The sequence below is a fragment of the Protopterus annectens genome, chromosome 3.part0 (genome assembly GCF_019279795.1).
Source record: "Protopterus annectens isolate FY-2018-M chromosome 3.part0, PAN1.0, whole genome shotgun sequence".
Taxonomy (NCBI): Eukaryota; Metazoa; Chordata; order Ceratodontiformes; family Protopteridae; genus Protopterus; species Protopterus annectens.
In genome coordinates, this window is record NC_056731.1 from 1,142,675,188 (window position 1) to 1,142,747,276 (window position 72,089).

Below are 72,089 nucleotides of genomic sequence, written 5' to 3' on the forward strand. Positions count from 1 at the left end.
TGTTTGTACTTTATCCATATCCACTGCTTTTGTAAACAAATCATAAACCACTACAAAGAAGCAATACTTTTTTAGGATATTTACCCAATTATCTTGATGTCTGTATGTGTTCCAGCTTTGAAACTAAAGGGGCACAATGCTGCAGAGATCCCAAAAAATAGTTTTATATAACTCATTCTCCCCCTGAAACATATAGGTTATTGTAAGCTTCTAGGATCATCTTGGCATACAACACAAACGATGGAAGTCTAGATATGATAGTGAACATTAAAAAAGTGCTATGTCACCACCCAAGCTAAGTGTACAAAACAACTCTGAGCAAAAGACCATATACTGTCACATGCAGATATGCGTGCGCTCCTTACTGAAGCTTGCACCATGTAGCAAATGCATCTCCTGAGCCAAGAAAGGTGGTCAGCCTAACAAAAAACATCTTCAACGAGAGAGGAATGTTAAAGCAGTATCACACTCTCTCGAAAAGCACTGTCCGTTCATTCTGTTGGCTATACTCAGAATTGCCTTTTTTGGCAGGTACCTGTTTACCTTGTAAAATTACAGTGTTAGACTGGTGCCTTTGTCTGGCTCTTTTTTATAAATACTGTCAGAAGGAGCAAGAAAAAGATGGCACTTAATTCCACTCCCCACCAGTATCTAGATAGCTAAATATTTATAGCAGTCCATTCATAGTTTAAGATTCTTATGTCTTTTGAAAGTTATATCCTTTACTATTACATAATGAGAGAGAGTGAGTTCAGTCCTCACTAAGTTAATTAATTTGTTACTGCAGTGTAATATCTTGTATTGTATTTTTAAGTACTACTTAGCCAAAAACAGCTGTTCAGGTTAGCATTACATTGAAGATGTGAAAAAGATTACAAAATTGTTTAATCCTGTATCCAGTTCACTCCTGTCTCTTATGCTGCATTACATAAACTTACTAGCCTTTTTTCTGACATAGTGGTGCACTGCGTCCGTGGTTCAATTCTCAGTGAGGGATGCTTTAAGTGAGGAGTCTTCACATCTTCCTTGTGCTTGTGTGGCTTTCACTGGGTGCTAGGGCTTCCTCCTACAAATCAGTCACCCAAATTGCCCACCAGTTGGGTGGGTGCATGTTCGAGTGGGAGTCTTTGTGTGCATCTTGTGATAGGATGGCACCCTGTTCAGAACTGAGTACATAAATAAAACAGCACAAGAATCACTCTTTCCTGAAATTCATTTTTGTGTATTATCAATTCTACATATATTTATTAGGTGTTTCAGCAAAACACTAGCAAATGTATGCAAATGTTGCAAATGTCTACAATGTTACAGTAACATATCTCTCAACCTCTTAGAGCAAGAAATCTGGACAAAGCCTAAAATAATGTTGGAACAAAGGCCCGAAATTTGGGACAGATTTTAAATATTGCTCATAAAAGTGTTAGAATAACAGGAGTTGTGTTGGCATGCATTTTCTGAAGATATAAAACTCAAATGTCTGTCATTATTTAGTGACTTCAGTCCTCCGTGATTTGCCAGAAAGCCACAAATTTTATAAGGAACAGACCAAAAATATGAGGTAAAAATCTGGACAGTGGAAAGGTACAGCATTGGTGTGCTATATACAAAGCCAGATAATTTTAATAAAAGCTGCTTATAAGTCATATTAAAAGGAACTCTGCTTAAAATATCTCACTTTTGAAAAATGTCAAATCAAACTTTAAAAGAGGTTGCAAGGCATAATGCTAGAGGTTGTGTAAAACAGAATAAAAACAAGCCTTATTTCTCACATTAATATGCAATTTGCTCAGATGTAACCTTGGGGTAGGAGTGTAGGGCTGTAAAGCAGGAGGGGCAGGCTTCAGATTCCACAGGCACTGTTTATTCACTGAACAACCTTGGGTAACTCACAGAAACACTTGTGTTCCTGCCTACTCAGCTTTAAATCAGGGAGGAGGCGGCTTCCTAGTAGAAACAAAGTAATTTATGCCAGCTGGCTGTTCTTGTACTTGTTCTGGGAAAGCTAGTAAAACATGTACTGGTACTGAATGTAGTAATATGCAGATAATTAACTCCCTTCTACCCACTTATGCCATTGAATAATACCTCAGCTCTGAAACTGCACATTTTCTGATCTTCAGGTTAGGTCTGCTGCACTGGTCTGTTTAACCTCTTGATTCAACCCTGCAGCATCTATTCTTCCAGTCAGAATCATTTAGCCCACCTGCAGCATCAGAGGTACTTAGCAGAAGCTGGAGTCAAACTGAAGTGTAGAAGGCCCACATGAAACCCCCAAAAATAAGTATTTAGTGTCCAGTTTAATACAGTCATATTAGTGTTCCACTTAACTTTCACTGAAATTTAAAGTATTCTTCAAATGTTTCAAACTTAATTTTATCTGTTACTGTTATGCATTATTCTATATTTGGCAATAGGAAATGTTGATAGCATAACTTCATGTTTTAAGTGATCCCTTAACTCCTGTGTAGGTCAGAGATATGTTTAGATATCTCACGTGTACAAATTGTAGTTATGGGAACTGAAATTAGGTCTATACGATATAGTTCATTCACAAGTGATTAATGTAATCATGGCACTATATGTTTTTGACAGCAAAATAATATTAACTGTGGCAGCTTGTTTCTTGGTGCATCAGACAAAGATATCTTATACAAATCTGTTTTGCTGTAAAAAAAATTCAGGCAGTGATCTGGAGAAACTATCTCATTCATTTTAACACTCATGGGAATGTTTGATGACTTAATTATCAAGTTAGTGGTTTAAACTAGGAAAAGCCTACTAGAAACAACTGTTTCTTCTCAGTGGTGAGCTATGAAAATTGGACCAGTTAATGAATCACTGTCACACAGTATGTAAAGTAAAATTAAGTAAATTAAACCTAGATCTGGAGAATATTGCTAAATGACCAGCTCACAGCTTTGACCATCTGTTGTACTGCAGGAGTTTCACCTAACTGTTGGTAAGAAATACACGGAATGTTGTCATTCAAGTTAATCTACCTGACTGCAGTAAAGGAAGGCATCTGTATAGGATGCCAGTTACCAGTGTAGCAAAATGAACTCCAGTTACTGGTGGCCAGAAAGAAGGACATAGCTAAGTACTTCTCTCCCAAAGGGTGAGTAAGATCAGAGCTTAACATCCCCAGAGGAAACTGCTGGGCAGTCAAACAATCAGCTCAGGGAGATGATGTACCAGATATTTTACAAATAAAACCAGGATCACATGCATGATGTTCTGAAGCCATTATACAGCTGCTGCTTAGGGAGAAGGAGCTGAATCATGCACTTGTCTGCTCTTAAGCTGTTTTAATACTTTTCAGTTAGAACTGCTAGGCTGAAATGCTTTGCCAGTGTACGTACTGGTTTATGTACACATATACTGGGTTAGACGGTCAGTTAAGCAGTAGCTACCATGAGTGAAAGACACATTGAAAAGTAGCTCTTGTCTTTGCATATTTACTAACATTTTACTGTGAATGTACTTTGGGGCACATACACAACAATAACAGTATAAGGCTGGATTATGGACACAACAGTCTCCAACATGGACTAGAATTTAACTAATGTTCCACAGAGGGTAAGCACTCCAGACAGAGACACATCAGTTTTCAGTGACCGCTTTCTCATGTTTATGTAATATTCAGCTAAATACAACATTTTCATGATACAGTCATACAAAATGATTCTTTGAAGTATAAAAACTACTCTTTGCTTCTATCTGACCTTGCAACCATGGAATGCACTTCTGTATATTTACAGCTGAATTGTAACAAAGCCTTACTTCATTTTCTAAACATTCTACTCTCACTTCGAAACATATATGACTGCAAAACTCAGAGAGTCACAGCCCCCCACCTCCATAGAGAACTACTTAAATTCACCAATCTTTGAACAAAAGGCATGGGATTCCTAGAATGTCCTTAAGGATTATTCTTCCTGGTTCCTGGAATAAATACGTCACTATGAGAAAAAGGGTTGCTACCTGTCAGGAACATTTCCTGTCAGGAAATCAGGGTCTCTGTCAGGAAATAAAGAAATCAGGGCTTGTGTAAGGAAATTCAGTTGTAATACATTTCTGAAGTTTATTTCCCAAAATGTTTACAGCTCCACTTGGATTTCATATTTGTATTTTTAAATTTCTAAACTGGCATCCTGATTAATGAGAAATGTGTTCATTAACAGGTAGTTAGAATAATAAAAAAATCCTCTTTGTGATGCATTTTAGAAATACACAAAATAGTCTGAGCATTCTTTCTTATAAAAGTGAAAAAAATGGATCTGTCTCTCAGTTAAACTTTATGTTTTATTTGGTAGAATTGCATATGCATTTTTGTTTTCACGATAAATAATATTGTAGCTGTCACAAAAGGAGATACTGCCAGCTCAGCTACCTGGAATTTTGTAAATAATGCCATTTGTGAATATCAACATGATTTATATAGAAGTGTGACAAAGGAAGATACTGCCATCACAGCTCTCTGGAATTTTATAAATAATTATATGCCATTTGTGAATATCAACATGATTCAGATAGGATGTTTGGGTTACAAATGCATTAAAAGTGTATGCTATAAATATGGGTTTGTACAGACGTGTGTTGAAAGGGGTTTGAAAAGTAATGAGCTTAAAGATGCATCCACAGTGTGCCCTGGAAGAAAACAGAAATGTACATACACTATTGTAACTGTTTGAATGTATATATTTTAATAGTGGAAACTGGAATACAGGAGGTTACATTTCAGAAAAATAGCTGAAATTAAATTATTTTATGGCAGCAAGGAGACACAATGTCTGTGCTGAGAAGTTTTCTGTATTGTCTTGAAAGTGTTTTATTGTTTTATGACTTCCAGGATCTGAAAAGATCTGAGGAAAAGCCCCTGCCTATGTATTTTCACAGGAAGATGCTAAATACTGCCAATACTGCCAGATTCCAGCAGTGGGGGTTTTCATGTAGGATAGAGTCAGATGGCAACAAATTATGTCATTTTGCAAGCTATACCAGCAGTAATATTTGAAATATTAATTTAAGAAGTCTCTTAGAGTGAGACAGCATTCTATATTCTGTCTTGGACCTGACAAGAAGACCCATTCACCACACATTTGTCTTGCTTTGTGTAAGTAAGTCTAGGGAACAGTATAAATTTCTTAAATATAGTCAGGAATATAGCAACACTTAGTTTAGATATTTTTATTTATTTATTTGAGACTGTCCTGCAATGTTGTTTTAAATATTTTCTGTGATTTTGAACTCTGATGACACTGTAAATACTATTTTGTTGTTCTTTTATTATGTATTATTAAATATATTTAAACCTTTCATTGTGGCTGATCTGTCTAGAGATGTTTAAATTCTGAGAGTACTTGCATATTTATTTGGTGACACTGTGGGCCACTCCTAATAGCCTTGTTCTTGGTCAAACTACTATTTGTATTGATAGTAACTTAACACAGTAAGATTGGACACCCTTTGTTAAGGGCCTTAAAGTAGCTGAAAAGGGGTTCTGGTGGCAGTGAAAACTACCTTATAGTCTGGGCAGAAGGGGGAATAGCTAGTAAACCTGTGTCAGCCTTTCCCAGGAGTGTGTGTGTGTGTGTGTGTGTGTGTGTGTGTGTGTGTGTGTGTGTGTGTGTGTGTGTGTGTGTGTGTGTGTGTGTGTGTGTGTGTAAAACAAATCTCCAAGAGAGTGTGTGTCATCTACTTGGGCAAGGACACAAAAAAATGTTTGGACAGAGAGAGTGTTGGAGGACTTGGCTTGGAACCCTAGCCAATGATTCAACTCTATAGCTGTGCCAGTGGGGAGTCTTATTGCGGATCTGAAGAAATAGGGAGAAACTAGACCCAGACTGACTGTGGTCTCTGTGTGCTCTTAAGGGAAATTGCATTTGATGCAGAGAGCTGCATCTGGACATACTGTGTGTGTAACTTGTCATCTTCCCAATGTACATTCCCCAGTAGTGCCAGTGGTGAGGACTGAGGCTCCTTGATTACTGGTCCGACCAGTAATCAAGGAGCCCTGTCCCACACACACTGGCACTACTGCCTCCATACCTCTCAATCTATTAATGCACAAACTCTGGACAAAGCTTGACAACATGGGGGTACAAATAGGGACATATTTTGAATCTTGCTCTTATAAACTTAGAGAGTTGCTAGAGTAACAGGCTTTGTTTTAATATACATTTTCGGAAGGATTAGAAGTCTGAAATTCAAATGTATGTCATTAATTAGTGACTACAATTCTGAGACCACCCCAGTGATTTGCCAGTGAGAAAGAGGAACAGGCCAAAAATATGAGCCAATTATCTGGACATTCTGCGAAAAGCTGTACAGTTGAGAGGTATGAGTCTGGTCCACTGGTGGGGTGTTACATTTATTGGTTGGCAGTGGTGGGATATCCACATATTGGGATTCAGTGTTGTGGATATTGAACTCCTGTAGCCTGTAAACAGTGGTCACTAAGGAAGGTGTTTATACTCTCAATCAGCCACACAGTGAACAGTCAGAGTTTCATATCACAATTGTTTTCTTTTTTCTTTTATTTTTTTGTTAGCTTAGTTAGTCAGGGAGAGCAGGCAAGGATGCCAGCAGAGGAGTATGGCAAGCTGACAAGGAGCCAGTTGTCTGAGATGTGCCAAGACAAAGGATTGGTGCATGCTAACCTGACTAAAGTATAAATTATTGCAGCCTTAGTCAAAGCTGCATCACAGACCAACAACCAGGAGGACAACATGACTTGCCTTAGGGATGTACATCTCTCAGAAAATGGACAGTTCAACTTTGCCTCACAGGACTTAAAATTTGTCTGGAGTTAAAAAAACTTGAACTGAAGGCGAAACATTTGGAAATAGAATCAGCAGAGAGACTGTGGCATTTGGAGGCTGAAGAAAAGGAAAAACAGAAACAAATGGAATTAGAATCAGCAGAGAGACTGAAACATCTGGAAGTTGAGGAAAATAAGAGGCAAAAGCAACATGAAAAGGAGATGCTGACTCTTTGCCAGGGACATGGAGGTAATGGGGAAGGGACTAACTGAACCACAGAAGCAACAAAGGTCAGTAAATGTCTTCCACAATTTACAGAGGGTGCTAATTTTTATAGTTTTATTCATATGTTTGAAAGGGTATGTAAGCAATATAATGTTGACCAAGGGCTCTGGGTATGGTTCCTAGCCCCCTTACTCCATGGTAAAGCTGTAACTATTTCTAAATTGTCTGATATTGATTGCTTAAATTATAATACTGTTAAAATTGTTTGAGTGTTTTAAGTTATCACCTAAAGCTTATAGAAAAAAAAAGTTTCATGAGCATAGAAGCAAGGCAAATTAAAGTGTGTGTGAATATATTGCTGAGTTAAGCACTTAATTTCATACATGGATGAATGGGTGTCAGGTCACCATCTTTGAAGGGCTGGCAGACCTTTTGGTGAGGGAACAAGCCCTTAGCACTTTGTCCGAGGACATGAGAATCTGGTTAGCAGATAGGGAATGTAATACCACAGAAGATTTGGGGGAAAAGGAAGACCTACACCTAGCAAGCAGGGCATCACTGCACAGGAAAGGGATACCCAGTGCTGCATATGGGTCTAAGATAACCCATGGTGGGCAGCTTAAACCATCCCAACATAATCCACCAGTAGTAGGGGAACCACTAGTTCAGATACATGGCCAGGACCAAGGGTTAAATGTTTTAAATGCAACCAGTGGGGCTATGTAGCATACATATGTCCATGGAGGGAAGGCAGGGAAGAAAAGGTGGAAGAGACAGTAATTGGGAATGACAGAATGCCAGCAGTAAGCTGTCTGGAGACAACAAGGGTACGAAACTACCACAAGAGGTTATAGTATATCTTAGTTGATGGAAAACAGACCACTGCTAAGAGAGACGCAGCCTCTGACCTAACCATTGTGAAGCCTGCAATGGTTAAAGAGGAGCATTACTTGCTTAGGCAGTCTATTCCAGTCAGAATTTAGGAGGGACTGCATTCCAAATACCTTTGGCTATGGTTCACCTTGACTGGGAGGGTGGAAAAGTAAGCAAGCAAGTAAGTGTGTTTGAAGATATCCCTGCAGATGTCCTGACAGGGAATGATTTTGATAATGCAGTACCTTGTGTGCATGCAGTCACATGCAGTCAGGCTTGGAGACAAGCACGTGGGTTTTGTAGCCTGGGGGGGGACCTAAGACTGCAGACTTAAAGCTAGGACTGGTGAAGTGGTTACTTCAGGGAGGGAGCTATCCTGTAGCAGTGAGACTGAAGGTGAGCCACAGCTGCTTGTGGGTACTGATGTTCCCTTGAACAGAGTGACTGCAAGGGCAGAATTGAGTAGTAGTACCCAGGCTGACAGTGGCCACCGCTGTCAGAGGATACTAGACTTCTTCTGGAAGGGGAGCTGGGAAGGTTTACAAAGAGAGAGTTGAGACAGGCTAAGCTCTCAGACCCTACATTACAGGGCTTGAGGGAGATAGCCAGAGAGGTACCTGATTCACAAGGGAAAGGGGAATCTGTATACTGGGACAAAGGGTTACTATACAGAGAGTGGACCCCTGAGAGAGGACTAGGAGGTGAGAGAATACAGCAGTTGGTAGTGCCCAGAGCCTACCATCTGGCACTTCCAGCCATAGCCCATGACTTTCCCTTTGCAGGTCATATGGGCATAAAGCATACCAAGAGACGCATTATGCAGAACTTTTATTGGCCTGGGATTTCCAGGGATGTAACAGGCTACTGCAGGACCTGTGAGAGTGCCAAAAGGTAAGCAAGGTAGGAGACAAGGTGAAAGCTCCTTTAGTGCCTTTGCCTGTGATTGAGGAGTTGTTTCAGAAGGTAGCAATGGATATTGTGGGGCCTCTGAGTACCCAATGTTCCACACGGAAGAAGTATATCCTAGTGGTAGTTTATGTTTAGTAGTTTAGTGGCAGATTATGCTACCAGATATCCTGAGGTGGTGGCTCTGTCCTCCATCAAGACAGAAAAGGCGGCAAATGCTTTGTTGGAGATTTTCAGCAGGGCAGGTTTCCCAAAAGAAATACTGACTGACAGAGGTGCCAATTTCATGTCAGACCTGCTGGTTTGTCTGTGGAAGCACTGTGGGATGAAGCATCTAAAGACCACCCCCTACCATCCCCAGACTAATGGTCTGGTGGAGAGGTTAAACTCTACACTAAAGACCATGCTATGGACATTTGCAGGCCAGTGTAAGAGGGAGTGGGACAAATATTTGCCCCTCTGTTGTTTGCTTACAGAGTGGTGCACCAGGAATCCACAGTTTGTTTCACCCTTTGAGTAGCTGTATGGACATAGGGTGAGGGGACCTCTAGATTTCATTTGTGATGAGTGGGAGGGTGAATGTTTATTCCACAAGGAATCTGTTATGGCATATGTCCTAAATCATAGGACAAGGCTCGGGAACTCATGGGCTTGTCCCAGGAAAATTTGGCAGAAGCCCACAAGCAGAAAAAGTTCTGGTATGACAGGAATGCTCAAGCCAGAGAGTACACTGTGGAGCACCAGGTTATGGTTCTCATTCCTGTCAGACACAACAAGCTGCGGGCAGCTTAGGAGGGACCCTTCAAGGTGGTAAAGAAGGTCAGTGATGTTAACTACATGGTAGAACTGCTAGGCAGGAGGAAGGGGCACAAATTGTACCATGTTAACATGATGAAAACTTACCATAATAGGGAGGCCCTGGTGATAAGTATTTACAGTACAAGGCAGGAGGAGTCTGAGGGGGATCTATGGCTAGAGGGAGCCAGCCAGCAAAATCCCAAGTTACTGTGGTGGAGCCTAGGTTACAAACATATGCTAAGACAGTGCAGCAATGTACTGCAGTCAGCAATACCAAGGCAGCTGATATCACAAGACAGGGAATGGGGTAATGTATTCCCAGATAGGCTCATCCCTCTCAAGCAATGTTTCTCAAGGGTCAAGAAATGTCATGAAATGAGATACTGCCAGCCCAGCTATCTATAATTATTTACATACTTACATGCCATTTGTGAATATCAACATGTTTTAAATAGAAGTGTGACAAAGAGAGATACTGCCAGCACAGCTATCTGGAATTTTGTAAATAATTATATGTAATTTGTGAATATCAGCATTTTTCAGATAAGATGTTTGGGTTACAAATGCAGTAAAACTATATGTCATATATATATATATATATATATATATATATATATATATATATAAAACTAGGTTTGTACAGACGTGTGTTGAAAAGGGTTTGAAAAGTACTGACCTTAAGGATGTATCCACAGTGTGCCTTGCTGGAAGAGAGCAGAAATGTACATACACTATTGTAACTGTTTAAATGCATATATTTTAACAGTGGAAACTAGAAAACAGGAGGCTAAATGTCAGAAAAATTCTTCTTCTTCTTCTTTCGGCTTTTCCCGATTAGGAGTCGCCACAGCGGATCACCTGTTTCCATGTCTTCCTGTCATCTGCATCTTGCTGTGTCACACCAGCCACCTGCATGTCCTCTCTAACCACATCCATAAACCTTATCTTAGGCCTTCCTCTTTTCCTCTTACCTGGCAGCTTTATCCTTAGCATCCTTTTCCCAGTATACCCAGCATCCCTCCTCAGCACATGTCCAAACCAATGCAATCTCGACTCTCTGGCTTTGTCTCCAAACTGTCCAACCTGGGCTGACCCTCTAATATATGTATTCCTAATCCTGTCTACCCTCATCACACCCAGTGCAAATCTTAACATCTTCAGCTCTGCCACATCCAACTCTGACTCCTGCCTTTTTGTCAATGCCACTGTCTCCAACCCATATAGCAAAGCTGGTCTCACTACCCTTTTGTAGACCTTCCCTTTCACTCTTACCGGTACTCATCTGTCACAAATTACTCAAAACACTCTTCTTCACCCACTCCACCCTGCCTGTACTTTCCTCTTCACCTCTCTTCCACACTCGCCATTACTCTGAACTGTTGATCCCAAGTATTTAAACTCATCCACCTTCACCAACCCTACTCCCTGCATTCTCACCATTCCTCTATCCTCCCTTTCATTCACACACATATATTCCATCTTAGTCCAGCTGATCTTCATTCCTCTCCTCTCTAGAGCATATATCCACCTCTCCAGGGTCTCCTCAACTTGTTTCCTACTCTCACTACATATCACAATGTCATCTGCAAACATCATAGTCCTCCGGAACTCCTGTCTGATCTTGTCTGTCAACCTGTCCATCACCAGTGCAAGTAAGAAAGGGCTCAGAGCTGATCCTTGATGTAATCCCACCTCCACCTTAAATGCATCCGTCCCTCCCACCACAGACCTCACCGCTGTCACACTATCCTCGTACATATCCTGTACCACTCTTACATACTTCTCTGCCACTCCCGACTTCCTCATACAATACCACAACTCCTCTCTAGGCACCCTGTCATATGCTTTCCCTAAGTCCACAAAGACACAATGCAACTCCTTCTGACCTTCTCTGTACTTCTCCATCAACACTCTCAGAGCAAACATCGCATCTGTAGTGCTCTTTCCTGGCATTAAACCATACTGATGATCACCAGTTATCACCTCCCTTCTTAACCTAGCTTCCACTAACCTTTCCCATAATTTCATGCTGTGACTGATCAGTTTTATCCCTCTGTAGTTACTACAGCTCTGCACATAACCCTTATTCTTAAAAATCGGTACCAAAACACTTTTTCTCCATTCCTCAGGGATCATCTCACTTTCCAAGATTTCATTAAACAATCTGGTTAAAACTTCCACTGCCATTTCTCCTAAAGACCTCCAAACTTCCACAGGTATGTCATCTGGACCAACAGCCTTTCGATTCTTCATCCTCTTCCTAGCTATCCTTACTTCCGCCTTGCTAATCCATTGCACTTCATGATTCACTATCCCCACATCATCCAGCCTTCTCTCTCTCTCTCATTCTCTTCATTCATCAGCCCCTCAAAGTACTCCCTCCATCTGTTCAACACATTCTCCTCGCTAGTGAGTACGTTTCCCTCATTATCCTTTATCACCCTTAACTGCTGCACATCTTTCCTAGCTTGGTCCCTCTGTCTAGCCAATCGGTACAGGTCCTTTTCTCCCTCCTTAGTGTCCAACCTTTCATATAACTCTCTATACGCCTTATCCTTAACCTTTGCCACCTCTCTCTTTACCATGCACCTCATCTCCTTATACAAATTTCAGAAAAATAGCTGCAATTAAATTACTTCTTGGCAACAAAGAGACACAATGTATGTTTTCTGTATTTTCTTGGAAGGATTTTATTGTTTTATGACTTCCAGGATCTGCAAAGATCCGAGGAAAAGTCCGTGTCTATGCATTTTCACAGGTAGATGCTAAATACTGCCAGATTCCAGCAGTGGAGGGTTTCACCTGGGATAGAGTCAGATGACAAGAAATTATGTCATTCTGCAAGCTATACCAGCAGTAATATTTGAGATATTAATTTAAGAATTCTCTTAGAGAGAGAGAAAGAGAGAGACAGCATTTTGTATTCTATCTTGGATCTGACAAGAAGACCCATTCACTGCACATTTGCCTTGCTCTGAGTAAGTAAGTATAGGGACCAGTATAATTCTCTTAGATATAGTCAGGAATATAGCAACACTTAGTTTAGATATTTGTCTTTATTTATTTGAGACTGTCCTGCAATGTTGTTTTAAATATTTCCTGTGATTTTGAACTCTGATATCACTGTAAATACATACTGAGTATTTTCTTGTTCCTTTATTATTTATTATTAAATACATTTAAACCTTTCATTGTGGCTGATCTGTCTAGATATATTTAAGTTCTGAGAGTACTTGCATATTTATTTGGTGACACTGTGGGCCACTCCTAATAGCCTTGCTCTTGGTCAAACTACCATTTGTATTGATAATAACATTACACAGTAAGAGTGGGCACCATTTGTTAAGGGCCTTAAAGTAGCTGATAAGGGGTTCTAGTGGCAGTGATAACTACCTTATAGTCTGGGCAGCAGGGGGCATAGCTAGTATAACTGTGCCAGCCTTTCCCAGGTGTGTGTGTTAAACAAATCTTCAAGAGTGTGTGTGTGTGTGTGTGTGTGTGTGTGTGTGTGTGTGTGTGTGTGTGTGTGTGTGTGTGTGTGTGTGTGTGTGTGTGTGTGTGTGTGTGTGTGTGTGTGTCAGCTACTTGGGCAGGGACACAAAGCACTGTTTGGACAGAGATAGTGTTGGAGGACTTGGCTTGGAACCCTGGCTAAGGACTCAACTCTATAGCTGTGCCAGTGGGGAGTCTTATTAGGGATCTGGAGAAAGAGGGAGAAAGCAGCCCTGCACTGACTGTGGTCTCTGTGTACTGTTAAGGGAAATTTCACTTGATATAGCCAGCTGCTTCTGGAAATACTGTGTGTGTAACTTGTCATCCTCCCAATGTACGTCCCCCACTGGTACCAGTGGTAAGGATTGAGGCTCCTTGATTACTGGTCCATTGGTGGGCCGTCACAGTAGATATGAGTAAACCCTGGATTTGGCAAAATTTTGAAGTATACATTGCAGGGAACAGTGCACGAATATTACACATTTTTTTTCATGTCTTCATTTCTTGTGTAGGGTTTTTAGACCCCTGTGCTTATCTAATGTACTAGTTGCCAAAACAATATTACAGATATATTTTAACATTTGCAACATTTATATATATGATTACTTGTTATATTTAATATATGATTTACTGTTTTCTTTTCAAAACTGTGAATGACTATTAACTATGAAGAAAGCAATGCACATTTACTTATTGAAATGGATGAGGCAGTGTGTGGAGCAAGGGTAGTGCATTTGTTAGGTTTCTGCATCTTCCAAAGATGGCAACATTAATTAGAAATCAGTGTAAAAAGGTAAGCAAATAAACCCTGCAGGTTATTTGAAACAAAGGCAAGCCACCCTTCTAACTAGCCCTAAACTCCTCTGGCACAAATTAATCAATCTTATAGGAAGAACTAAGTGTAGTGGCTGAAACTGATTTACTCTGAACAATTAAGTGTGTCCCTCTTATTCTGATATAACCCAAGTTCTGGTTCTATGATTTCCAACCAAACCACTTTAATAATGTGTGCAAATCTGCTGGACCAGAACACCTACTTCAAAAAAACATTGGTTTGATTAATCAGTTAAATTTTAAACAAGTTTCTGTCAAGAAACTTAACTAATTGCACAGTCTGCTTGAGTTTGATGTGCTGTTCCCAAAAATTTTATATAATCCTTAGTACAAGTATCCGTCAACATATCATCAATATAATACTCTGTAATATTCTACATTTTCTAACCTTTGAAGGTCTTCAGTTAGCATTATTGTCCCAAAGATAGATCCCAAGAACATTCCAGAGCCAAACAGGCCAAAATATTTATTTTCATACCTCTCAAAAATCCTTGATAGGGCTGTGTCCTCTAAACTGAAACAATGATTGTAAAAAATGGGCTACTGTGAGATAAGCAACATATTCTTTGGAAAGAGCCCAGTATTACCACAGTCCTTCTCTCCATCACAGACAGAATCTACTAAACCATGGATGCAAGATTATTAACAGGTGCTTTTTTGTTGACTTGAGTAAGGCTTCTAACTCTGTTACTTACTGTCATTTCTTTACTAAACTTAGACTGTATTATTTAGACCCCAAAACTTTCCAATAGTTCAAGAACTACCCATCTTCTGGAACTTACTGAGTTAAGGACTCATTCTTAACCCTGCTTCCCATTACATACAGAGCACCTCTAAGGTCAGCTTTATGGCCTTTTCTATTTACTCCTTTTATAAATACTGTTAGTTCCTGTCTACCTTTAAGAAACATGATGCAATATGCTGTTAACCTTGCTATTTGGCTGTCTGGCCAATCACCTAAATATACTGTCATTAAATTAGCTCATGGCCCAGTGTTATTATTCAGCTAGTTCTCTAAACAAAGTATCAGTACTCCAGAAACTAAAACTCATCTCTTTGGAACATCATCAAGGTACTTATCTGACCCATTGCATACATGTTATTCTCTGGATTCCACAGAAAAACGTATTGTATAGGTTCATTTTCTCGAGTATCTGGATCTGTGGTTGGGCCTGTCACTTAGTTTCACTAACTATGTTACAAAGACAATCTGTAAAACAGAAGGCATGTTAAAAACTTACTTCAAGATATAGGTTCCTAGGTGTTTACGAGGCTAGTGACCACAAGGGCCTTTTTAAGCCTAGCTATGCATCCCAAATCTCTGACAAGTTCTGATACTCTTGATAAGTGTAAGCATGGGCCTGGAGATGAAACCTGTGCCCATTAGAGATATAGATGCCAAACCAGGAATGAATTTCCGGTTTTCCATTCTATTGTCCAAGTTGCACTTGAATAGGGTTAGGGAGGAACTCTGCTTCACATGGATGGGGTAGTCTCTGGGACATATACCTATCTGTCCAGGAGGTCCTATTTATATCACAGGCAGGCATGGTTTAAGTCTTTAGAATGGGTAATTTTGATGCTGTTTGTTTTGTGGATATGCAGGAGGTCCATCAGAGTGGGGTCTGACAATGCCCTGCATACCAGGTATAGATCTCCCCTCAAAAGCCTGTAGGAAACAGAACACAGGGATAGGGCCTTGAGGCAGTCTGCATAGGATATATTATTTATGCCCTGTATTCTTTTAGTGAGGAACTTCTGTGGACATTCCAGTTGTTGGATATGCCTGGTTAGGTACATACCAAAGGGGGGTATTGTACTCAATCATGGGTCTGATGAATGCCGAATATAGTGAAACAATGACGTCCTTGAACTTAGATGCCATACCTTTGTTTATAATTTGCACAACATCAAATGATTTCCTCACCACTGCAGACACATGATTATCAAAGGCTAGATTACTATCTACATGTGTCCCTAAGTCCCTGACTACTGGGTCTGCTCTAAAGTGTGTGTTATCAATATGATAGTTACCAGGGATGGAAGACTTCCCAAAGGATACTATTATGCATTTCTTGGCATTTAGTTTTAGTCTGTGACTCTGACACCAGTTGTTTGTCTGTCAGCCCTTCCTGGAGAACATTTGTGTCAGTGTGACATATAGGGTATTATTACCAAATAGGGAAAAGTTATCTTTGCCAAGGGTATGTGCACCATTCCCAACAATAGATTTATTATAACAGCTATGTTCTCCATAAGTAATGTTAGTTCCAGATCCTCTACAGGTGGTCAAGGTGACATTCCTTAAGCATCCTTAACCCAAAGAAAAAAACATTGAGGAACATAACCTCACTTGTTGTTTTCCATAGAAAATCATTGCCTGTGCAATTGTGTGCCAGCAATGATTCACTTCTTTTGAGAAATTTCTCCCTTCTTCAAGTTGGTGTGACAATGGAATTGGCATATACAAGTTTGAAGGGTGGGGGGCTTACTCCCCCTGCAAAAACACTTAATTTTGTTGCCCTTATGTGCTTCAGGCATTATTTGTCATTGTTTTCAATGGACAGCATTGTAGAGCTTTAAAGTTCTTAGTAGAACATTAAATTCCATGCAAGTGGCACTAAACAAAGTATGTAAGTTTATGTGCAGCTCCTCGAGCATGGTAAAACATCATCTGTCCCTGGAAATAGTTTGTTGCCTATCCAACTTTATCCAGTTTATATATCTAACTGCAACTCTCCTCTTTAACGTTGACTTATGAATCACTACCTCTTCCTTAAATGCACTTTTGCTCATAAAATCTTTTCCAGAGCATTGCAAGTGCCAATGGCATAGAGGGACAAAACCCTGACTGCAGTCCAGGTGAAATGAACTCATTTAGCACCTCGGAAGCTTGATGGATCTGACAAGGAATGCTGGGCATGCCCTTCCTTGGGGGTGGGGAAGGAGCAGAGCCAGCCTGGTACATAAAGAAGGAGCTTGTTCACAAATAAGTGGCCGGGGGTTGAGTGCTAAGCTCACCAAGCCACCAATGTGGTGGCAGTCTTCACAGTGGGTGTGCAGGAGCAGGTACCCATGTGAGGGAAACATTATGAGCACCTGCAGTGATGCAGATCACCCATCTCTCCCATTAGATAATAACATACATCGTCATTGCCGAGATGGTGGCAAAGGCCAACACACCCTCATGGCAACTTAACTGATTCCCCATTCCCAGACAGCTCTCACCCTAAGACTGGCTCAATTCCTCACTTAAAGGAAATGAATGAGAGTATCTGATCAGAGGGCGGCTTGATGGCTGGAAAGCAGCGGGGTAAAAACTACCCAGAAAAAAATACTTTCTGTAGAGCCCTCCACTCCTCCTGACAGTCTTCTTACATCCTAAACCCAGCCTCTGCATTCCTCAGTTGTACAGCACGTGCATTCTCAGACCTAAAAGTTTAAAAAAGATTTCCAACTGCCAAATGTAAACAACATAATTTAAATGCTTTCTTGGTTCAAATATTTTTTCTTTACTGAAGCTAGTTGCCAGTGGTTGCATAGAGGCTGCTGTACCAACTAGAAGTAAGCCTAGAACCAACCCAGAAATAAACATTCCAAATTAAACAGGATATACTACAAAATGAAAATATTTATGGCAAAAATCAGGAAGGGTAATCTCTCTTATCAAACTAAATAAGCAACTAAGAGGGGAAATTAGGTCAAACACAGCAACTTTTGAGGTTAAGATAGCCTCCTAGAAGAAAGATTAGCATGAGACCTTCTTCAGCTATGTCAAAAACCTTAAGGGCAGTGCACAGCAATGTGAATGAAAAATGAACTGGTGGTTAAAGGTGTCACATTTACAGAGCCAGGCAATATAGTGAACCTGTTAGTGAACAAATTAATTTCCAACTTTACCCCCTCTCACCCCCAACCATCTTTCAGGAAATACCCTCAAACATAACCCCTCCAATTATAACTAGGGCTGCCAAGAACACAGCCTCGAAGGGCCCAGATAGCACCCCATGATGCCTCCTGAACAGACTTACCAGGACTTCTGGAGTCCCTACTTAACTGTAGTCTTAAACCAGGCTTTGTGTCATGAGAATGGAGAACTGCGACAGTCATCCCTCTTCATAAGGGAGGATCTTCAACAGATCCTGGAAACTATAGTCCCATTAGTCTGACTAGTCTTATTTGCAAAAACATGGAAAAATTATCATGGAAATTATCAGAAAGAACACAGGAGACCTCCAGTTACTGAATCCATCTCAGTTTAGCTTTGCCAAAGAAAGGTCATGCTTGCTGAAGTTGAACCTTGTGGACTTCTTTGAAATATTCTGTAAGATAAATGATGAGGGGAAAGTGGTGCACACTACCTACCTAGATCTTGCTAAAGCATTTGATACAATACCCCCACTCGGGTATTGTCAACATACTTACAGAACTAAGCAAATGCTTGGTGCTAGACCCAGGGCTTAAAACTCAATATCAAGAAGTGCATTATACTACCTTTTGGGAAGTCAACCACAATGGGTAACTACGTCATCTATAAAACACCCCTAAAAGTTGATTCACTAGTCAAGGATCTGGGAATTCATGTAGATAGCAACCTAGCCTTCAAACAAAATTTGTCCAAGGTAATAAGAAAATCCTTCTATGTTGCTCAACTTATAAGAAATGTCATAGTATCTAGGTCCAGAGAGGTGATTGTACCACTATTGTCAGCCCTTATCAAACCCATCATATAGTATAATGTCCCCATCCATATGTACCTGACCAGACACATGCAGCAGATGGAACATCCACAAAGGTTCCTTACAAAAAGAATACAGGAAATAAACACAATGTCCTACTCTGATCACCTCAAAGCCCTGTCTTTTTATTCAGTATCATACAGATGTCTGAGAGATGATCTTTGCCTGGCGTATTATGAGGCTTCTCTGAACCCCGTTTTGGTGAACCTTTTGCAAATCTGCAAAACAAACAGCTTCAGAACTACTAGATCAAAAGGCCTAAATGTTGCTTGTAAACTAAATAAGACATATTGGAGAGACAGATGTGTTTCACAGAGAATTCCCATTCTCTGGAACAGGATCCCCATCCATGCAAAGTAGGGTTCCTCACTAACCCTATACATACACAACCTGGAACAGTGGATGGCTAGTCAGAAATTCACCCCTGGTCTGGCACCTAGTGTTTGATGGTCAGAGGCAGTCAGTAAATCACTCCCTATATACATCACTTTTGTGGGTCACATTAGGGTTGCATAGCTATGCTTATAAGGGCCATGGTGGTTGATAGCCTAGTATATACCTATGGCCCTATAATTGGTAATCTGTTTCACAGAACAGGCTGCAATTGAAAAAGAATCATATGGCCTAACTTACTCACATGTATAATAATAATAATAATAATAATAATGTATAGTCAAAGTGAAAGTAAACTTTATTGTCATTTAGCCTACACAAGTGCAGTCTAAACGAAACTGTGTGCATCAGGCTTGAATTGAGAAGATGTGCATATATACAATAACAGATAAAATAGACATATATTCATCATTTCACATTAGGCAGGTTATTCTCCCTACCTACCACTGTTTACCTTATCTATAATTTTCAGCAGCTGAATGATTTATTACTGCACAAGTTCCTATTGCACTGTGTGATTCTCACATGAATAAGAGGATCTAGTTAGAATAATACTGCACATTCATTGCCATCTATATATTGTTAATGTTTAGAATCTGAACTGTCTCTCATTTATTTGCACCAAAAGAACTGGCTGTCCCATATCTTGTCAGTGTCTGGCTTCCCTAAGATTATTGCCAGAGTTCAAGACTCTCATTGCCTGAGGGAAAATGCTGTTTCTGAACCTGGACATTTTACGGTGCACACTGCAGTATCTTCTGCCAGACAACAACACTGGACAGTTCATAAGCAGGGTGTGTAGGATGCTTGATTATTTTTGTAGCTCTGTTGTGACATTACTGTGTATAGTGTTGGAAGTTTGGCACCTGTTATCTTCTCTGCCACTTTCACTATCCTTTATAGGGCATTTTGGTCTGCAACTGAGCAGCTCCCATACCACACTGAAATGTTACACATTAGGATACTTTCTGTGGTACCCCTGTAGAGGGTGGAGAGGATAGGGGTGGTAGGCTCACTTTCCTCAGTCTCCTCAGGAAATGCAGATGTTGATGAGCCTTCTTTACAATATGACTGGTGTTGATTGACCAAGATAGATCCTCCACAATGTGAACCCCCAGGAATTTTGTGCTCTTTACTCTTTTCACCATCTCACCATTACTCATGAGAGTAGAATGAGCTGGTAGTGTTTTCCTGAAGTCCATTATGATCGCCTTTGTTCTGTTGACATTAAGGTCGAGGTTGTACTTGGTACACCAGTCAGTCAGTGAACTCACTGTTTTTCATTTCCTTTCCTGATGAGGTCTATGACTGTAGTGTCATCCGGAAACTTGATGATGTGGTTGGTGTTGAATCTAGCTTTACAGTTGTGAGTTAGCACAGTAAACAGTAGTGGCCTTAACACGTGGCCTAGAGGTATCCCTGTGTTGACTGTGATTCTTTTCAAAGAGTTATTGCCCACACATACCATTTGAGGTCTTTCAGTCAGGAAGTCCAGTATCCAGTTGCACATATGGGTATTGATACCTAGATGGACAAGTTTTTCAATTAGCTGCTGTGGGAGGACCATTTTGAATGCTGAACTGAAGTCAATAAACAGCATTCTAAGATAGCTGTCCTTGTTCTCATGCTGTGCCAATGAGAGGTGCAGTGCAACCAAATGGCATCAGCCGTGTAGCAATTGGCACGATCTGTGAACTAGAGAGGATCTAGTGCCACTGGAAGGCTTGCTGTCCAGTGTTTTTGACAAACCTTTGAAAGCTTTTCATGACGGTGGACATGAGGACTATGGGCCTATAGTTGTTGAGGCTTGAGGGAGATGATTTCTTTGTCAGTGGAATAATACCTCCCTCAAGATAGATAGATAAGCAGACAATAGAAATAAGTAAAATACATTACAGAAAAAGTTAAAATTAGCCAAAAAAGATGAACAAATGTCTATAGGGAGAGTATCCCCATGGAAGTTAGGTAGTTAGGAGGGAAGAAAGTGATAAAGACCTGGAATATTTTGTTTAATAGTATGTTAAAAAGAAGTGAAGGACCAGCATCTTATCTTGGAAGAAAGCTATGATGGCTGTATTACCCAAAGTAGATAAAGTTCCATAAGACCCAGCTTCATATAGACCCATTTCAATTGTAAATCATGATTATTAAGTATTTATGTCTAACCTAGCTAAGTAAATGTCAAAGGTATTGCTGAAATTGATACATATGGATCAATGTGGTTTTGTGGAGGGGAGGCAAACATTTGTCAACATTAACAGAGCAACTGATAATCCAGAGAGAAGCAGAATGTAAGAAAATACTGCTGTTGTTGGTTCATCTTGATGAAAACAAATTATTTGGCAAAGGAAGCTGGGATTTTATGAGCAGGGCAATAAAAACATTTGCATTCCCTGATACAGAAGCATAGATGTCTCAACCACTGTGCCTTGTGCTGATTCCATAAACCATTGCCCTACATCCAGAAAAGTAAAAAAAAAACACTTCACTGTAATAATCCATGCCCCCCTTGCTGTTCCATTGAAGAGCAATAAAAAAAAGAAAGAAAGAAAAAAGCACTTCACTGTAATAAGCTGATCACTACAATGTAGAAATTGGTTTATTACAGTTTAGACCCTTGTCCATTAGCTCTTCCACTGAGGAGCGAAAAAAAAAAAAAAAAAAAAAAAAGCAACTTACTGAAATAAACCAGTCACTGCATGCATTGCTCTACTTATTATAGTAAGATCCATGCACTGAACGGCAAAAAAAAAAAAAGAAAAAGAAACTTTAGTGTAATAATCCGATCGCTACATTGTAGTGATCAGTTTATTACAGTTGCAGTTAGATCCACACCCTCCCAGCTCTTTCATTGAAGAACAACAAAAAAAAAACACTTTAGTATAATTAACAAAAAATCACTTTACTATAGTAAGCTGATTTCTACATTGTAGTGATCTGCTTATTACAGTCAGATCCATGCCCCACCCAAGCTCTGCTGTTCCTTCTACTGGCACTCCTCCCTCCCCCCTGCCCCAGCCATTCAGGTTCCATTTCTCTGCCCGGGACCAACCCTCCTTCAGCCCATTTTATTAAAAAATAAATGAATAATTTCTTCTTTTAAACTGTACCAAATTGCTAGCTACAAATGTATCAAACAGTTGCTCACAGTTACACCCTGCATGCGCACAGCGTTCAGGTTTTAGTTTAAAAAAAAATAGAGATTTCCTTTTTTTTAATTTTTAAAATGTAGAAAACTGCATGCTACGATCAGTAGATACACTTTAGATCACACACGGAGCACTATAGTACTCAGGTTTGACTGCAAAGGCAATACAACTTTTAAAAGCTGGTATTGCTTTAAACAGAGATCCAGATCAGGTGATCATGCCCCCACAAAACTTTAACCCTGATGCAGTTGCACCTCTCTCCCCACCCCAGCTATGTTTCTGCCCTGATGCAATAATAAGGTCAATTAAGAGGCTATATGAAGGAACATTGGCAAGAATTAAAATGGGAAGGGTCCTCCCATAAGTTGTGTTTAAAAAGAAGAACCAGGGAGGGGTGTACTCTTCCCCCTTTTGTTATTTGCTTTATATTTACAGCCACTGGCAAAGAAAATAAATGACTCAGAAATTCAAATATAAAATTAGTATGATAGTATAATTAGTATGCTTTATTTGCAGATAATTTTATTTTGTACTTCATAAATTTAGAAAAGCACATTTCATTGTTATGGAACATTTTGAGATAGTTTCCCGTCTTTTCAGGATATAAAATTAATGAAGATAAAACAAAGGCTATAGCTGGAAATTATATACCCACACACAAATTGGTTCAGCAATACCCATATTTATGGGGACACGATAAGATGAAATATTTAGGAGTATGGATTAAAAAGGCATCTGTTATGGCAGCTAAGGATATTTGGGAAGAGACTAAACAACACATAAGACAAAAACTGAGAAATTGGAAACACTTGTTTATGGATAAGGATAGTGTGATACAAGTAGTGAAAATGTTTTAGTCCCTTTAGTTTTATATACAGGTCAGGCATATTTTTATCAACGAGAGGAGACATTGTGGACAATAATTAATAAAGAGTTGAAGGAATTTATCTGAGAGGGGGTGAGAGTAAGAGTTAAGTGGGATTCTCCCAGGAGAACAAGGTGGTTTAGGATTACCTGTTTTGAAGGGATGTTTTAGAGCTAAACAGCTAAGGATCATGTACATGACACAATCAGAAGGTTATAATTCAAAGTGGAAAGTGATGATGATGATGAAGCAGGAGAAACTTCAGGAAATAAGAAGAGAGTAGGATTTTGGATGCAGATCATTTAGGAGAATAACAGCCATACAGAATATTATATTCATAAAGTTGCAAAAAGTATTCTAAGAACTAAACCAATACATGAATGGGGAAATTAACTTTTGTCAATAGGAATGCCTCCAAGTTGGAGTACAAAAAATTGGCAAGAGGAGGCTTGAATTTAATGGAAAAGACTAGCAAAGGATCCAAGATAATGGGATCAAATCACAAGAGAGGGAAAGGTAATATAGTGGAATCAGGCCAAGAAGAACGTTGGACTGCAGGTTAGAGACCGCCTTCCCTACCCGGAACTGATATCAGAGTATAGGCAAAGAGATAGGGGTGTCATAAGTGAAAGACCTGTTCTGGTAAGAGCTTTTAGTTGAATCTCGAACAGAAGCTGTTGTGAAAATGGGGATAATTAGTAGGGCAAATAAAATATTGTATGATAACTATAAGAATCAATCAGAGGAGGGTAGAAAAGATTGGGAAGAGAGATTGGAAAAGCAAATTACAAGGGAACAATGGTAAGACATACAGAGGGCTCCAAAGTTTGCAACAAAATCAATAAATTTTAGGATTTTTGCTTGAAAGTGTTCACATAGATATTATTATATCCAAGAGACTTCAAAGATTTTTTTCATGTAGACACTGTGTGCAGAGGATGTAATGGGAAAGCAAGAGGTAACTAGGAACATGTTTCTTAGGATTCTAATGAGCTGGCAAATTTTAGACAATTCTCTACAGAAAGCTCTGTCTGAAATATTGGGAGAGAAAATGAATCTAAGGAAATTCATTCTTTTGAGCTGGGACACAAGATCTGAATTATCTAGACATAATAATACCTTATTACATTTAATTATATTGCCTACAAAAGAAAAAAACAATCACTAGAAAATGAAAATCAAAATATTAACCTACTGTATTTGAAGTACTGAATATTGTAAAAGAGATACAATAACTGGAAGAGGTATCTTTAGAACAATGAAGGAGCAAATTGCATAGAAATAAATAGAATTTGTAGAAACAATACATGCAAATTAATGTTCAGGAGGTGGAGTGAAGTGAAGACTTCCAAGATGGCTGCACATTGAGTAATAGCTTGACTTTAGCTCTCCCAATGTGAAAACAGAAACTCAACAGAGACAGCCAGCAGTCTTTTGTGTTTATAGGTGAATTTCAATAACTGGCTAGTAAGTGTACTGCCTGGATGCCAGGAAAAAAAGAAATACAGAGCACCTGGAAAAAAATTGGCTACAAAATGTGAGAAAGAAACACTGACTGGGGAAGGTTCTGCAGCTGTTCAGCAAAAAGCAATGCAACCTCCAGACATGATTTCCAGTAACCTACAGGAAGATAAAAGACAACTGCACACAGACCTGGTTAAAATGAACAAAACACTGATGGAGTATATCAACACAAACAACAAAAGGCTTGAAAAATGGAAGAAGCTTTAAACAAATATTCAGATGAGGTGATAAAGCTGCAAAAATCAGAGTCTGAAATGAAGAAAAAGCTGGCTGAATAGGATACTGCTCAGGAAGAGATGTTTAAAAAATATAGAATTAGAGGACAGAGTACATAGAGAAAACCTAAGATTTTCAGCTATACCAGAGAAGCTGGAAGGAACAGGCTGCATTCATTTTATGTAAGCACAAATAAGCAACTGTACTGGTATTCCACACCAGGAGTTGTTAGTTAAAAGGGCACATCCTGTGTATGTTCCAAACCTGGCTTTGATTAAGCAACCTAGACCTTTAATAGGAAAGATGTAATCCTACAAGCAGCAGGAGTTGATTCTGACAAAACTGTAGCGAAAGGACAAAATACTAAAAGTGTTAGGCCACAGAGTGTTTCTGGAGAATGATTATTCATTGTACAACAGGCAGAAGAGGAGTAAATTCATTCCACTATTCAGAGAATGTCAGGACACAAGTGTGAGATTCAAACTGCTGTAACCAGCTGTCTTCAATGTATTCTTCCCTGGAGGAACAAAATCATTTTTTGATGAAGTACATGCTAAGGAGGAAATACAAAAGTTTGTCCAACAAAGAGTGAGCTGTGAAACAGATGGAGATTCTACTGCTTGTTCTTCTTGTAATAAGACCACAGAGAGACTGTACCTGTAAAACCTTTTCTGCTGCTTCATCAGAAAATATTGGTGAGAAGGAAGGGAGCACAAGAGTTGACTAGAAGAATCGAGAGTACATTGAAAATGAAGCAGAGACAGGATTTGGAAGATGGAGATAAACACTGATAAAACCAGTAACAATGTGGGATTGCAATGCAATAATTATATTTGTGAATTATGACAGAACAAGAAAATCTGGAAATATTGGAATTTTTCAGAACTTGTTGGACTTGTGCGGGACTCTAAAATATATGCCCTGCTTCATGTCATTAACATTTGGAAAATGCTTTGAGGAGGAGAAGAGAGGAGAGAAAGTTAACTGTAAGTAAAGAAAAACATTTTTTCTTAATAGTACTATTTTGTGGTGCATGGTTTTCTTTGCATGTTCTAAAGTTTTCTCAGTTATTTTAAGTGTAATAGGCATTGTGAATACGTGCTGCTATTCCTTTTTTCTTCTCCCTTCTCTCTTTCTTCTTGTTCAGTTTAAGACTTGCAGGCACTGTCAGAAAAATATGTATTAATGTGTGTATGCTTAATGCTAATTAGAAGCTAAATGAGTTAACACATTTTTCATTCTATTTTATATGCACTGTTTTATATATAAATTGAGTTTCATATGAGACTGAAAAGATGCTTTTTGAAACTGCAGTGTGCTTTCTGAAACTTGCAAGATGCCCTCTGACCTAGTAATTGCTAGCACAGCAATATTCATGTTTATGCCTTTTGGAAATGTACTTGAGAAGCAGGTGCTTATCTGCTAGGTCAGGAAAGAATGAATGAACAATGCTATATCCTGTAAATGTAATGATTCTAAACAATCAGTTCTGTTCAAAGTATGAGAACATGTGCAGCTGCAGTAGCTTAGAGATAATGTAGACAAAGGATTATTAGAGAAATGAACTTCTAGCTTTGTGCTTGAATTAACCATAGTACCTTGAATGGTAACATTGCATGTATCTAACCGGTGGTAACCAAGGCCACGTTGTTTTCCTTAGGAAGTTTCTCACAAAAAATTGATAAATCAGCAGAAATTCATGAGACTAATTGTTAATAAGTGATGATGAAAAGACTTGTGATTTGTTACGTCAGCTTGGTAGGCAATGTCTTATTAGAAAGTGTATAAAAATGAAAGTATTTCCTGTTTCTAGTTATACAAACTCTGCATTAGCATGTTTTTGTCTCCTTACTGCAAGATTAAAGTGCCTTAACCTGAACCTACCATGTTTTGATCATTTTTAAAGTATATTTTTCCTTTGACAGTTTGGTCCTTCGGACTGGAAAGTACCTCTCACTCTAGGCCTAGGTCAGAATTGGGCCCGGTGGCATGTACCCGTATGGAGAAGCGGCCACATCGGCTCTTCTGTTTTGAAAGACCTTCGACTGAATTGTCGTTCGAAAGAGACCAGCCACTGTTTCTGATCTGGGATTGGAGGACGAGTCAACGATCCGGTGGATCAACTCACGGAGTGTCAGATAAGGAGGACTTTACATTTTTCTGTTTTGATCAGGGACTAGTTACAGAACTGTTTTGTCAGGAAGATTTGCATGCGCATATCAGGGACAAAAGATTACTGTCTTGTCATAGATCAGGGAAACAGAATAGGTAGACAGTTATTCTAGATTAACTGTGAAAAGGTGTAAAATCATGGTACCACGTGATAAGAAGGGTTACGTAACAATTTTTAGCTTAGCTAAGGCAACATGGGAAATCAGTGCACAAAAAGTTCCCGAGACCCGCCCCTAACTGAAGACGCAAAATATATGCAATTACAGCATGCCGATAATGTTAAGTACTATACGAAATGGGTTGATAAATACAAATTTGATGGTAATTTAGATAAATCTTCACTTATTAAACTTGTCAAACAACTTAAAATGGACGCGAAAGGTCAGCTAAAAAAAGCAATGGCAATTAGGAGTCCCTCAGGCACACAGGTGGTTTGAGGAAGCAAATCGTAGAGAACAAAAGATTAAAAATTCAAAAGCAATGTTCTTAGACAAAGAAGATAATAACTTGGTAATAGCAACAGCCCCTCCTCCACCCCCTCCACTTCCCTTACCAGAATATGAAGCAAGTGGACAAGCTGATCCACCTCCGCTATACCCAGCTGTTCCTGCAAAATCAAAACCGTTTGTCAGGGATCCTATCGAGACTAGGTCTCGAACACGTAACTTGAGAGGGGATATTGAATTATATAAAATGAATAGAAATTCACAAGCTATGAGTGAGGAAGAGATATGTCCACTCATAGAAGTACCAAATCCACAGGCAGGACAGGATCTGACTCTTCTAGTTTATAGACCGTGGACACCGGAAGATATCCGGAAAGCCACAGAGGAAATTCCCCATCCGAAAGTTAATTTTAGAAAATTCTTAGAAGACTTACAGGGCATGAGGTTAAGTTACCATTTGAATGGAGAAGAAGTGGAAAAAGTAGTTAGGCAAATTGTAGGTCCAGATTGGCACATGATCAGTGGCAACTGGAATCCCCGTGACGCAGAGCTCAGACCACTCCCACATAGTAATGCAGAAGTGGACAACAGAGTAAAAGGTCTGATGGACCGAATCTCTGAAAAATGGAAGCCTAGGGCTGATTGGACTTGCATTAATCAGTGCGTACAACAAGAAGGCAAAACTGTTGATAGATATTATGCTAGATTATTAGAATGTTTTAATAACCATTGTGGAATGTAGGTACCTCAAGATCAAACACATGATTCCCCATATGAGCAACAGCTAAAGAATGCGTTCTTAAAAGGCAGTATTACTCCCATTAGCAGCTTTATTACAAAGCACATGGTAGATCATCGTACAAGTAGATTACAGTCATTACTTGAATATGCAAGACATGCCGAAAGGCATTTTAATAGCAAAAAGAAAAAGAAAGCTCAAGTGTTTGCAGTAGAAGATGGGTAAGAAGTCTTTGTAGTACAAACCGGGAAGAAGGGTAAGAAGAATACCCAGGGAAACAAACAATCTGATAAACGATCAGAAGATTTTGAAGAGAGGAAGAAAAGGGGTGAATGTTTCAAATGCGGAAAAAAGGGACATTTGGCAAGGGATTGCAGGCTAAATAAAAAGGTAACCACGGAAGATAAGAAGGGTGAGGAATGACTATATGATAGTCAGGAATCACTGGATAAGAATAAACAGGAAAAGGCAAATGCATATGTGGTAACAAGGGTAGAGGATGTGACAGAAGGGATAGAGGATGTACATGAATTCATAGATGATGAAGAAAATAACATTTTGGACTTAGCATTACTGAGAATAGAGCAGACACAAAACCGGAAGTTATGCTTCTGGTAGAGGGAAGGGAAGTCAAATTTTTGTGTGACTCAGGGGCTTCACGAACCCTGATACATCCTTCCAAACTACCAGAAGATTCAGAATCACCAGATTACATACTAGTGAAAGCAGCTAATGGACAGCTGTATCGGGAGCCACTCTCCCATGACATAGCAATAACTGACCCCATTTCAGGAATGACCCAGGAAAAGCAAAATTGTTGTTTCTGCAAAATGCCCAGTAAATCTCTTGGGCAGAGACTTAATGCAGATATTTGGCATAGTCATAGTTCCAACCATGCAGGGTATGGAAGCACAGCAACAAATGGACAAATGGATACTTTTGTAGTGCGACCGGAGGGTGAAACATATTATTGGTACAGCCAGGACTTAGTTACGACTGATCCAGGGGCAGTAACCAAAGAACTGATGAACGTAGCCATCAGCAAATCCCCCTCCCTTGACACTGACAAACAGCATTTGTTGCATTGTACTCTATATTACTGTAATAGACCAGGACCTGATAAAGAATATGAGCAAGAACTGTTTAGAAACCATGCTAATAGGCTAGTGTTACGAAATTTGTACTGGGACACAGAAGGAAACAGTGTAATAAGCTGTTCATTGCCCCAGGAGTTTTTAGCACTTTACAAATCTAATCGATTGCCACATGTAAACTTAACTAAAAATAAAAATTTGAAGTGGGCAGACTTAGGAAAAAAAGTCACAAAGTGGGAAAAACAGACAGAGTTAGAACTCTCTGAACAAGGAGTACAGAAGCAGAAATTAAATTGGATAACACAGACACACCCAGCTGTGCACTCACAGGCAAGTGAGGATAGCTGAGTATTACTCTTACTGGAGGAAGAGGAAAAAAGCCTTACGAGACATACCAGAGACTCTCTGGTCAGCAGGGAAATCAGATGTAGGACTTATTCGTACAGCAGGACCAGTTACTATTACGCCAAAATCAGCATTTAGACCTCAAAAAAGACAGTATCCCTTGAGAAAGGATGCAGAGATAGGGATCAAACCTATAATAGCAGCCTTACTTAAGGAAGGAGTCTTAATAGAATCTCCCGATTCACCATGTAATACACCCTTATTTCCTGTTAGGAAAGCAAACGGGGAATGGCATATGGTCCAAGATTTACAAGCTGTGAATGACACAGTTATACCCAGGGCACCAACGGTGCCAGATCTACACACCTTGTTGAATGATTTGAAACCTCAACAGAAGTATTTTTCTGTGGTAGATATTAGCAATGCGTTTTTCTCGATACCGATACACCCAGACAGCCAACATTGGTTTGCATTTACATTTCAGGGGAAACGGTATACATATACGAGATTACCACAGGGATATTGTGAAAGTCCAATGATATTTGCACAAGAAATGGCAAGTAACCTGGTGGGATTTATCCCACCGAAAGGTAGTCAGATTTTACTTTATGTAGATGACATTCTGCTGGCAGCCCCCACCCAGCAAGAATGCAGAGAAGATACCATAGCATTATTACAATTTTTAGCTACTCAAGGACACAAGGTAAACAAGAACAAACTGCAACTTTGGAGAGAACAGGTTAAATACCTGGGATATGTAATATCCAAAGAAGGCAGAATATTAGATGAAGACAGAAAAATGGCAATATTACAAGCACCTAGACCAACTACCAAGAAGGAAATGATGTCCTTCCTGGGAACTAACTTTTGTCGGAGTTGGATACCAAATTATGCTTTGGAATCTGCTCCACTGACTAATTTGATATTCAAAAAACCGATGGCAGCACAGGATTTATTACAGTGGACACCAGAAGCAGAATCAGATTTCTGCAAACTGAAACAACTGATAGCATCTTCCTTAGTTTTAGGATTACCAAACTATCATAAGTGATTCTTCCAAACTGTAGACTGTAAGCAATATTATATGACATCAGTGTTAACACAACAGCATGGGGACAAACAATGCCCCATAGCTTACTATTCATCACAATTAGACCCAGTGGCGCAATCCTTGCCCCACTGTGTACAAGCAGTAGTCACAGCTGCAATGGCAGTGCAGGCTTCAGCCTCAGTAGTATTGTTCCACCCTCTCACATTGAGAGTGCCTTATGCAGTCGCGATTATTTTACTGCAAGAAAAAGTAGCATATCTTTCTCCTGCTAGACATCTTTCCTGTATGACTATACTGTTGAGCCAACCTCATATGACAATTGAACGATGTACAACTTTGAATCCATCAACCCTGCTCCCAACCCCTGCAGATGGCAAACCACACTGCTGCCTGCAGGAGACTGAGCAAAAGACACTACCTAGAAAAGACCTTACAGATGTTCCCTTGGATAATGCCGAGGTGACATACTATGTGGACGGCTTGTGCAGGAGGGGTCCTACAGGACAGAACCTAGTGGGGTATGCAGTAGTTTCTGATACCGAGATTTTAGAAGCGAAGTCTTTACCACACAACTTATCTGCACAGGCAGCAGAGTTGATTGCCTTGATGAGGGCATGTACCTTAGCAGAAGGTAAGAAAGTGAATATTTTTACTGACAGTCAGTATGCCTTTTCTACTGTGCATGTTTTTGCGCAGCAGTGGAAAAATAGAGGAATGATAACATCTACTGGTAAACCAATTAACCATGCGCAATTTATTTTAGATTTGTTAGACTCTATTCAGTTACCTCAGAAAGTAGCTATTTGCAAATGTGTAGCTCATGCCAAGCAACAGGATAGAATTTCAAAAGGTAATGTGAGGGCTGATACAGCTGCAAAACTGACAGCTTCAGCTTCAGAAGTTTTTCTTTTGAGCGAGGAATTACAACCTTCTGAGATTTTAGATTTAGAAATGTTAAAAACAATGCAGACACTTACTACAAATGTAGAAAAACAAAAGTGGATAAAACGAGGAGCATCCCTTGAGAAGGGACTGTACATCTCCAAAGAGAAGAAACCAATTCTACCATCTAACTTGTTTAGATATGCAGCTTTGTTGAGCCATGGGCAGAGCCATGTCTCAACAGGGGGGATAGTACAGTTAGTGAATCGAGTGTTTATGACGTATGAATTTACTAATTACACAAAAAATTTTTGTGCAGCATGCCATGTTTGTAACAAGCATCATGCACAAGGGGCATTGAAACCTAAGCAAGGGAGTTTCCCTACACCACCGTATCCCTTTCATACTATTTGTATGGATTTTATAGAACTAAACAAATGCGAAAATAAGAAGTACTGCCTTGTCATTATAGATATGTTTTCCAAATGGGTGGAAGCTTTTCCAGCTAAAAATCCAGGTGCAGCTACTTTTGCAAAGGTCCTTGTTAAAGAAATTATACCTAGATTTGGCATACCAGAAAATACTTATAGTAACAATGGCACACATTTTGTAAACCAAACAATACAACAACTTAGTCACTATTTCGGGATATCATTGAAAAAACACTGTGCATACCACCCCCAATCTGCAGGATTAGTAGAGAGGCATAATGGGGTGTTGAAGAATAAACTTAGGAAATTGATTAGTGAGACACAAAAGAACTGGGTGCACTGTTTACCTCTGGCACTGTTAAGCATGAGAACTGTTCCAAATGCAAAAGGATTGACTCCTTTTGAAGTTTTGTTTGGGAGGGCATATTATACACCTCAATGGAAACCTCTCATGTCTGCAGAGCAGGAGGCTGACAGTTCACTTGCAGGGTATATGAGACGATTTTTGAATAACAAACTTTTGCAGTTAAATTCTGTTTCAGATAAAGAGCAAATGAAATCAGAAGCAGCAGTAGCCCCAGGCACCTGGGTCTGAGTGAAGATAGTGAAGAGAAAAAACTGGAGTTCTCCGAAGTGGGAAGGGCCATACCAGGTACTACTGTCGACACCCACTGCAGTCAAGATTGCGGCGTGAACATCCTGGATTCATTTGACACACTGTAAACTGGTTAAAAACTTTGAAATGGACAAAAACCTTGTTACTGTTGTACAACGAGAACAAAATGACCAGGTATAGAGTGAATAAAAACACTGAACAACCTCAGAAAACTTGCATGATTCTTCTGATAGCTATGCTAATAACATTGTTCTTTTTTTTGTGGCTTTTCCTTTTTCCTGCCACAAAAGTTGAACTGATTAAACATGATGAACCAAACATAGACTGGCACCCGAACTTTAACACTTATCAGGCAATTACACATGTGTATGCTGAGACTTTTAATGTTTCGAACTGCTGGATCTGCACAGCCATACCAACAGCATACGGGGGGGTTATTAATGACTGCTATCTCCCTAGGGGTCAATGAGACCTGGGAAAATCTGGTTTTTGACACAGTATCTATTAAAGCATATGATAAGGAAGCACTGTATTTGCCTGTGACACAAAAGGGAATTGCATGTTTTTACAAGAACGATACAATACAAGTGGGTTGGAGTAAGTGTAATGTGACTGTACAATATAAATGTTATACCAAAGCAAACAATCTGGGTGGAACTTGTAGTTCAGATTATGACTCATTTCTTAAATCCATGCATAAGACTCTTGATCAAGTGCAACGTAATCCTGTACTTTTTAAACAGTTATCTGTAATAGACAGGAAAATGTTTCATGCAGGGCAGTCATTTCGTAACAAAGTAACTACTAAAGTAGAGGATTGTTATTTTGTGTGTGGTAAAAAAGCATATAAATGGTTACCTGAGAATTGGTCCGGCAGTTGTTTTTTGGGGTACCTGGTCCCGGCCATATGACACATTGCAGTCTTGCCTCAGGGAAATATTCGAAATACCTGAGATGTGACCAAGAAGACTGTTAAAAAGCCTAAGAATCCAATGGGACAGATCGAGGTGGGCTGGAAAGACCATCATACTGTGGGTACTAAACTTACACACATGGACTTGAGTGACATGGTTATATCATGGGCAGGCATATTACCTGCATATGGCACAGTTAAATCGATTTGGGAGCTGTGAAAACTGTCTAAACTTCTCGAAGTGATGAGTAATGCAACTTTCTCTGCTCTTGAACTGATAACCGATGAACTGAATGCTATGAGAACTGTAGTGCTCCAGAACCGAATGGCTCTTGACTTCACCCTAGCGGCGAGGGGTGGGACGTGCGCTTTACTCAAAGAAGAATGCTGTGCGTTTATACCAGATCATCAGCACGAAATTAATGACCACCTTGAGGTGATTCAGCAAGTGTCAGCCATGAACAAACCAGGCCCCAACCCTCTGATGGACTTTTTCCAGAATTTGTTTGGGGGGGTGGGGTTCCATCCTAATGAACATCTTGATTGCCATTGGTGTGGGATTACTCCTAATAGGAGTTTGTGTTTGTTGTGGAATCCCCTGCATGAAGAAATTAATTAAAGAATTTATAGATATATCAGTTTCTGAGACTATGTATCAGAGTACTGAATTTGAAGAGCTGCTAGAATGTGAAACACTTTCATAAAGTTTAAACTGAATGACTTTCTTAACTGCAAATCCTGAATGGAAGAGGTTATGAAAAGAAGCAAACTGTTTATTCTTTTTGAAAATAGAATTAAAAAGTATTAACAGGGGGAAATGTCAGAAAAATATGTATTAATGTGTATATGCTTAATGCTAATTAGAAGCTAAATGAGTTAACACATTTTTCATTCTATTTTATATGCACTGTTTTATATATAAATTGAGTTTCATATGAGACTGAAAAGATGCTTTTTGAAACTGCAGTGTGCTTTCTGAAACTTGCAAGATGCCCTCTGACCTAGTAATTGCTAGCACAGCAATATTCATGTTTATGCCTTTTGGAAATGTACTTGAAAAGCAGGTGCTTATCTGCTAGGTCAGGAAAGAATGAATGAACAATGCTATATCCTGTAAATGTAATGATTCTAAACAATCAGCTCTGTTCGAAGTATGAGAACATGTGCAGCTGCAGTAGCTTAGAGATAATATAGACAAAGGATTATTAGAGAAATGAGCTGCTAGCTTTGTGCTTGAATTAACCATAGTACCTTGAATGGTAACATTGCATGTATCTAACAGGTGGTAACCAAGGCCATGTTGTTTTCCTTAGGAAGTTTCCTCACAAAAAATTGATAAATCAGCAGAAATTCATGAGACTAATTGTTAATAAGTGATGATGAAAAGACTTGTGATTTGTTACGTCAGCTTGGTAGGCAATGTCTTATTAGAAAGTGTATAAAAATGAAAGTATTTCCTGTTTCTAGTTAGACAAACTCTGTATTAGCACATTTTTGTCTCCTTGCTGCAAGATTAAAGTGCCTTAACCTGAACCTACCATATTTTGATCATTTTTAAAGTATATTTTTCCTTTGACAGCACTGCAATGTGAGAAAAGCCTGGTTAAAAGAACATAACAAAAGAAAAGTAAAAGTGCTTTTTCTCATTCTTGCATAGGGGAATGACTGGATTAAGGACTTTAGATTGATTTAGTAACAAGTTTTAAGAGAAAGCAAGTAAATGAAAAAGAATATTGAATATTGTGAGGCTTTTTTTCCCTAGCAAATTAATGTATGCTTAGTAGCAATTCTGTATCTGGCCTTCATGTCTCCATGAAAACAATCTGATAAAGAGAAATTGACTGTCTGGTTCTCATGTCTCCAAGGAGGTAGTTTGATAAAGAGAAATTGGTTACAGTCTGATGGAGAGTGACTGTGAAAAAAAAGAGAAACTGGCTAGGAGATAATGTCCTCTGAAAGCATTCAGGGGTTTTCCCAGCTGGGACAGCTATAAAGATATGACAAAACCAGTTAGCACCTTATAGAAGCACAGGCTTCACCATGAGTCTTAGCATGGATAACCTTTATTTTAGATTAACTCAAGTCAGTAAGTGTGGCTGTCGGTCTGGAATATTTGTTCCTTTTAGGAGGGTCTAGTAGTCCGACTAGTAGTACCAAGGACACCCTCCAAGGAAAATATCAATGAAAATGTGTAATTACACAGGTCCACCAAACGGGTATAAAATCACATAGTTTATTCAAATCTTGAATTCTAACAATACAAACAAATGGTTAAGTGCTTTCACCCAGGTTCAATCCCAGGCTTCCTCACAACAAAATTCAGTGAAACCAGTGGTGGGTTTAAATACCCCCAGCTTGAACATGTGACATTTCATAATTGAAGTTCAATAACTTCCAATCAAGTAAAATACATTAAAACATAATAAATACCATAGACATTTTCCCTTATAAAAAAACTTTCCATTCAAATGTGTAGTCTTACATTCTTGATCATTAGTTAAATTGAACTATTATAATTGAATTTTAAACACATTTAGATACTCTTAAAAAATGTATATAATGGTAAAAAAATTGTGTGTTGTTGTGTTTACAATAATTATATGCCTTTCTAAATAGTGTGTGCTGTTTAAATTGTGTATGTACGAATACCACTATAAATAAATAAATAATTAGTATTAAATACAATATATAAAAAACTATGTAATTTGATTCCTAACCAGTATGTATATAAAGGAATGATCCATAGAAATTGATTTGTAATTAAAATGTGCCAAGCGTGAAGCACAATTATTTGTGCCTATAATCTTGCTGCTCTCATTCTCAAAACACTACTGATATTAATGTGGTCATTTAAACCAGGAGTCCTCCCAGCGTCCAGTTTTAATTGCCAAAACAATTCCCGGTATTCTAGTTTAGTCTCCCAACTTCCCCCTCTAGGGTCCACTTCTACCTGTTCCAACACAAAAAGCTTTAAATTCATGTTGGGACAGCCAAGGGGATGTTTAAAGAAAGCATTCGACTCCTTCTTGGTTCTCACATCATATAGGTGTTCATAAACCCTTCTACACAATTGTCTTTCTGTCTTCCCAATATAGAAACTAAAACATAAAGTGCACCATCCTAAATACACCACCCTTGATGATTTACAATTAAAATACCCCTGGGCTTTGAGATGAATCTTTCTGGAGGGAATAAAAACAGAAGACGTACCCACCATATAGGAACATTGATGGCACATTCCACACTTGAAGGTGCCTTTCGTTTTATGTTTGGAAGCCTCTACATTGTCCTTACTCCCCCTTTCCAAATACTCCTTCAAATTTAAATCTCTCCTTCTGACAAATTTGAGGAAAGCAGGAATGTGTTCTGATATGTCATCGTTAATTTTCAAGACATACCAGAATTTGTTAATAATTTCCTCTGTTAGATAAGATGTATCTGAAAATGTGTGGATGAAGGTGCCAGGGCCAAATTCGTTACTTTTACTAATTACAGTAGTAGTGGCAGTACCTTTCCCAATCAGTGGAAAATATTTCAGTTCCCTACTGTGTAACACATCATCCAACTGTTGATTGATAAAATTCTCAGGGTACTTCCTTTCTAAAAATATTTTTTTAATGTAATTGGTTTCACTAATAAAATCTTCATTTTTACTTGTCATCCTTGAGGCCCTTATGAATTGGCCCTTAACTATTCCCCTTTTTTGGTACATGGGGTGACCACTTTCAAAGTGTAAGTAACTATTGGAGAAGGTTTTCTTCCGATATAACCTGGATTGAAAACAACTATTCGTAAAATCTTTATATATTGTGGTGTCCAAATAGTTTAATTTGTCCTCCTCCACATTCATGGTAGACCTTAAAAATGTTGTTGTTTGGTTAATGTATTCAAAGAAATTGTTTAATTCTTCCTTAGTCCCCATCCAGAATATACAAATGTCATCTAAAAATCTAACATAATGTGCTATATGCCTGTTCCATTCTGTTTCAAAAATGAAATGCTTTTCCCAGTGATATAAAACACAGTTTGCATATAAAGGGGCACAGGATGCTCCCATCGCCACTCCCTTTTTCTGATGGTAGTATTCACCATTAAAAAACACATAGTTGTTTGTTAGAACCGTTTCTGTAAATTCAAGCACCATGTTAATGGACTTATGGTCAAGCCCAAACCCGTTCACTAAAATGTTAGAAAACCAGTCCAAGCCCACCAAGTGGGGAATACTGGGAAAAAGTTCAACAACATCAATAGTGACCATCAATAATTCTCTGCAAAACATGTTTCTGTTGATCTGTTTTAAAAATTCCCATGAGTCTTTACAAATGTGTGGAACCGATTCCAAAAAAGACTTCACCATAACATCCACAAATACAGCTAAGGGTTCAGTGATCCCCCCTGCTCCCGCCACTATTGGTCTAAATTTAATGTTTTCAGTCCCCTTGTGAGTCTTAGGAATACCAAATATAGTGGGTATTCTGGGATGTCCAACGTTCAAAAAATTATACAATTTCTCGTTAAATACACCTTGTAAAAGGTGGTCCTGTAAGTAGTATTTAATTTTTGCATATCCTATATTAATTTCATTCTTTGAAACAACCTCGTAGTGTTCAGTGTCTTGCAAAATGTTGTACATGTAGCTCTCATAGTCATAGTTATACATTAACACAACACCCCCACCCTTGTCAGGTTTCATAACCCTGATTTTATGTACCTTCAACAGATCTAATATAGCATAGTCCTCAACTGAGAAATTATTGTGTTTACTGGCAGTCCTATTAGTTTTTCCACTGTTTCTAATTTCCTTTTCCACCAACGCCTCAAAAATTCTCAAAGAAGGGTGAATGGGCGGGTTAAAAGTACTTTTTCTAACCAGTTCACTGTTTGTTGGTGCCTGACCCTTGAACATAATATTAAAGTTTAATTTCCTCAAAAACATTTTTAAATCAATAATCGTGTTAACAGGCCTCCCCACCCTAGAGGGTACATAGTGAAACCCTTTGGTAAAAAGTTCAAAAAAATTCTCAGTGATAGAAAGTTCTGTGAAATTAAAAATGTTGAAATTGCCCACTTTACAAATCACAGATGTCTCACAAACTTCTACGGAATCAGGGGTGTGTCCAACATTCCTAGTGTCACATTCCGCTAATGAACCTAGATCTTCTAATGATTCCAAGTATTCCGTGGAAAATAATTCCCTCTCCCCCTCCCCCCTCTCTGAAAATAAAAATCCTGATTGGACCCATTCCTCCCTTTCTCCGCCAGTCTTTCACTCCTTCTGAGACCCTGACCATCTTGAGTAAATTCATTAGGTCTGTTCTCATTGAAATTATCAGCCCCTGCCATAGGGAACACATTGTCTTGAAAGCTGTTTTGTAGTGTAAAGTTGGGTAATGGGTATGCCCTCCCTTCCTGATATTCACGTAAATCCCTTTCCAACTTCTTAATCTTTCTATCTAAAATCTTGTTGCAGTAAACATCAACTTCATTAAATACATTTTCGTACTGATGTCTTTCTTTTTCAATTAAATGATCAATATTTAATCTATGTTGCAAGTTTTCTAAATCTTTCAAGAAATGTTCACTTTCCCTCATATTCTTTAATTAGTAAGTTCAATACTTCAATTCCTGCCCTATTAAAAACTTCCCACAACTCTTGGTGCAATAGGCTATCTGGTATTACATTATTGGGGTATTTGAAAAAACGTAACCCCCTTCGGCACTCTATTAACCTTGACACAGTGCCTCAGATAGTCAATCTCAAGCTGGTTAGATTTAAAAACGTGCATCTTGTTTTTAAATGCCTTAAAACAATCTTCAAAGTTTACATTCAAATCATTAGACTCAGTACCTTCCAAAAAATTAAATTTCTTGTTAGTCCATGTCTCGAAATTCGGCGCCAAACCGTGGTTGGAATTAGTTGTCGTTGTTCGAATACCATGGATTGTCGCCGACCCAGTATTTTCCTTAAAATTGCTAAAAGTGTTCCCTTTTCGTGTGTCCTTTCCAGTCATTGTAGAAGTGGAAGCCGTGTGTTTGTTGGCCTCCGTCACATCCGTGAGACTAGCCGCATTGTCTTTGCGTCTCGTAACAGACTCGTGGTACTGTTGTTGGTTACCAGGGAGACTGGTAACAATTTCTACTTCCCTGTTTGACAACCGGTTGTTCAACTCGGTCAATAAAGTGATAACTTGATTGAATTCACTCCTCGTAACCGGAGTGTTGTCACCACAGTCCTTAACTGCACTGTCTCTGAATAGAGTAGGAATTCCCTCGGAGATGTCGGTACCATGTTCGTCAGCCATATCAGAGAAAATCACAAAAAACGCACAGAGAGCAGGAACTAGTAGTCTGACCAGTAGTACCAAGGACACCCTCCAAGGAAAATATCAATGAAAATGTGTAATTACACAGGTCCACCAAATGGGTATAAAATCACATAGTTTATTCAAATCTTGAATTCCAACAATACAAACAAATGGTTAAGCGCTTTCACCCAGGTTCAATCCCAGGCTTCCTCAGAACAAAATTCAGTGAAACCAGTGGTGGGTTTAAATACCCCCAGTTTGAACATGTGACATTTCATAAATGAAGTTCAATAACTTCCAATCAAGTAAAATACAATAAAACATAATAAATACTATAGACATTTTCCCTTATAAAAAACTTTCCATTCAAATGTGTAGTCTTACATTCTTGATCATTAGTTAAATTGAACTATTATAATTGAATTTTAAACACATTTAGATACTCTTAAAAATGTATATAATGGTAAAAAAATTGTGTGTTCTTGTGTTTACAATAATTATATGCCTTTCTAAATAGTGTGTGCTGTTTAAATTGTGTATGTATGAATACCACTATAAATAAATAAATAATTAGTATTAAATACAATATATAAACAACTATGTAATTTGATTCCTAACCAGTATGTATATAAAGGAATGATCCATAGAAATCATTTGGAAAGGGGGAGTAAGTACAATGTAGAGGCTTCCAAACATAAAAAGAAAGTTCAAGCTGGGGGTATTTAAACCTACCACTGGTTTCACTGAATTTTGTTCTGAGGAAGCCTGGGATTGAACCTGGGTGAAAGCGCTTAACCATTTGTTTGTATTGTTGGAATTCAAGATTTGAATAAACTACGTGATTTTATACCCATTTGGTGGACCTGTGTAATTACACATTTTCATTGATATTTTCCTTGGAGGGTGTCCTTGGTACTACTGGTCGGACTACTAGTTCCTGTTCTCTGTGCATTTTTTGTGGTTTTTCCCTTTTAGGAGGGTAAAACTTCAATATTTGAAGATGTACATAGTTTTGTGTGTTAGTACTAAATTAATGGGTTTGGGGGGGGTACTGGGACTTCATTTTTTTGTTTGAGTGCTTTCAATAAAACAAAAAGTTTTGTAAGATGTGACATACTATATAAAAGTTCAACCTGCCAACAGTGTATGCATGTAACACAAAAGCTGGAACTAGACATTTAACAAAAAAGGTGTTATACATAAAAGGTGGCTATAATGACTTTTTAATACAATGATGCTTTCTGTAATGTCTTTAAATGTCAATGGTCTCACAGATAAATACAAAAAGAAAGAATAGTGAACTATATTAAAAATGTAGAGTACAAATAGTCATGTTACAGGAGACAAACTTGGAAAGAACTGAACATGTGAATTTAATAGAGAAAGGTTTTCAGGATGGTAATTCAGCATAATATCTGGGACAAAGGAAATGAGGAGTACTTATATTACTTGCAAAGGAGCTCCAATAGTGATGGAAGAGGATAAAAAAGATAATAATTGCAGATTTGTAGTGCTAAGGGGCTACTAGCAAGGGAGGATTATTACACTGGCATGCATTTATTTTCCATCTAAAACTGCTATAATGGAGCTTAAGAAAATTCTGGGATAAATAATCAGTTTCCAGCAAGGAATATTACATATAGATGGGGATTAGAATTTGATTTGCAGCAGTGAAGATGTGTCTGGGGTGCCCAGAATGGAAAGTATAACAAATGAGGGTAGATTTTTTGAAGAAATTTATGAATTTTTTGGCATAGAAGATGTGAATTCAGTAATAGGAGTTTGGAGTAAATTTACATATTATTCCCCAAGATATAAAAACTGTGCTAGGCTAGACAGAATTTACATTTCACAGGAACATCTGCATTTAATTGAAGGTCTTAATACACACCCAATAACTATTTCAGATCATGTGCCAGTAATAGCTAATATAAAAACACAGGGCAATGAAATAAAAATGAAACACTGGTGCTTTCCCACCTATCTGTTGAAACGAGAGGAATTTAATGAATGGGTAGTGGCAATTATGCAAGAACTATTTGAGAGGATAGAAATTACTTCTGAAAATATGGCACAAAACACAAATACATGCGAGAGATGCAACTATACGGCCAAACTGGAGGCTGAGCTCTCTCAACATAGGACTGGCAAGACCAGTCAGGAGGAGAAGGTTACCACACACACTGTAGACCCAGTCTCACATAGTACCATTACAACCTCAAATCATACACATAAACACACAAAGACATACTCGGAGGCTCTGATCAAAAATCTACCAAAACAGCAGAGGCCACCAAAGCAGACACCCAAACAACCACCACCTCAGAACACAACACCTGCAACACATAGACCTCACAGTCAGAGTGTCAAACAGTCACAGCCCTTAAGGCCAAACACAATGCCAGACACACTAGTCATTGGTGACTCCATAGTCAGACACACTGGCGTCCGCTCACCAGACTGAGTAAGGAGAAGGTCACAGTAAGCTGTCTGTCGGGCGCTAGAATCCGCCACATAGCAAGCACTCAGGTCTCTCAACAGCAGGTACAAATATGACTCAGTCATTGTCCACGCTGGTGTAAACGACCTGAGACGTACCTCCTTGGACTACATGAAAAGAGACATTGAGGAGCTCTCTGATTATGTAGCCCAGGCAGGTATGACCCTGACCTTGAGCAGTATCCTACCTTCACCAAGAATGATGCCACAATACAGAGATAAGATGATCAGCTTTAACAATTGGCTTAAACACTGGTGTCATTCAAAGGGGATCCAATATCTGTCTGCCTGGGATGACATGCTGGACAAGCCACGCTGCTTCGCAAGGGACGGCTTGCACCTGTCACCCCTGGGATTCCGGATATTGGCAAAGGCTCTTGCCACCCCCATAGTGCCTTTTTTAGGCAAGGCTCAAATTCTAAACCTACCACCCTAGAACACAAAAAAGGAATAAAACTAAGGGTAATGCTGCTCAATGCCAGAAGTCTAAATCTCAAAATGCACACTCGAGGCCCTTCTCAGTATGGAGAACATCGATGTCTGTGCTGTGACAGAAACCTGGTTCAAGGCTCCTGAGAGCACCCCAGCGCTATCAGGTTTTACCTCATATCATGTGTTCCGGCCCCAAAATCAGGAAAATACCAAGAAAGGAGGGTATCCATATTCATCAAGGACACCCACACCTCAAGACTGGTGGCAACGCATGATGCATCGGAGACCATCCAGGTGCAATTAACCGTAGGCAAGACTGCTCTGCAAATTGTAGCATGTTACAGGCCACCCTCACAAACTCAGGAACCTCACATGGCCTTCCTGAAAACACTAGAGGGATAAATGTATCACCAAACACCATCATACTAGGTGACTTCAATTACCCAAATATAGACTGGGAACACTACTCAAGCCCAAACACCCTAGCCCAAAAGTTCCTGGAATTCATAAACTCAAATGCCATGGAACAACTAGTCACCATTCCCACAAGAGGAGATAACATACTTGATCTCATCATCACGAACATGGGAGCACAATGTTCATCACCGGAAGTATACCCCTCACTGGTGAGATCAGATCACAAACTAATCTCGCTGGAGGTCCTCATCCCACCCCACCTGAAATAAATAAGAGCACAGTAAAGAACATCTCAAAAGCCTACTTCACAGTTCAAAAGTCTAGTGTGGTCTCCTTTAAGGCCCCGAGCGGCGGAAAACAGTACTCAAGCCACTGAATCACTTACAAATGCCTTCTACCAGCACCTGCAGGACTGCATGGATAAGGCAATCCCAAGCAAAACAAAGACTCTTTGTACCAAAGGCAAGCGTCCAGTCTGGTGGACCCCAGCCATAAACAAACTCTACAACAAAAGGAGGAAGCTACTACAAGATAGAGCAAAATCCTTAAAAGGTAAGACACCCTTGATCACTATAAGTAAAAAACTAAGAGCTCTCATAAAATCATCCAAAGCAAATTTCGAGAGAAAAATAGCTAAAGACTCAAAAGACAATCATAAGGCCTTCTTTAGCTATGTTAGAAACCTAGGAGGAAACTCCCAGATATGCTCAGAACTAGTTCAAAATGATGTGAAGATTACTGATCCTACAGACATTGCCAACATACTGGCTGACAGGTTCAGTGCAAACTTCCCCTCCCCAAAGGAGAGATATCTATACCAAAGCGATTGCAACCCCCAAACATCTCCAGCCCAAGTGAGAACTGCTCTCTCCAAAGCAAAAACACAGCATCCATGGGACCTGATGGTGTCCCCGGCTGTGTGCTCCACGAACTCAATGAGGAATTAAACCCACAGCTAGGACAGCTGTTTAATCAAAGTCTTACCTCTGGATACGTACCCAGGAGTGGCGCACTGCAACTGTGGTCCCACTTCACAAAGGCGGTGCCTCCACCGACCCTGGAAATTACCGCCCATTAGCTTGACAAGCCTTATCTGCAAAGCCATGGAGAGGATCATAATGGACCTCATAAATAAAGACATAGGGAATTTGCAGACTTTGGATCCAACCCAGTTTGGCTTTGTCAAAGGCAGATCATGCCTTTTAAACTTGGTTGACTTTTTCGAAACAGTCACCAAAGCCATTGATGAGGGAAAGGCAGTCCATACAGCCTACCTCGATCTGGCTAAGGCCTTGATACAATACCCCACTCAGGTATCATTGAAAAACTCATCAGCTTAAATGTTAACCCATACATCACAAGATGGGTTGCAAACTGGCTGAGTGACAGAACCCATAGGGTCAGAGTTGCTGGCGCCATGTCAGACTCAAAGCCTGTCACAAGTGGTGTCCCACAGGGCTCAGTCCTGGGCCCACTCTTGTTTGGCATCTACTTTTCCAGTACAAGCAAACACAGGAGGGTTATGGCTGACAAAGTTTGCAGATGACTGCAAACTGGGCCATAGTAGAAAACACATCTGACACAGATATCCTTCAGAAGGGTCTCACAGAAATGGATAACTGGTGCCAGAGCCACGGCCTAAAGTTAAATGCCAAAAAATGCATAGTCATACCCTTCGGGAAAAACAAGGTTACCCCTAGCTACCAAATAGGTGGCAATCCACTGAGCACAGAAGAAGTTATCAGGGACCTGGGGACCCAGGTTGATAGTAGTCTGTCATTCGACACCCATGTAGCTAAAGTAGTTAGGAAGACCTTCTACATTGCCCACCTTATCATGAAGGGATTCTCATCTAGATCAAGGGAGGTTATAGTCTCCCTTTACTCATCACTCATCAGACCAATGATTGAGTACAATGCCCCATTCAGAATGTATCTGACCCGACACTTGCAGCAGCTGGAGAGGCCACAAAAGTTCCTCACCAAAAGGATAAAGGGTCTCAAAAGTCTATCCTATGCTGCCCGACTGAAAGAACTCCATCTCTATTCAGTAAAACGCTTACTGCTCAGAGGTGACCTTTGCCTAACATACAAGGCCATGTCAAACCCAGATTTGATGAATATGCTTCACCTCAAAAATCTAGATCCATCAGAGCCACAAGGCGGGATACTTAAACCTCGACACGGCTATTAATAGGGCGTGCTGGAGGGATAGATTCATCACCCAAAGACTCCCTATGCTGTGGAACAAAATCCCGGTACATGTGAGGCAGAGCACCTCGCTGGCCTTGTTCAAGAGAAATCTTGACCAATGGATGGGAGATCGCAGATATACCCCAGGGATTACCTCAGTGTCACTGCTCGACAGAGGCACAGCAAAATAATGGGTATAGTTCCCCATACTAAAGGGGTGGCGTAAGCCACAAAACGATGGGCTAGGCTTGTAAATGCCCTCGGGCAGATAGCCTAGTATGAACCTATGAACCTATGAACCTATAATATTAAGGTGGAGTTTAAAAATAAGGTGGAAATAAAAGAAAGGGATCTAGGATTAAGAAGCAACAAGAATTATTTAGAGAAACTGACAAATGTTAAAATATTGCAGAATAGGGGGACTCTAACAAAATAAGAATAGGATCACCTGCAGAATGCTAAGCAGAAAATAAGGGATTACCATGATAATATACATGAGTTTAGAAAGATTGCTTTTAAGCAACTGTTTTTTGATAATAACACTAGAGCACAAAAACTTAGCACAATGACTCGGGCAACAGAAACTAGAAAGGGCTGTTGCCAAGCTTATGGAGCCTATAACAAGGAAGGTAACAAGAGATCCTGTAGAAGTATTAAAAATATTTTGGAAATTCAATGAAAGTCTGTATAAAGCAGAGAAATATGTAATGAAGGAAAGATACAAATGGAAATATTTATGGAAGAATTAAATATGCCAGGGTTAGAGTTAGATGAGGCTCAATTATTAATGATTAGGACAGGAGGAGATGAGATAAAAATTGTGATTTATAACCAATCTACAGGAAAGTCCCCAGGAGTAGATGGTATTCCTGTGGAAGTTTGGAAGCTAGGAGGGAAAAACAGATAATTATCTGAAGGTTTTGTTTTACAGCATTTTAAGAGGAGGAGAAGTACCAACATCCTGGAAGAAAGCAGTGGTAGCTGTAATATTTAAAGAGGGTAAAGATACATCAGATCCAAGTTCATATAGGCCCATTTCAGTACTAAACCATGATTATAGAGTGTTCATGTCTATAATGGCTAAAAGAATGGCAAAAGTAATGTCAAAACTGATAGATATAGATCAATGTGGTTTTGTGGAGGGGAGGGGAACATTTGACAAAATTAACAAAACATTGATGGCCCAGAGGGAAGCAGAATGTAAGGAAATACCATTGTTGTTGGTGGGTCTTCATGCAGAGAAAGCATTTGACAGAGTAAGCTGGGACTTTATGAGCAGGGCAATGGAAGTATTTGTATTTTCTGAAAAAATAAGAAGGTTGATTAGGAGGATGAGGGATCTGAGATGAAAATTAAAGTGGGTGGGGTCTTCTCTGATCATTTCTGCTTGAGCAGAGGAACCAGGTGGGGGTATCCTCTTTCCCCTGTATTATTTGTATTATATTTAGAACTATTGACAAAGAAAATAAGGGGCTCGGAAATTCAAGGATATAATTGGTATGGCAGTCAAGAAAAGCTGGCTCTATTTGCAGATGGTATTATTTTATACCAGATAAAACCAGAAAGAGACATTACAGTGTTGTAGAACATTTTGAGACAGTTTCAAATCTTTTCAGGATATAAAATGAATGAAACTAAAACAAAGGCAATAGTGGTAAATTATATACCCACATATGAATTGGTTCAGCAATATCCATATTTATGAAGACATGATAAAATGAAATATTTAAGAGTATGGATTAAAAATGATTCTAGTGTAGCAGCTAAGGATATGTGGGAAGAGACTAAAAAAAGATAATACAAAAACTGAGAAAATAGAAGCTTTGTTATATGGATATGGATAGTAAGATACAAGCAGTTAAAATGCTTTTAGTCACATTAGTCTTATACAAAGGTCAGGCATATTTTATCAACCAGAGGAGAAGTTGTGGATAGCAATTAGTAAAGAGCTGAAGGACTTTATCTGGGAAGGAAAGATGGCAAGGGTCAAGTGGAATAAGCTGATTCTTCGAGTAGAACAGGGTGGATTGGGATTATCAGAGTTGACGGGGTATTTCAGAGCTACACAGTTAAGGCTCCTATACATAGCACAAGCTGCTGATAGGGATGAATGCAATTAGGGATATAAACAATAGCAAAAGGGGGCTGGAATTTATTGGAGAAAATGGGCAAAGGACCCAAGGTACTGGGAGCAAATAACTAGAGAGAGAACGATGATAGAATGGGAAAACACCAAGAATTTATTTGGACTGCAGGTTAGAGATTGCCTTTACTATAGAAGATTGATATCAGAGTATAGGCAAAGAGAAAGAAATAGAGGGATCCTAAATGAAAGGCCAGCACTGGTAGAGGTTTTTTTGTAGAATCTAGAGTAGAAGCTGCTATTAAAAATAAATAATTAGTACAGCATATAAAATATTGCATGATAACTATAATCAATCACAGAACATTAGAAAGGATTGGGAAGACAGACTGGATAAGCAATTCACAAAGAAACAATGGGAGGATATATGCATGTTTCCTAAATATGCAACAAAATCTAGAAGATTTAGGGATTTTTGCTTGGAAATGTTTACATAGATATTTTCACACCCAAGTAGACTCCAGAGAATTTTTCCTCAGGTAGACAGCAAATGTTGGAGGTGTGACAGGGAAGAAAGAGGCAATTGGGAACATATTTTCTGGGAGTGCGGTGAGTTGGTGGACTTTAGGCATTCCCTATGGGATGCACTGTCAGAGATCCTGAGTGGGCAGGTTGGTGTGATGAGGGATATGATTCGTCTGAGCTATGATACAGAATTAGAATTGATTAGACATGGTAAGGCCTTGTTGTGTCTCTTTATGGTGGCTGCCAAAAAATCAATTAGTAGAAAATGGAAATCAAAATCTAAACAAACTATACTAGAAGTAGTGAGTATAGTAAAAGAGATAAAACAACTGGAACTGAGATCTTTAAAAAAGGGTAGGAGCAAACTACATAGGAAAAATGAGAATTATGGGAACAATACATACAGGGTAGGAATGAGGTTTAAAAGAAGGCAGGACTTAAATGAGCTGTGTAACGTTTGACTGAAAATGAAATGTAAGTGATGTATACTGTTATTAACTGGGGGTGTGTCAGTATGGTTTCTGATGAAAAATGCTTGCAACTAGGATTGTACCGGTTTGGTTTGTTATCATTTATATAAATGTATGATTGCCTGTGTAGTAATTGATGGTTTAATAAAGATGCTTCTTGTTTAAAAAAAGGCAGGAATTGAATAATTTATGTAATGTTGCTTGGGTTATATGATATATAGCAATACATGTGAAGTATAATCTTTTATATAAATGTAAATTTGCCTGTGTCACAGGTGATAATTCAATAAAGGTGTTTAAAAAAGGAGGAGGAGCAAGGGTTAAATGAAGGCAGGAACTGAGTGATTTACATCATGTTGGATTAAATGAGAGTGGAGGAAGATGTAAAGAAAGAAACATATATGTAATGCATAATGTTAATAAATGAAAAAGAAAAATAATATGCTTTGTTTTATTTTCTGTTAATGTATGTATGCCTATGTCTTAAGTGGTAATTTAATGAAGCTGTTAATAAAAAAAGAACTCTGTAGGGCAATAGGCAGGAATGCAACTCTGCTCTCCAAGACAGCAGAGTAAAAGGTTGTGTCAATAAAACCAGAAAAAAGGGTCAGTTTAACGACTTAATGTTGAAATTGGGGAACAAACTGAATGTCTGGGAATTAATGAATGATACAAAAGCAAAGTAATGCAGTTTTTGGATAGTGGAGAATACGGATTTGTCTGGAAGTGTTTATGTAAACCATGGCTACTTAAAGAGACAATTAGCTGTTTCAAAGCAGAAAATAGACTTTGTGTATAAAAGCAAATGGAGAAACTGAACTTCAAGTTTCAGGGGATTGCTGCTACTTAAACAAAAATAGGAAATTAATGCTTCAAATCATGAATGAACATTATAGGAGTTTATGTAGTAAAACAAAACTGATAATTGTTTTAAAACTTTTCTAGACTTAGTGTTTGAATACTGTTTTGAGTGTAACAGGAAACCATGAATAACAAAATGATTGAACATGGGCACAGCTTATAAAAGAATGAGCAAGACAGACATATTAATGCCTTGATTATACAAAGGAATCCAGGCATCTTTTACTATAAGAAATGGTGCTAAGCTATCTAACACGTGACATCTCACAGGATAAAATGGATATGCTGTTGCATGCAATGCATACCAGAACTTGCATACTGTTTTATTGTTAGGTAGCATCAACTATCTAAAAGTCATTCAAAGGAATTATAGACTTTACAGCAGAATCGTAATCTGAAATCCTTGATAACTGCAGAGGACTTTTTGATTTCATTAAAGAAATCAAAGAAGACATAACAGCCTGTACAACAAATGACAAAACTGTACAGACTAGCTGAAAAACACAAGTTTGGAGAAGGATTTACAGACGTGATAAGAACTAAAGTTATATGTGACATGTTTTGAAAGCATGCAAAACCATGCTTCCTGTGGAATACCTCCCACTTCAACAAGCATTAGACACTGGAATATCAAAGGAAATAGCAACTAAAGACATCACAGAAGCAAGATTTAGGTGAGTATGATATTGACAGACTACAATTATCCTGAGAAACAGTTGCTTTAAGTATGCCAGATTGAAAAAGAGCTAACATGTTGGTATGAGCAAAACAAAATGTCATAAAAAAATTCCATTATGAGCCAGTGTGCAAATGGGAAAAAAACTCAAAGAAACCAAATGGAAATATAGAGTGCAGTGTAGGGTGGTAAAATGATTCACAGTAGATGTATAAAATGGATTTAGAAGTGAAGAAGATTCAAACAAAAAAGAGACAAACAAGAAAATGAGCATTCCCACTTGCAACTGTATAATATCAATCAAACTGAATCAGTGAGCACTCATTAAGTAGCATGAGAGAAAACATGGAGTTGGCTAAAAGAGCTGCTTTATCAATGATTTCCATAAAATTTGAGTAATTATTCCTACATATGCCATTATAGGAATCACAGGTGTTACTAAAGACTTCAGCAGATGAAAAAAAAGTTAACATACTGAGCAAAATAACTGTTGCAATCACATAAGACATAACGCAAAAGCTGAGTCTATATGCAAGTAATAGAGAGAAAACAGCATTATGTCATGGGCAGCATAAGCTAAATTAGTACACTATTGAAAAGCTGCAGGTGGTGGCTAAAAACAGTAATAAAATTGCCAAAAGTGAGAAGCTGTCAGGGCCAAATGTTTATGACAGACTTGCAGAAATAGGTTCTCAGGTTCAATTCTCAGCAAGGTCGCCTTGTGTGGAGTCCGTTTGTCCTCCCTGTGCTTTTGTGAGTTTTCTTTGGGTGCTTTGATTTCCTCCCACATTCAGTAGGTGGACTGGACACTCTGAATTAGCTGTAGGTGTGAAACTGCACGCTCGTGTGCATGCTACTGAACAACAGCAGCAGCAGGGCTAGTCACCCAGCAGTGTGGATATTGTCTGTAGAAGATGCCCCCTCCTGACATAACACCCAACCGTACGCAAAAAACTGGAAAAAGGGGGTTGATGACAATGTTGATAGTAAAATTAATAGGCATAAAGACAAAAGCTAAACTACATGTAAATGCTGGCCTGAACTTCACTGAGACTGGGGCTGTACATTATGCTTTACTAAGTAAAACAAAGGAAACTGAACAGGCAGGAAATGCTGGGTTGTTACCTAAGTAAATAGCAATGAATGATCTACACCTACAGTGTCAATGTGAAAGAAAGTTAAACAAAGATTATTTTTATATGTAAAGATTTCAAAGGCACTATCATTCTGGTATACAAAGACTATATAGCATCTCCTGCCAAAATATGGATGGTACTGTCAAATCCCAGATGGAGGGAACCATACTCGAAAGTTACCATGGCAAGCATATGCACAAATAAAAACAGAAGAAAATTTTAAGAAACACCTGACACAATTAATAAACCAAAGGAATGTTTTACTATAACAACTGATTTGTGGAGGGTCTCTTGTGCCTGTTATTTGGCAATAAGTGATGGACCAAGTACTCCCTGGAATTCCAAATATGCAGCACTACCAAGGTATTATTCATCCCAGTGATAGGGGAAAAATAGCAAACAAAACCTAGATAATTTACAAATAGTCCCAGAGAGTCTAAAAAGTGTGAGTTTTGAAAAGGGTCAATTCCAAACTTTTCTGAGATGACAGGACATACTCTGGGCATATGACTAACAAAAATGGACTGTATACGTTGTAGGACAAGGTGAAGGCTATACTAGAATCATCTAGACCTCAGAATGTGTTGCAGTCAAGGTTGTATTTAGGACCTGCAAACTACTAGCATAAGTTTCTATAGAACATCTCAGAAATAAAATGCCTATTGCAAATAATGCGTCACAATGAGTCTGAATGGAATGTATGGAGAACTGCAAACGTGTCTTCAAAGAAGAATTAATTACATTAGATATGGTGCTTACCCATTTTGATATCCCATTGCCTATTATGTTGTGGTTTAACATTTGCTGTTATGAAACTGACACTGCTCTACTACATAAACTCTAACATGGTACAGAGAGACCCTCAGCTTTGCTTCAAGGTTACTAATTATGGTTGAATATAAATATGCCTAGACAGTCTCAAAAGCCCTTGACTTGGTTTGGAAAGGAAAAAAATTCAGCTAGTTCCTCTATGGAAGGATTATACTAATTACTGATCACATGGTACTTCTATCCATTGTCAACCAAAGAAAAGTAGCATCCATGATGATGGCAGACAGGTTACAATTCAGGGTGCTGTTCCTAGGGAGTATTCAAATCATATCATACTGATTACAAGAAAGCAAAACAATATGATAATGGTGATGGACTGTCATGGCTGCAACATAAAGAGAAAAACCTGAGGAACCTAACAATACGTGCAGCAGATATGGTCCGCATGTTGGTTATTGCAAAGTTACTGATGCCAAATGATGTTAGGCAAAGGGAAATAAGAAATCACCCAACATTGTCACAACTGTATGAATTAGTTATTCGTGAATGGTTTAGGGGAGATACACTGATTTACTGTTGTAGTCAGAGAACAGCAGCTGTCTCTAAATCTATTACTATATAACTTAACCAAGTTATGCTCCAGGGTGTTGGATGTTATACTTGGTGGCACCTTGGAACAGCAAAAATGATAACTTTCATGCCCATAGTTTGCTATAGTGATCTGTCTTTCATACAGAAACAGGGGGCATAGCCAAAAGTTGCACTGGAATAAAATTATATAAAATTTACCACTATCACCCTCCTAGCATCCCTGGAAATGACTATCTGTAATACAGCAACACATTCCTACTGACATTGTGAGTCCTTTCAGAGGACATTTGCTTAGAGTCAGTGATGACTGAAAGGACTACAATCATTGCTAAAAATAATGTTTTCAAGAAGTGAATTACTTGAATAAATGTATCAGTGCCAATTGTCCTCAACTGAAGTCAGAAACTGTTAAGACATTTGTGAAGCGAAATTGTATTAAGCATTTTAATAATCCAGACACAAATTAACTACATGGAAAATAAATGAAAATATTTTGTAATTTTCTTCCTGCTTAACATAATTTCCTACCTCTAGCCAATATAACTCTAGCAATATTACTCTTAAACAAAAAATTGCATTCCAGATGGGACTTCCTAAGTGCAAGTCACTAAAAGCAGATATGGGGAGGTAAAATCAGGCAAAACAAAACATAAGCATAGAAATGAGAAACAACTAAATGTAAGACATGGTATCTGGAAAAGATGAAAATTGTTTATGAAATATTCGATAACAAGTGAATGGTGTACAGTTATTTACTACACACCTGAGTGCACAAGATGATGGAACTGAGGTGATTCATGTCATCACCCAACCAGGTGCAGCACCTACTTGGATCCTGATCTTAACCAAATCATAAGCATGACCAGACCTATAGCAGAAGGTTAGATAACCAAAATCATTTCCAGAGCAAGATGACTAAATACTTTCACAGCCAAGGAAGGATGACATACTAGATTGCTAACTACAGCCTTGAACATGGTCATACTCCCAGAAGGATGAGATATCATACATTTGACAAGAGAGGAATGAATGACTGAAATCTGTCTGTACCTCTGAGTGATAAAAGTGCTGATGACACAACATTCTTAGTGAATGACAGCCTCAGAGATTCTCATTAGGGCATTGTTCAAAGCCAGATGGGGGTCACAGATACGTTATTCTTACCACCCGAGATGATTCTCTCAGAGGATGAATTTATTGGGAGGGAGTATATACTGAAAACAAATTATATAAATTCTGCTAAAAAAGGAGTTTGGAAAATTATTACTGTCTGCAAATAAGCACTGTTAAGTATTACGGAAAAGTCTTTATGATGATACTACAAGTAACTACAAAATCAGAACTAAAACAGTCTTTTTTCACAGGACAGGATATACTGACACTTCTGCTTTGAGTATATCTACACTTTGGCATTCTCTACCTTTACCATTACAAAACTATAAATCATTTATTTCATTAAGGCACATCAAATTGAGGAATTTGTCCCTGTTGTGTAGATAGTATAGAACAGAATCCATGTGCACATTTATTAAACTATTTTTTTTTATTTTTATTTATTTGATATGAACTGGTCAGATGATACTATTTCAACCATGCTTCCAGTCATAGGCTAAAAACAGGATCATATGTATTCCAATAATAAGTACAGACACTGGCAAATAAGACAAAAGCTGGCAACGTGCTAAACATGATTAGCTTGGAAAAACAGAATGTGCATTACAGTGTGCTTAAAACATCAATCAGATTGAGTGCAGAAGGTGACACAAGGTCTTTATGGAGAACAAGATACAGCAGGAGACACAAGTTGGCAAAACAGGTTTTTCTTACACAAGAAGCCATGAGAATTTAAGAAAACACTCAGTTGAAGTAGCAGATGTTTCGTAAAAGCACTGTAAAAAGGCTATACGTATAGTTAACATGTAAGGTTGATAAGGTATTTTTTATTTATTTTATTTATTTATTGATATTTGATTACTGGGAAAGTCCAAATGGGTAGGAGCCATTTTCAGTGGAGGTCCAGAGATAGAAAAGCTCAGAAAACATTTTAAGAACAATAATTTTACAATCTTCAAAAATAATAAAAATAATGCACAGTTTAAATAATTATAAGAAATTAGACATAAGAAAACATTGGTCAAGAAAAGATACAAGTTATATGATGATTTAACAGCTGTACATATGTTATTTGATGGTGTGGTTCTAACCAACTTAATATTTTTATTGCTATACAATGGTAGATTCTGAAAGGGGTATTTGCTGAAAATTTATCAACTTTGTTACAGCATTTTGTGATGGCTGGAGGTTAAGGATGGGAGTGGCTTAAAGAAGAGTGGGGAGGAGATAAATAATAGCTAGTGTAATTTTAGTTGCATTGGTGAGAAAGTGTTTGCTCTGTAAAGCATCCCTAGTTTTTTATGAATTTTTCTTATGTAATTTTGTATATGCAGGTTGGATTTAAGATCATGCACTATCATCCCTAATAATATACTATGAGAAGTGACTTCAACTGTTGTAGTATCAAGAGAGATGACTTTAAATTTTGTTTTTTCATGAAAGGTTGTTGTTGTTGTTGTTTGTCTTTCGGCTTTTTCACGGTAAGGGGTCGCCACAGCGGAACTCTGGTCCGCTAATGATTGGCAGTAGATTTTTACAAAACGACGAGGTGCCAGCTCAACGCCCAACCTTCAATGAAGGCACACCCATTTACGCACGCATGTCTTTCGAACGCTACCCAACCACAGGGCAGACATGTAGACTCCACACAGAAGGCACTCCCTTCTGGAAAACAAGTAGTAGTTTCTTATTCTTTAGGGCTGAGCATGAGTTGTGAGTTACAAAGCCATGTTTCTGTGGCTGTTAAAGCTTCCCGAGTAATTTTTTAGATGTGGGTCAAGTTGTCAGATGTGCAAATGAGTGTGCCGTTATCTGTCTACTGTATTAGGGATCCTATTGTGTTTATGCATTATGGTGTTGGTGAGAATATTAAAGAGGAGGGGACCAAGGAGAGAGACTTGTCGTACATTGGTGGTGACTGATAGGTATGGAGAGAGGGTGCAGTGCCATTTTACTCACTGATACCTATTGGAATGAGAGTTTTTGAACCATAGAAGGTGGGCTGAGAGAGACCTATTGAGGACATTCAAAGTAGAAGTTTGCTGTGACAAATTGTGCTGAAGGCTTTAGACAAGTCTAGACATAAGGAGCAGACTAGTTTGCCATTATCTCTAGCTTTATTGACAGTATCTATATAAGTTAGAAGGGCAGTGTTAGTACTGTGGGAAAGATGGAAGCATGTTGTGGGGGGGATAGGAGTTCTTCCTGCAGGAGATAGTTTAGAAATTGCTTTTGAAAACATTTTTCAAGTATTTTGGAAAGGAGGATAAGATTGCTATAGGTCTAAAGTTAGTAATGTCTGTTGAATTTCCTCCTTTGTGCAGAGTGATAATGTATGACCTTTTCCAGAGAGAGAGAGAGAACATGGGATTCCTGGATTGACCTATATGTAAGGATTGAGATAGGGTAGGCAATGTTATCAGCTATTTTAAGGTACTTGCTTGGAAGGTCATCAGGTGAGGTAGACCACAGTTTGAGTTCATTTAAGAGCAGTTTTATACAGGATGTGGGCACAGGTTTGAAGGTTGAAGTAGATGTGGTAATACATGGTTGTTGGGCAGGGGTAGGATAAGATGTTGAGGAATTATTGGCTAGAGATGACATACTATCTATGAAATAAGAGTTGAACTGTATTGTGGTTTCGAGGGGTGACTTATTGGGAGAGAGGTTAGGGATGAACCCTCAAGTCAAGTATTGACATAGAGTAATCAGTTTATAGTCAGTACAAAGCAACTAGCAAAGAGGCACAAAGCAGAACAGGTTTTCTTTCATTTCTTCAATGCAGAAACCTGGTTGCTAGGGGGACTAAGTAACTGACATAAACAGTGTAATCTACTGGAAAAAAGAGCAATATGGAGGGGATATTACAGACACTTTCCAACATAGGGCAGGTGCATATTTGACTAGACAATGTTAAGACACAGCAAGGTTCTTCATGTTAAATTTGCTTACACTGAACAGTGACAAAATTCTCATTGAAAACATTAGGGAGTTGGGTCTTGTGGCAGAACTCCTGCAGTATCGGGGTCAGATGTAATGACTGCAGGTTCTGAAAGGGATTAAAAAGAAAAAAACTCTACTAAACTGTCATATTATATTGAAAAATATATTTTTAAAAGAATCTGTATAGTCAGTAGGAACAAGCAACAGCAGATCATTTAGCTCATAAGGGAAGCAACCATTCTCAGTAAAGCATTATCACTTTCACAGATCTGACAGGTAATCTGTCAAGTTTGGTATTTAGTTCAACCCAGTTCGTTTATGATGTAGGGAGGATGTGGGTCCTTATGTTTGGGACAAACTTACTTACTCAAGGCGCTCTCTAAGCAAAGATTACAAGTAAGTGGTTACTGTTACACAGATGGCACAATTTTGTTGTTCCTATCATGCTGCAGGCTATCTTATTTAACACATTACTGTTTGTCTGGCACTCCTTCATGTTCAGTTATTGTAATTATGTCATGGATGAAAAACAAGCAGGTGATCCAGCCTACATACCAGAAAAACAAATAAGTAAATGTAAACAAGCACCGTTAAACTAAAAAAATACAGAAAACTTCTTCTGAGAGACAATAGTTCCGAGCTAAAATCACCAACTTTATGTAAGCAACACGTGCATTTCATCAAACAGTAATGACCTCTGCTGGTATTTCTGTCATTCTCTTATCCTAGGACAAGGTTTGGGGGGGGGGGGGGGGGGCTGTGTCATAAGTATTAGTTAACAGATGCACAGAATGTGTATGTGCATGACTGCTGGATACACTAATGGAGCAGTAATTATCATGACGAAAAGATGCAGTGAACAAGCTCTGGTCTCCGTGTATATAGTCATTCTTTAGAGTGAAGATATATCAGGAAAAATTATATTTCAAAACTGGTAGGTGTCACATAAGATGTGCCTTGAAATAATAGGTAGATCCTGTCTTCTGGATGAAAATATTAAAAACAAGCAACATTAAAGGGTTGTACTTGCCATATTAAATGCATACTTTTAACTTTGGCAGCTTTCAGTATATATCTGTCTCAGCTTTTAACTTTTCTACGATCATCTCATATGGAAATAATAGTGAAAATTGTTCCTTACTGCACTGAAAGTAATTTCACATACTAAACATGAAATCTTACATTAAAATAATTTTGTCTGACTTTGAAAAACAACTCTGTCTTGTGATGTAGTCTAAAGAAATGGCAATGTTGTCAGCTGTGGCTAACAAGACTTATCACTACCAAAGACAAAGGCTATTTACATTAGATTAATTACAGGCTGATAACTTTGGCACAGTTCAGTAATTTCTCTGCAGTTATTTTCACTGGTTTGTTTCATCAATGAATGTAAGGAAAATATATGCATGTCGTTCGGTGGTCTTGCAAAGTGAACACAAACCCTCCTTTTGGACTAGAGAAAATCATGCTGACCTAGCTATGAAAATGGTAATGATCACATTTGTGAAATGAATTAGATCATTGGCTTGGTTGTATGTTTTTGGACTTGATGTTATCAACTGCCATCATTAATATGCAACATTTGTCAAATCAGACACAGCATCATAATTTTGGCAGTTAATAAAATATTTCAGTTCCAAATGTTCATCTTCAGCCTGTAATCTTCCTGTGTTATGAATTAAAATCTCATGATTCTCAGACCATGCACTCAAACTGACTTTGCATATTGGCAGTAAAATTATGTTTCTGGACAGTTCCCAGATAAAGTATCCTGAGAATGTGACACTAAAATCGTAACAAATTACCATTGTATTGCCCTTAGCTGAAAATCTCAGAAGTACAAATGAAATGAAAGACTCCAAACAAATGTCCTAGCAATATAGCGTCTGCCTCCAACTGCAGTTTAGCAGTATAAAGATGTCAGCCTTAGAAAAAGATGGCCATGTTGAGACAATAATCTCAGGGAAAGAGTATAGTGAAAGGTTCCATTTTTTTTTTTTTGGGGGGGGGGTTCCTAGTTTTCTGATGGAAACACTGGGAAATTAACACATACCACTGTTACAAAGATAAGGTGAGAACAAGGGCTGCCCTTGATGTTGTTATTTGAGGGGTAGGGGTATGAAATTTGTAGCACATGGATGGAAAGTATTTTTATTTTGTATTTATTACAATAAACTACAACTCAAGGTTAAATTATAGGAACTTTTTCTTTAAAAATTATGAAAATGATAGACTGGAACCTGACAGGTTCTGGGACTGGGACAGTTGAACAACTGACAGAGGGATTATATGCTGCATGTGAATATGGGTGGAGAAAGGAAGGCTATAAACTGTATCCATTGCATAGACCAATATTCACTCATCCAGAAGGAGGAATATAAAACAACTGCATGGTCAATCTCCATGAGAGGAGTCCACTTTTGTGAGGGTGCAACATGTACTCAAGCACACTAAGTTGGAGATAAAAGGAAGGAAAACCTTTTCACGAAAAAGATTATTTTATATTTTTTTACACATCATCTCTCATCTGGTCTTGATGACCAAAACCTAAATGTCAAAAATAGTTAATATATTTAATATTAATAATAATATTAGTTAATATATATATATATATATATATATATATATATATATATATATAATTAAAAGAAAGCAAGAATATTTTTCATTATTTCAGGATCCTAACACTGACTGACTAGGTCCATGCCAATGTCCAAAACTGGTAGAGCATTGTGGATGGATTGGGCCTCTTCAGGGACATTACATAATGATTGAAGGCCTTGGGAGCACACAGAGTGGTTTGACAGAGAGGATATATTCATGTGTATATTTGTTTTAAACAAACTACCCTTCATTTTGTTGAGTTTTTAATTTATTTCGTTCTTTCTTTCAGTTATTGCACACTGGTGGACAGCACACCCACTTGCTTCCTAAAGATGGAGAATTAAAAGGGCAAGGAGCCCACAGTGTGACAATAATTAGGTTTTGGAAACCATGATAATGCATAATGGGAACAATAAAATATGTACATGCTCATTCAAAATTAACAGCAAGAATGGAGTTTGGTCAAGAAAAAAAGCTGATGCTAAATGAAGGAATTGGCAACAGTACTGTTCTTTGAAGCTCTTCTAGTACATTCTGCTGCATAAGGTATTTCCACAGTTCTAGCTGCTGTACTGGAAACTAAAATACATCTTCAGCTACACAACTACTCTATCTCACCAGGTCATTTGTGCAAGACAAGAAGAAAGGCTGTGTCTCTCCACTACTCCCAGTGTCCTTTAGTGTTCTGATGTACTCCATAACATACATGTCACTAAACCTTATAGGCCTCTAGCACAAAATATATGGTCATGAGTAGGGCCATCCTGGAATATTCCCAGGTAGCAGGTCATATGACTTAAGGGGGTAGGATGGAAGGGACCCAAAAATGATCCACCGCTGGAGTACAAAGAAAAGACATTTTGAATAAATCAGTCATGATTACAGCCTGTACAACTTCCGCTTTCCTTCATACTATATAGTGGCACTGATAGTGGGCAGATATTCCAAGTACATGTTATGGAGGTAAAATTTCAAATGCTGTGATCATCTAACCTCAGACATTCCACCTACATAGCAAGCAGCTGACACTTTCTGCTGCTGTGAATTATTTACTTCTAAACATGCTACACATAGGTGCATCCATTATTGCCATGAGAATATTACCCTCCCCAGAATGAGTTACCAGTTATTGCACCACCACCTTAAATACATCACAGGGCTGAGGACCATAATCTAGCTTCTGAATGGGACTTGAAATCTTACCATCATATAATGCTAGCAGCAAGCCTTGTCTAAAAGAAATTGGATGGATGGAGTTTCACTTATAACACTAATGAACTGAAATGGGTTCAACGTCCTCTCACAAAACTTCAGTACAAACATGCATATCATGTACACATCTCAATTGTTTCCATCCCTTCCCCTCATGCACACACAAAGTGCCCATTAAAAAGTAAAACATTGTTTTAGTGTTCTTAGCCAACACTCAGATGAATAAGCATACTTCATCTGCAGTGTTGTTTGCGATGGTACAGGATTGTATCTCTGTAGTTAACTAGTATATATATTTGCATTTATTTATTTATTTTTTATTAATTAACTAAGCAAAGTGGTCCGAAGATGCTTTTCAACAATGACCAGGGTCACTACGGCAAGGACAATTACAAACACAGAACAGACCATACATGAAAAATATTACATAAGGTGCAGTAGAAACAACAACAGAGAGAGTTAGAACAGTATTACATTAGCAGAGTGAAATATAAGCTGCAAAAGAAAACTTTCAGAACTCAACTCCCTCCAAGCTCTCCTGACCTTGGAGAAATCAGCCATTTGTAGTTATCAAGACATGGTTTAAAGCTACAATGAGTATCCTGCAGGGAACGGCTTCTGTGCCTTCCACACATTAAGACCAGTGACTGCATTGACAAGAACTAAAGGTGGAGGTGTCTCGATCTACATCAGTAACAAGCGTACCTCTAGTTTGGTTAAGCAGGATGGCATACTGGAGTTCCTCCGTGTCTTGATCTACATCAATAACAAGCGTACCTCTAGTTTGGTTAAGCAAGATGGCACACTGGAGTTTCTACGTGTCCAGATTATCATTGATAAAGTCCCATATCATATCCTAGCTTATGTAACCCTCTATGTCCTATGAAAACCATACCTCAAACCTATTGGAGACTTTCAACATTCAACCAAATACCATACTCATGGAGGACTTTAATTATCCCTCTATAAACTGGGAATCTTATATGACTCTAGATTAGCAGGCTCAGAGATTCTTAAATTTTGTAAACAGAAACACCTTGGACCAGTGCATATATGCCTACCAGGGGTACAAACATATTGGACCTGGTAGCTACAAATATGGGAAAACACTGCACCCCCCTTCCCCCAGCGATGCGTCCTCTCTGGTAAGGTCAGACCACAAAGCAGTTTCCTTTGAAATAAGAATGATTTATGTAACCTCAGCAAACCCTGTGACAATTAGAAACTACTCCAAGACAAACTGCCTTTTAATAAGTGATATCCTGTCAAAATTCAAGCCCTTCTAAACCAAGATAACACAGCAGCCTATGCAGAATTATTCACAGAAGCTCCCATGTCAATGACTTCATAAAGACTGCTGTGCCTACCAGAAGTAACCCCAAAACTGACTCAAAAACAAAGCACCTTGGTGGAATCCGGGTCTACTTTATTTAACCGAAAGCTGATTCCAGCGAATGCAAATCCATTGACACAAATGCATCGAACCGCGAAATAAGCAAACTCACAAAACCACGAAATTACCGCAAAATTCGAAATGTGGAAGTGTTTTGGTTGGCCTGTCTGAGCTACAGATCTGTAAGGTAAGTGTGCGATAGTTACGGACATTAGGGTGCGGGGTAAGGTAAGTGCATAGATAGGTAATGTAATATGGGTAATGTATTTAACGTTTAGTATAGGGTTTGAGGCAGGGGTTTGGTTAGTGTATGTGTGTGGTTTATTTATTTTGTTTGGGTATAGTTCCGTAGGGTAAGTGTGCGGTAGTCACGGACCTTAGGGTTAGGGAGGGGTTAAGAATAGTGCATAGATAGTGGTGTATGTGGGGTTTAGTGTAGGGTTAGAAGTAGGGTTTTGGTTGGTGTATGTTTGTGGTTTATTTATTTTGTTTGGGTGGGTAGTGTGTTTTGGGCGGTGGGGTTGGCCGAGTATGACAAATTGGTATTTTGAGTTTTTCGGTTTTGTGAGTTCGCTCATTTCGCAGTTCGATGTATATGTGTCGATGGATTTGCATTCGCTGGAATCAGCTTTCGGTTAATTAAAGTAGACTCGTGGAATCCAAAATTAAACTGGTTGTACAACAAAATAAAAAGTTCATAGCTAAAATTAGGAACTGTAACACCAAAAAAGATAAAAACTCTCCAATCATACTGAACAAACAACTAAGAGGACTAATTAATTTCCAAAAAGCAAATCTTGAGGTAAAGGTAGTGTCCCAGGCCACTGCCTCCAACTGCAGTTTAGCAGTATAAAGATGTCAGCCTTAGAAAAAGATGGCCATGTTGAGACAATAATCTCAGGGAAAGAGTATAGTGAAAGGTTCCATTTTTGGGGAGGGGGGTTTCCTAGTTTTCTGATGGAAACACTGGGAAATTAACACATACCACTGCTACAAAGATAAGGTGAGAACAAGGGCTGCCCTTGATGTTGTTATTTGAGGGGTAGGGGTATGAAATTTGTAGCACATGGATGGAAAGTATTTTTATTTTGTATTTATTACAATAAACTACAACTCAAGGTTAAATTATAGGACCTTTTTCTTTAAAAATTATGAAAATGATAGACTGGTACCTGACAGGTTCTGGGACTGGGACAGTTGAACAACTGACAGAGGGATTATATGCTGCATGTGAATATGGGTGGAGAAAGGAAGGCTATAAACTGTATCCATTGCATAGACCAATATTCACTCATCCAGAAGGAGGAATATAAAACAACTGCATGGTCAATCTCCATGAGAGGAGTCCACTTTTGTGAGGGTGCAACATGTACTCAAGCACACTAAGTTGGAGATAAAAGGAAGGAAAACCTTTTCACGAAAAAGATTATTTTATATTTTTTTACACATCATCTATCATCTGGTATTGATGACCAAAACCTAAATGTCAAAAATAGTTAATATATTTAATATTAATAATAATATCAGTTAATATATATATATATATATATATATAATTAAAAGAAAGCAAGAATATTTTTCATTATTTCAGGATCCTAACACTGACTGACTAGGTCCATGCCAATGTCCAAAACTGGTAGAGCATTGTGGATGGATTGGGCCTCTTCAGGGACATTACATAATGATTGAAGGCCTTGGGAGCACACAGAGTGGTTTGACAGAGAGGATATATTCATGTGTATATTTGTTTAAAACAAACTACCCTTCATTTTGTTGAGTTTTTAATTTATTTCGTTCTTTCTTTCAGTTATTGCACACTGGTGGACAGCACACCCACTTGCTTCCTAAAGATGGAGAATTAAAAGGGCAAGGAGCCCACAGTGTGACAATAATTAGGTTGGGGAAACCATGATAATGCATAATGGGAACAATAAAATATGTACATGCTCATTCAAAATTAACAGCAAGAATGGAGTTTGGTCAAGAAAAAAAGCTGATGCTAAATGAAGGAATTGGCAACAGTACTGTTCTTTGAAGCTCTTCTAGTACATTCTGCTGCATAAGGTATTTCCACAGTTCTAGCTGCTGTACTGGAAACTAAAATACATCTTCAGCTACACAACTACTCTATCTCACCAGGTCATTTGTGCATGTACATAAAATAATCTAAAACTGGCTTAATAAATCAAGACAAGAAGAAAGGCTGTGTCTCTCCACTACTCCCAGTGTCCTTTAGTGTTCTGATGTACTCCATAACATACATGTCACTAAACCTTATAGGCCTCTAGCACAAAATATATGGTCATGAGTAGGGCCATCCTGGAATATTCCCAAGTAGCAGGTCATATGACTTAAGGGGGTAGGATGGAAGGGACCCAAAAATGATCCACCGCTGGAGTACAAAGAAAAGACATTTTGAATAAATCAGTCATGATTACAGCCTGTAGAACTTCAGCTTTCCTTCATACTATATAGTGGCACTAATAGTGGGTCAGATATTCCAAGTACATGTTATGGAGGTAAAATTTCAAATGCTGTGATCATCTAACCTCAGACATTCCACCTACATAGCAAGAAGCTGACACTTTCTGCTGCTGTGAATTATTTACTTCTAAACATGCTATACATAGGTGCATCCATTATTGCCATGAGAATATTACCCTCCCCAGAATGAGTTACCAGTTATTGCACCACCACCTTAAATACATCACAGGGCTGAGGACCATAATCTAGCTTCTGAATGGGACTTGAAATCTTACCATCATATAATGCTAGCAGCAAGCCTTGTCTAAAAGAAATTGGATGGATGGAGTTTCACTTAAAAAACTAATGAACTGAAATGGGTTCAACGTCCTCTCACAAAACTTCAATACAAACATGCATATCATGTACACATCTCAGTTGTTTCCATCCCTTCCCCTCATGCACACACAAAGTGCCCATTAAAAAGTAAAACATTGTTTTAGTGTTCTTAGCCAACACTCAGATGAATAAGCATACTTCATCTGCAGTGTTGTTTGCGATGGTACAGGATTGTATCTCTGTAGTTAACTAGTATATATATTTGCATTTATTTATTTATTTTTTATTAATTAACTAAGCAAAGTGGTCCGAAGATGCTTTTCAACAATGACCAGGGTCACTACGGCAAGGACAATTACAAACACAGAACAGACCATACATGAAAAATATTACATAAGGTGCAGTAGAAACAACAACAGAGAGAGTTAGAACAGTATTACATTAGCAGAGTGAAATATAAGCTGCAAAAGAAAACTTTCAGAACTCAACTCCTTCCAAGCTCTCCTCACCTTGGAGAAATCAGCCATTTGTAGTTATCAAGACATGGTTTAAAGCTACAATGAGTATCCTGCAGGGAACGGCTTCTGTGCCTTCCACACATTAAGACCAGTGACTGCATTGACAAGAACTAAAGGTGGAGGTGTCTCGATCTACATCAGTAACAAGCGTACCTCTAGTTTGGTTAAGCAGGATGGCACACTGGAGTTCCTCCGTGTCTTGATCTACATCAGTAACAAGCGTACCTCTAGTTTGGTTAAGCAAGATGACACACTGGAGTTTCTACGTGTCCAGATTATCATTGATAAAGGCCCATATCATATCCTAGCTTATGTAACCCTCTATGTCCTATGAAAACCATACCTCAGACCAATTGGAGACTTTCAACATTCAACCAAATACCATACTCATGGAGGACTTTAATTATCCCTCTATAAACTGGGAATCTTATATGACTCTAGATTAGCAGGCTCAGAGATTCTTAAATATTGTAAACAGAAACACCTTGGACCAGTGCATATATGCCTACCAGGGGTACAAACATATTGGACCTGGTAGCTACAAATATGGGAAAACACTGCACCCCCCTTCCCCCAGCGATGTGTCCTCTCTGGTAAGGTCAGACCACAAAGCAGTTTCCTTTGAAATAAGAATGATTTATGTAACCTCAGCAAACCCTGTGACAATTAGAAACTACTCCAAGACAAACTGCCTTTTAATAAGTGATATCCTGTCAAAATTCAAGCCCTTCTAAACCAAGATAACACAGCAGCCTATGCAGAATTATTCACAGAAGCTCCCATGTCAATGACTTCATAAAGACTGCTATGCCTACCAGAAGTAACCCCAAAACTGACTCAAAAACAAAGCACCTTGGTGGAATCCGGGTCTACTTTATTTAACCGAAAGCTGATTCCAGCGAATGCAAATCCATTGACACAAATGCATCGAACCACGAAATAAGCAAACTCACAAAACCACAAAATTACCGCAAAATTCAAAATGTGGAAATGTTTTGGTTGGCCTGTCTGAGCTACAGATCTGTAAGGTAAGTGTGCGATAGTTACGCACATTAGGGTGCGGGGTAAGGTAAGTGCATAGATAGGTAATGTAATATGGATAATGTATTTAACGTTTAGTATAGGGTTTGAGGTAGGGGTTTGGTTAGTGTATGTGTGTGGTTTATTTATTTTGTTTGGGTATAGTTCCGTAGGGTAAGTGTGCGGTAGTCACGGACCTTAGGGTTAGGGAGGGGTTAAGGAGAGTGCATAGATAGTGGTGTATGTGGGGTTTAGTGTAGGGTTAGAAGTAGGGTTTTGGTTGGTGTATGTTTGTGGTTTATTTATTTTGTTTGGGTGGGTAGTGTGTTTTGGGCGGTGGGGTTGGCCGAATATGACAAATTGGTATTTTGAGTTTTTCGGTTTTGTGAGTTTGCTCATTTCGCAGTTCGATGTATATGTGTCGATGGATTTGCATTCGCTGGAATCAGCTTTCGGTTAATTAAAGTAGACTCGTGGAATCCAAAATTAAACTGGTTGTACAACAAAATAAAAAGTTCATAGCTAAAATTAGGAACTGTAACACCAAAAAAGATAAAAACTCTCCAATCATACTGAACAAACAACTAAGAGGACTAATTAATTTCCAAAAAGCAAATCTTGAGGTAAAGGTAGTGTCCCAGGCCAGGGACAACCACAAGCCCTTCTCCGAAATCTCAAAAGCAGCACACAACAGTGTGCCGAACTGTTGGTAAATGGAGCCATGTTCACAGCACCAAGAGATATAGCAAATCTTCTGACTGACAAATTCAGCTTCACCTTTACTCCACCCCCAGCCCAGCCTCCCCACCATCAAGTATAACCCCTCCAACTATCAGTAGGAAGTCAGTCTTATATGCTCTCTCTAAGGCCAAGAATACAGCGTTGATGGGCCATGAGAATATCCCAGGATGCCTCCTAGATGGCCTGAAATGTGAACTATTGGAGCCACTGGTGTCACTATTGAATAACAGCCTATGCACAGGCTCCGTGCCACGTAAATAGAAGGCTGCAACAGTCATCCTTCTGCACAACGGCAGACTTTCAACAGATCTCGGGAGCTACAGACCCATTAGTCTGACTAGTCTTATATGCAAAACCATGGAAAGAATTATCATGGAAGTGATTAGCAATGGCAAAAGAAACATTCATACACTGGACCCTGTATTCTCTATTCTTCTTAGAAGCAATAATACTTATAAAATCAGACCAGATATTTATTTAAAAAAAGTAACAATCACTACCACATGATTACAATCACCAGACACACAACATGTGATCACAAACATGAGAATATGCCCTCAACAAAGGATAGATCAACTCCTACTAGCTGATTATTAGGAAAAGGAAAGATGTGAGTAAACTTGTGCAATGATGAGTGAAGCCAAGGCACATAGACAGCAATGCTACTAAAAAAATCAAAATGTAACTGAGCTGCACTTAAGTAAGTCTGTCAACATCACTGCACTCTAAAATCAAAAACACGTGAGCTATTTTACTGACATCTGAAGGTTAATCTCAGGAAATTTTATAGAATTATTAAATAAGCAATTATGATAACCTGTGGTATTAAAGATAATGTGATGATAAGATTCTGTCATCTAAGCTGATATGCTCTGTAAACCTTTACTGCAGCTGAAAATAGGGCAGAAAGAGAGCATAAATACAGCATGCAGTACTGTCATATAAACTGGCTTTGCTCTTTCTGTGGGAAGAGCTTTATTTAAAAAAAATATACACAAGACATTTGTTGGTAAGATTTTAATAGACATCAAGTAAGTAGTATCTTTATCAGTCCTCATAAACTTTGACTGAGTACATAATGATAAGGCTTGTTTAATGTGCCATCCCTGGAATAACATGTACACAGTCAGTCTGTCCTTAGCAACTACATGATTTAAGAGAACCTCTTCAAAAGCAGTCTCTGGCTGATGGATTTATACTACTGTGTAAACTGTACTAAACACTATAAGGACAGCCTTTCTGCTGAGTTAAGAGTAAGCTGCAATGGCCCACCTGCCCTAAGGCAAGACAGACATCCAGCAAGGAATGTTGCAGTGTCACTTTGCGATGTTTTACATGAGATGCTACTTTGGCAGCAGAAAGCTGCTTACAGGAAACAGACTGCAATCTACTGAAAGTTTAAAATATGCCCCACTGTAAATGAGTAATTATGTGCCTCATATACAATACTAAAAACGGGCAAGGAATTCTAAGGATAGAGACTGTATGACTGTTAAAAAAGTATGTTGTTATCTTATAGCAAGTAGAAATTATGGCAAGTAAGCAGGCAAGAAGAGTATTGTGATATAGTTCATGGTATTTATGCCCCCTTTTGTACATATGATAATACTGTGAACTCTGACCTGCACTCACAGCTCTCAGCTATCCAGCAATAATCAGAAAGTGCTGAGGTCAGGGATATGTACTGTGTGACGGCAAGTTACTGGGAATTCCCAACCACTGGTAATTTTGATAATTTCTACAGTGATGGGAAAACATTCATAAACACAGTATACTTAAGCAGTTTATTCTTTCATTCCAACATATCCAATTATCTTATCAGTTTTTATTGTGTTTTACAACACTATTTATAATGAAGGGAGAGAGATCTTTTTATCTAGCTTTTATATCTCACCTTTGCTTATGTTGTAGTCTCAAGTTTTCAAGGCCAAACTTGTAGAGGCATTAGAAAGTCTAGTATGTGATTTGCTACCAGACTATCTACAGTGAGCTTTATAGCACTGAAGTAAAATAAAATATTAAAAAAGACACATTTCTAAATAAAACATCTTCCATTATGAACAGTGGACACTGACAACTTACCTTAGAATAACACATTTAAGGATAATGTAAAATAAAGTCTAATGATGCATGATATCAGATAACCGGGCGACAACAGCTTGCTAGTAAATGAGTGAATCAATGCCAAAACAAACTACAGAGAACCAGTGTACAAGGGAAGTTGCTGAATGGCAGCAAAACTATTTTCTCTGCTTTTTGACATTCCTCATAACTTCTACCCTGTAACCTATTATAATTTTGAATGCATAAGCATGTCAGGTCTTTGTGATTATTATGAGACTTCTAGGTCATATTCTAATAAAGGCAGACGTATGATGGATCACAGTGAAGAGACATTTGGTTACTAATTAGAAATGATAAAAATAAAAACAAAAGGTTTTGCCACAAAGAGCATGGTACCATCAGATTTCCCACTTGAAGAAAAGCCAGTATGTTAGAACTGCAGCAGTTAAGCAGAACTAGAGACACAGATACGTTAAAAGGTTGCTTATGTCAACAAAAGTGGGTCTTGCATGCACTGTGCTGTACATCACAAGAAACCAAAACACAAAGCAAGCCAGGAGTATAGCACTGAGGCAGGCAGGAAGATTGCTGTGCCAGCCAAGGAAGGCAGGACTTGTAGGCATCACAGTCTTACTGGCACAGTATGTCGATCATGGAAACCACATACAGTGTTCTGCCTAGCAAGCTGTTCAATCCCATCAGGCTATGCTGCATTTTTGTTAAGTGAGGTTGTATGTACATACAGAAACCATGTTATTCAAGACAAAACTATTAGAAAATGTCAGGGTAGATGTTCAGGGTAAAAGTCAAGGATCACATCAAGTACTGAGGCAAAGGAATCCATAATAAAGGAACCAATAGATACAAAAGAATGAAATAGGAAAAAAAATCAGTGAGCTACAGTGAAAATGCAAACTAAGACACAGCCTGCAATGATGTATTGTGTCACTTCAGCTGAAGGCTGGTGCCTTGCGGGCCTTTACAGACATATTTGATTTAACCACTTATTTACTGCTACTGGATTCTACAGTCAGGTCTCCTATGTTGTTTTAGAATATTTGTTTAGGCTGTCAGATTTTTTTTCTGACTATGCTTGTTGTCAGAGTATTAAAATAATTCAAAAATTAAAAGAAAACTGTATGTAGTGGGGTGTGAAAACCCTAGTTGTATACTATTGCAGTCCAGTTGTTCCAGTCCTACAGCTAAACAGTTAATTTCTATATTTAGTGCAAATAAAACAGGAGGTGGAAATATTTTGCATGTGACTAATGCTAAAATTATTGCAGCAAGCAGGTTCATTTTCAGTCATATTGTTTATCTGTGATCTTATCTAATGTGTTTTGCTGTTAAAATCTCAAATTAAAAAATTTCAGAAACAATTTCTTTCCTATCTGATAGTAATAGATTCACTAACAGAAACTGAAGAGGTAGCCATAAGTGAGAATCCCTATGACTTCAGGAATTTAATGTAGAACAGTTCTTTCCTGAGCTATCAGTGCTAAAAAGGTCGCAGGCAGAAGTTTAAGATATCACACAAGTTAAAAAAGATTGATGAAAATGTCATTCAAGTTGAGGTTAAATCTGAGAAAGTCTGCAAAATACTTACAGCATATGTTGACAGATAAAAGCACATAAGAATATGACGTCTCACCAACAATCTGCAACCAGGACAGCAGATTCTATTATGCTATGTTTATTGACTGTATTTATCACAGTTCATTAATCAGATACATTTCATCAAGCCTATGCCCATTTTTAGTGGAAACACTGAAGGTTATTTATTTTGACTAGGGGAAGTATGACCCAGCCAACATCGAAACCCTCCTACCTGTCAAGCAAAGAAAATGAGGTCTGAGAGGGGTATGTGTCACAATGACAAAAGAAGACGGATTTTGGGAAAAGTATAGAGTGATAAGATACCAAGGAATATTCCTTTGTATTTATTATTTACTGTGTCAGAACAAGTGACCAGAACTCCTGCTGTTGGTGAGCTGAGTATTTTACCAGTTCGGTCATTGGCGATCAAAGGAAAAGTATCCTGTCTCGATGCAGAAGCAATGTTGTTGAAATGCAGCATTATACAGTGCTGGTCGTTACTTTGTTGAGAACTGTGGGAGATGAATAAGTGAAGAATGTCTGTATGTGAAAAAAATATGACTCAGTCTTGACTTGTCTGATCCTGCTAAGTCTTACACTGTTGTTGTTCCACATGGAGTGGAGAATTGCATTGTTAAGTTGAGCCACATAGTCCATTTAAGATACATAGACCTCCAGGCTGCTTAGCCAGCAAACAATTTTCTTATGAAAAAGCTACTACAGTAATTACTTAGCTAGGTTTTGTTCTAAGTATGTTTTCAAAAATTCATATTAAACATAAATGCATATCTGATGCGACTTTCCGTATATGTTAGGAGTCAGAGGTTTTCTAGTAAAATACAAGCAGGTTAAAAAAATCATCTTTATACAGAAACATGCTGGGTATTCCATGTATGTATTTACATACAGACTGCTGCTGTTTTATTCCTTATAAATTTATAGGCTCAGTATACTAATGTTACTGCCTAACAGCCTTACAAAAGCATGATGTTCCATAATGAACAAGCTGGCATGAAAGATTTGTTATATCGGTTAAGTCGAAGATGCATAAATTTGAAAGTGACTTTTTGATTAACAGTATCTAGAGTAAATGAAAGTGGGTGGTCTGTCCGACCTTTCCTACCTTAGTCAGTTTCTAGCAGTAAACAGCAAAATAGGCTCAAAGGCACACCAATGGCACGAAATCCAAGAGTCTTGTATGAAAAAAACCTTTATTGTAGCAGAACTGCACCAGACAGTAAGCGCTTTCACGTTAAAATAACGCTTCTTCAGACTTCAATGTTAGGTGACAAACTTCAAACATTTATATACTATAGTTGATAGAAGCTCAATTAATCAATCAAACAGTTGACCTAATAAATATTTAAAGTGCCAGTGCTCAATGTGCATGATGTACAACAGATATTTAAACATTTAAAACATGAACCATGACATTGTATAAAAAACTAAATGCTAGCCTAAAACTACATTTTTAAGACACATTAAAAAACATTAAAAAACATAAAAATGCTGACTAACTTAATGTTTAAAAGCCTTAGCTGCTAAAAAAGGTTTTAATGTAATTTTATCATTTAAACCATGTATGTGTGCCTGGAGTCTAAGGATCCACCTATTCTCTGCTTCTTCTGTGCGATTCTTGACGTTCCCTAATCTACTATCAA